This window comes from Mercenaria mercenaria, unplaced genomic scaffold, assembly GCF_021730395.1.
Source record: "Mercenaria mercenaria strain notata unplaced genomic scaffold, MADL_Memer_1 contig_4805, whole genome shotgun sequence".
NCBI classification, from domain to species: domain Eukaryota; kingdom Metazoa; phylum Mollusca; class Bivalvia; order Venerida; family Veneridae; genus Mercenaria; species Mercenaria mercenaria.
Genome location: NW_026463063.1, coordinates 1 through 50,689, shown reverse-complemented (window position 1 = coordinate 50,689; position 50,689 = coordinate 1). Strand labels below are relative to the sequence as shown.

The 50,689-nt window shown below is 37.8% G+C and overlaps 1 long non-coding RNA gene across 1 annotated transcript; it reads right to left on the bottom strand.

Moving 5' to 3' along the window:
- Positions 1 to 37,479: 37,479 nt before the first annotated feature.
- LOC128554182 (uncharacterized) lies at positions 37,480 to 50,429 on the bottom strand. The gene is made up of 2 exons (XR_008369543.1): positions 50,271 to 50,429; positions 37,480 to 39,004 (listed from the first exon to the last, which is right to left on the bottom strand). It is a non-coding gene; the product is annotated as an uncharacterized LOC128554182 (long non-coding RNA).
- Between the last annotated feature and the right edge of the window lie 260 nt (positions 50,430 to 50,689).

Genomic DNA, 50,689 nt, shown 5'->3' with positions numbered 1-50,689 from the left:
ATTGATTTCAACTCATATAGATTTGAAAATTGAATACTGCTAAAGCCGGTGCTAGGGGGCGTGGGCAGTGTTGCATTTTCCATTACTGCTCATGAACAGACTCAATCACACTGAGTCTGCAATTTTCACTGTTTGCATTGTTTTCGGTGCTTCCGAGGGATCTACTTTCCAGATTATATAAATTCAAGAGTGTTAGTGTAACATAATGGTACAAATACAAAGTTAGGTTTCTTCATACATGTCACACACACAACTCTGATATCACATGCCAAATACAAAGGCTCTAGCTATTATTGATTCAGAGAAGAAGATTTTCAAAGTTTCTTATATCAGGGTTTTTTTTTATTCTATAGCAGAGGCCGAATATCGGCCTCGTCCCCCAGCTGAGGATTTCCCCCACAGCCAAGGATTTCCCCTACCGCAGTCGAAATTCCCCTACGTCCGAAATTCCCCCCTCCAAAATCGTAAACAAAGCAATGGAGATTACTCCCAGCGATTTTCCCGACCGAATATCGGACCCGTTCACAATTGCAGACGGTCTTTCACAATTTTCAATGGGTGTGGAAACCTTTAGAAATAGTAGAAAAATGTTTGAAAAGCGTTCAGTGGACCCGAGGTTCCGGTTTTGACCAGCGAAAATCGATAAAAACTCTGACCCGCACATAATATGCCGTGGGCGTCTGCTTGTCTCGCGGTAATACTCTTTGATGCGTAACGAGTTCGAAAGCTCTGCCCCTTGTCAATCAAAATCCCAGTGAACTTCATACTGTTTGTCGACACCAGCGTAAGTATGACAGTAGGCGGAGCGTCGTATGTTAATTAGCTACTGACAGATGTCAATCACGCCACGCGCCGACTGACACGTGGTTATCATCAGTATGTAATATAGATGATTGATAAACAATGCAGCGTCAGATTATTGTGTTTGTACCTCTTGTTAATTAGCGGTAACAGCTTATGCTGTATTGTGTAATATGTGTTGTTAATTTAAAGTAATTATTTTATGTGCTTGATTCGATTAAATAAGCCGGTCGGCCGTTACGCAAATTTATTATCTTTGCCGAGGTATTTTGCTAGAGCAAAATAAAATATAAATGTTTTAAGTAATCAGATATTATAAGTATGGAATAGTTCTGGTGAAAAGATGAAATTTAAAACGGGTATTTTATCAAGAATTTTTAATGTTTGCTTTCGTTTTTTCATATTTGTCACACGTTTTCGCGATCGTGATTTTCGGACTTTTTTATCCTTTCTTACAAGATTTTCTAGTACAATTGAAATAAAAAGCCAACAAAAGTATGCATTTAATAATAATATGATGACTCTTGCAAAAGCAACTCTTATTTTAAAGCATTTTTTGTGAATAAAAGCATGTGACCTTTAAATATTCAATGATTTGAGCATTTCAACTCTCCCAAACCCACCTTGTTACAATGATAAGTGAACATTAGTGCAAGTCCATCTATTGCTAAGTGACAGTGTGTATAGTTGCTAAAAGTTGCAAGAATATGTAATAAAAACATAGTTTAAAGTGTTTATTATGCATAATTGTAAATTCCCCAAAACTGCTCGTCGCGCGCTATTTTCTTCCCCCAGTGACAGGCTGGGGCCTCTTCCCCCAGTCGTAAAAAAAAACCCTGTATATATAAGCCTTTAGTAAGTACATGTCACAGATATCGAGGGCTGAGCGCGAAACTATTGTATCTTGTTCTTTATTTATATACAGTTACAATAGTTTCGCGCTCAGCCCACGATATGGGCATGGCCATTTTTGACCTTAGGGCAATAATGTGGACAAATATGGTAGAGAGTTACACTCTTGTAGCACATGCCAAATATCAAAGCTCCAGAGAAAAAGAGTTTTAAAGTCTGATGGCTGAAAACCTATTTCTAACCAATGAAGCGGAACCATCTGAACAACTTTGAAAGAGGGCTACCAATTAAGAGACCACTTGTGTAGTTTCATTAAAATTCGTTCAGTGGTTTTGGAGATATTGTTTAAAGAAATTGTTGATGAAAAGTGACCAAGCCCTCTGGCAGCCATGTTTTTTAACGAATCAAAATAATTTAGTGTTAACTAGCTTTTCCTTTGATTTTATCTGGAGACCTAGTTTGTGACCCCACCTGACCCGGATTTAAACCTGACTTAAAGATCATCAAGGTTATCATTCTAACCAAGTTTCATTAAGATATAGCCATAAATGTGGTCTCTAGAGTGTTAACAAGCCTTACTTTTGATTTGACCTGATGACCTAGTTTCTGACTCCACCTGACCTAGATTTGAGCTTGATCTAAAAATCATCAAGATTAACATTCTGGACAAGTTTCATGAAGAAACAGTCATAAATGCGGCCTCTAGAGTGTTAAACTTTTCCTTTGATTTTAACTGGTGACCTAGTTTTTGACCTCACATGACCCAGATTCGAACTTGTCCAAAAGATCATCAAGATTAACATTCTGACAAAGTTTCATGAAGATACAGTCATAAATGTGGCCTCTACAGTGTTAACAAGCTTTTCCTTTGATGTGACCTAGTGAGCTAGTTTTTGACCCCAGATGACCCAATATCAAACACCTCCAAGATTTTATTGAGAGTAACATTCTGATTCAGTTTCATTAAGATTGGGCTAAAATCTAGAGCGTTAACAGTTTAACTGTTGACAACGAACGACAGACAAATGGCAATCACAAAAGCTCACCTTTAAGCACTTCATGTTCAGGTGAGCTAAAAATAAACAACTGTCATTTCCATTGTATTTTTTGCACTCACAAAACATTGCGAGCTTTGGGAAAATCAAATCACATTTTTCATTTTCCACTTGTATTTTGCAAGTATGTAAGTGCTAAATTCGAGCCCTGTCTTAAGACAAACATTTTATAATGATGTTGATAATTTTCATGACAATAATTTCAAAACTTTTCTCATATAAATGTTCATTAAATTTTGTATTTCTTTTCTGATGAGTATAAATGAACAAGAGGGCCATAATGGCCCTATATCGCTCACCTGTTATCATTGCACTCGAGGACAAGAAGGTCCTCAGAAAAAATATCTAAGTCTAAAGAACAGGAACAACAAAGGGAAGAAATTTAACCAAAAAGAAAAAAAAATTCTTAAAAAGTACAAATATGTCACAATACACCTAAAAATTGGAGGTACCATCCATGTTATATCACAGAAAAGTGGTCTCGGTTTTTCCCTACGGCCAATAATAAAAAAGTTACTAAAAATAAGCTATTTATAGTAATGTAAAAGGGAAGTAATTAAAAAGAAAATTATTGTAAGTGAACAAAAGAAGGATCTGTCAAATAAATCTGTTGACATTATAATGAAGTTTCAGATCAATATCTTCATTAGTTACGGAGATATACCCATTTTAATTTGAAATAAAGGGAGGTAATTTGACATAAAATCAGTCCATAGTTATCTACCCTGATTGGCTCAGTCCAACTAATGACAATAATGAAATTTCAAATAAGTCCTATAATAGGACTTACTGATATAAATCCATTTTGATTACAATCAGGGGAGGTAATCAGATATAAATAACTCAGGAACCTACGATCGGATCTGATTTGTCATGGAATCCAAGATTTATTGTTGTTGAAGATATTTTGGAAGTTTGTATCAAATAAAACCATAAAGGAAGTCTCTATATGGCTGCAAAAGCCAAAATAGCCAATTTTGGACCTTTTGGGGGCCATAACTCTGGAACCCATGATGGAATCAGGCCAGTTCAAGAAAGGAACCAAGATCTTGTGGTGATACAAGTTGTGTGCAAGTTTGGTTAAAATCAAATCATAAATGAAGCTGCTATTGTGCAGACAAGGTCAAAATAGCTAATTTTGGCCCTTTCAGGGGCCATAACTCTGGAACCCATTATGGAATATGGCCGGTTCAACAAAGGAACTGAGATCTTATGGCGACACAAGTTTTGTGCAAGTTTGATTAAATTCAAATCATAAATGAAGCTGCTATTGTGCAGATAAGGTCAAAATAGCTAATTCTGGCCCTTTCAGGGGCCATAACTCTGGAAGCAATAATGGAATCTCGCAAGTTCAAGAAAGGAACCAAGATCTTATAGTGATATAAGTTGTGTGCAAGTTTGGTTAAAATCAAATCATAAATGAAGCTGCTCACAAAACTTGGTAAACTTGGCAAAACTAGCTAATTTTGGCCCTTTTAGGGGCCATAACTCTGGAACCCATATTGGGATCTGGCCAGTTCAAGAAAGGAACCGAGATCTTATGGTGATACAAGTTGTGTGCAAGTTTGGTTAAAATCAAATCAAAAATGAAACCACAATTGTGCAGACAAGAAATTGTTGATGGACAGACGGACGCACGCACGCACGGACGGATGAAGGGTGATCACAAAAGCTCACCTTGTCACTATGACAGGTGAGCTAAAAATCCTTATATTTACATTTTACAGTACCTTGCTACGAAACTTAGTTGTTTCCTTTTAATTAGTATCAGAAAAATCAAAATAAATGACAGGCTATCAATAACTAGAAAATGCTTTTGTAAAAAAGCGCATGTCTCCCCCAATGCAAAGTCCTATAGGCAAGAAGTCAATAGGGGTCAGAAGCGAAAGTCAAAGAGACACTGATGGTTGGCTGCAATAGGGATCATCTACTTGGCATGTCCAGTCATCCTGCTAAATTTCAACACTCGTGGCCTAGTGGTTCTCAAGTCACTGTTCAGGCTCCTGTAACCTTGACCTTTGATCAAGTGACCTCAAAATAAGTAGGGGTCATCTACTCTGCATGTCCAATCATCCTATTAAGTTTCAACATTGTAGGTCAAGTGGTTCTCAAGTTATTTCCAAAAAATCATTTTACATGAACAGGCCACTGTGACCTTGAACTTTAATAGACTGACCCCAAAATCAATAGGGGTCATCTACTGTGCATGTTCAATCATCCTATGAAGTTTCAACAGTCTGGGTCAAGTGGTTCTCAAGTTATTGATTGGAACTGCTTATCAATGTTCAGGCCCCTGTGACCTTGACCTTTAACGGAGTGACCCCAAAAACAATAAGGGTCATTTACTCTGCATGAACAATCATCCTATGAAGTTTCAACATTCTGGGTCGAGAGGTTCTCAAGTTATTGATTGGAAATGGTTTTCCATGTTCAGGCCCCTGTGGCCTTGACCTTTAACAGAGTGACCTAAAATCGTTAGGGTTCATCTACTCTGCATGACCAATCATCCTATGAAGTTTCATCATTCTTGGTCAAGTGGTTCTCAAGTTACTGACCGTAAATGGTTTTCAATGTTCGGGCCCCTGTGACCTTGACCTTTCACAGAGTGACCCCAAAATCGTTATGGGTCATCTACTCTTTATGACCAATCATCCTATTAAGTTTCAACATTCCGGATCAAGTGGTTCTCAAGTTACTGATCGGAAATGGTTTTCAATGTTCAGGCCCCTGTGACCTTGACCTTTAATAGAGTGACCCCAAAATCGATAGGGGTCATCTACTTTGCATGTACAATCATCCTATGAAGTTTCAACACTCTGGGTCAAGTGGTTCTCTAGTTATTGATCAGAAATGGTTTTCAATGTTCAGGCCCCTGTGACCTTGACCTTTGACGGAGTGATCCCATAATCAATAAGGGTCATCTACTCTTTATGACCAATCATCCTATCAAGTTTCAACATTCTGGGTCAGGTGGTTCTCTAGTTATTGACTGGAAATGGTTTTCAATGTTCAGGCCCCTGTGACCTTGACCTTTGACGGAGTGACCCCAAAATCAATAGGGGTCATCTACTCTTCATGATCAATCATCCTATGAAGTTTCAACATTCTGGGTCAAGTGGTTCTCTAGTTATTGATCGGAAATGGTTTTCAATGTTCAGGCCCCTGTGACCTTGACCTTTGATGGAGTGACCCCAAAAACAATAGGGGTCGTCTACTCCAGCAGCCCTACAACCATATGAAGTTTGAAGGTTCTAGGTCAAATGGTTCTCCAGTTATTGCTCGGAAATGAAGTGTGACGTACGGACGGACGGAAGGACGGACGGACGGACAGGGCAAAAACAATATGTCTCCTGGGGAGACATAATTACAACATCTACTGATCTAGGAAGAACAGTCAAAAAAAAAATAAACAAGAGGACCAAGATGACCCTAGGTCGCTCACCTGAGAAACACACCATAACAGTGTAAACATGTTTGACCTAGTGATTTCATGGACAAATATTCTGACCAATTCTCATTAACCTTTACCCTGCTATTTATCATTCAATTTGGGCAGTACCACTTTTTATTCAAAGGGTAGTTCCCTGTAAATTTACTGACTAAATAGTGAACAGTGCTGACCAAGATCAGCCTGCACATCCTTGCAGGCTGATCTTGGTCTACACTGGTCGCAAAGTCAGAATCACAAGCCGCAAGCAGGCTAAAGATTAAGATTGGACCAAACATTTTGAGGGTAAACAAGTATTTTTTTATTTCACCTAGTGACCTAGTTTTGACCCCATACGACCCAGTTTCGTGCGTGTCCAAGATTCCATAAAAACAAACATTCTGACAAAGTTTCAGGAAGAATTGAGCAAAAAAAAGTGAGCTCTAGTGTATACAAGCTTTACACTAATATGACCTAGTGACTTAGTTTGGCCCAACATGACCCAGATTCAAACCTAACCTAGTAGCCATCAAGACAAACAGGTTTTCTTTGATTTGACCTAGTGACCTAGTTTTTAATCCCATGTGACCCATATTCTAACTCGACCTAGATATTATCATGGCAATCATTCTGACCAAAGTTCATGAAGATCAACTGAACAAGAACTCGTCGAACACGAAATGCATTTAGTAATTGCACAAGGAACAGACATTATATGTTCACTGTAAACAAAAGTTCTACTGTTCTGGTTCAATGTGACCTTGACCTTATACACTGGGACCCCGTTATAACGCTGTCGTCGGGGTCCAAGGTTCGAGACCCGCGGATCTAGCGGGGTTAAATTTATAACGCGGGTTGATCGTATCAGCGGTATATGCAATACCCCACCCACCGGTAATGTATTAGACGTATTTTGGACACTGTTTTATGTTAATAAGAAATAAGAATCGTATAAACGGGACATTTATTTATCTTAAATGCTACTGAAAATTACATTAAAAGAATTATAACGCTGTGTCATCTTCTCATTTTGTCGTGATTCTAAAAGAAAGTTAGAATTGTGTATCCCGGAAGTAATACATAATGCACAGCAGTTGCACTGGGTGTTTATGTAACTAAAAGATAAACAAGAGGGCCATGATGGCCCTATATTGCTCACCTGAGTACCATTGCTTTCGCCAAAAACATAAAGAAAAAACTCTTACAAGGTACAGATATGTCAAAATACACCTAAAAATTGGAGGTACCATCCATGTTGTACCACAGAAAAGTGGTCTCAGTTTTTCCCTACGGTCAATAATAAAAAAGTAACTAAATAAGCTATTTATAGTAATATAAAAGGGAAGTAATAAAAAAATATTGTAAGCAAACAAAAGAAGGATCTGCCAAATAAAAACAAGAGCAGTGCAATGCAACCCAAATGCAGAGCAATATTCACATAAAAGTCATATGACCTTTGATCCCTAAGTGTGACCTTGACATTGAGTTTAGCAATCCAAAACATGCGCTCTGCACATCCTTTCAATGAGTGAACATTTGTGTCAGGTTTCTCTGAAATCCATCAAGGGGTTCACAAGGTAACAGAGCGGAAGGGAAATTGCAAACCAACACACACAAATACAGACAGACACCGAGGCGATAACAAAATACGTCCCTGCGGGCGTATAAAAAAGAATCGAGATCTTATGGTGATACACCTTGTGTGCAAGTTTGGTTAAAATCAAATCATAAATGAAGCTGCTATTTTGCAGACAAGGTCAAAATAGCCAATTTTGGCCCTTTCAGGGGCCACAACTTTGGAACCCATTAAGGGATCTGGCCGGTTCAAGAAAGGAACCAAGATCTTTTGGTGACACAAGTTTTGTGCAAGTTTGATTAAATTCAAATCATAAATGAAGCTGCTATTGTGCAGACTAGGTCAAAATAGCTATTTCCAGCCGTATCAGGGACCATAACTCTGAAACCCATTAAGGGGTCTGGCCGGTTCAAGAAAGAAACCAAGATCTTATGGTGACACAGGTTTTGTGCAAGTTTGGTTAAAATCAAATCATAAATGAAGCTGCTATTGTGCAGACAAGGTCAAAATAGCTAATTTTGACCACTTCAGGGGCCATAACTCTGGAACCTAAAATGAAATCTTGCCAGTTCCAGAAAGGAACCAAGATCTTATGATGATACAAGTTGTCTGCAAGTTTGGTAAAAATCAAATCATAAATGAAGCTGCTATTGTGCAGACAAAGTCAAAATAGCTAATTTTGGGCCTTTCAGGGGCCATAACTCTGGAACCCATAATAGAATCTGGCCAGGTCCAGAAAGGAACCAAGATCTTATGGTGATACAAGTTGTCTGCAAGTTTGGTAAAAATCAAATCATAAATAAAGCTGCTATTGTGCAGACAAGATCAAAATAGCTAATTTTTGATCTTTCAGGGGCCATAACTCTGGAACCCATAACTGAATCTGGCCAGTTCCAGTAAGGAACCAAGATCTTATGGTGATACAAGTTGTCTGCAAGTTTGGTAACAAGAGGGCCATGATGGCCCTATATCGCTCACCTGTTATCATTGAACTTGAGGACAAGAAGGTCCTCAGAAAAAATATCTAAGTCCAAAGGACAGTAACAACAAAGGGAAGAAATTTAACCAAAAAGAAAAAAAAAATTCTTACAAGGTACAGATATATCAAAATACACCTAAAAATTGGAGGTACCATCCATGTTGTACCACAGAAAAGTGGTCTCGGTTTTTCCCTACGGCCAATAATAAAAAAGTTACTAAAAATAAGCTATTTATAGTAACGTAAAAGGGAAGTAATTAAAAAAAAATTTATTATAAGTGAACAAAAGAAGGATCTGCCAAATAAATCTGTTGACATAAATGAAATTTCAGATCAGTATCTTCATTAGTTATGGAGATATACTCATTTTAATTTGAAATAAAGGGAGGTAATTTGACATAAAATCAGTCCATAGTTATCTACCCTGATTGGCTCAGTCCAACTAATGACAATAATGAAATTTCAAATAAGTCCTATAAGTACTTACTGATATAAATCCATTTTGATTACAATCAGGGGAGGTAATCAGATATAAAATAACTCTGAACCTACACTTAGATCTGATTTGTCATGGAATCCAAGAATTATTGTTGTTGAAGTTATTTTGGAAGTTTGTATCAAACAAGAGGGCCATGATGGCCCTATATCGCTCACCTGTTATCATTGCACTTGAGGACAAGAAGGTCCTCAGAAAAAATATCTAAGTCCAAAGGACAGGAACAACAAAGGGAAGAAATTTAACCAAAAAGAAAAAAAAATTCTTACAAGGTACAGATATGTCAAAATACACCTAAAAATTGGAGGTACCATCCATGTTGTACCACAGAAAAGTGGTCTCAGTTTTTCCCTATGGCCAATAATAAAAAAGTCACTAAAAATAAGCTATTTATAGTAACGTAAAAGGGAAGTAATTAAAAAAAAATATTGTAAGTGAACAAAAGAAGGATCTGTCAAATAAATCTATTGACATAAATGAAATTTCAGATCAGTATCTTCATTAGTTACGGAGATATACCCATTTTAATTGAAATAAAGGGAGGTAATTTGATATAAAATCAGTCCATAGTTATCTACCCTGATTAACTCAGTCCAACTAATGACAGTAATGAAATTTCAAATAAGTCCTATAAGTACATTTACTTACTGATATAAATCCATTTTGATTACAATCAGGGGAGGTAATCAGATATAAAATAACTCTGGAACCTACGATTGGATCTGATTTGTCATGGAATCCAAGATTTATTGTTCTTGAAGATATTTTGGAAGTTTGTATCAAATAAAACCATAAAAGAAGTATCTATATGGCTGCAAAAGCCAAAATAGCCAATTTTGGACCTTTAAGGGGCCATAACTCTGGAACCCATGATGGAATCTGGCCAGTTTAAGAAAGGAACCAAGATCTTGTGGTAATACAAGTTGTGTGCAAGTTTGGTTAAATTCAAATCATAAATGAAGCTGCTATTGTGCAGACAAGGTCAAAATAGCTAATTTTGGCCCTTTCAGGGGCCATAACTCTGGAACCCATTAAGGAATCTCGCCAGTTTAAAAAAGGAACTGAGATCTTATGGTGACACACGTTTTGTGCAAGTTTGATTAAATTCAAATCATAAATGAAGCTGCTATTGTGCAGACAAGGTCAAAATAGCTAATTCTGGCCCTTTCAGGGGCCATAACTCTGGAACCCATAACGGAATTTCGCCAGTTCAAGAAAGGAACCAAGATCTTATGGTGATACAAGTTGTGTGCCAGTTTGGTAAAAATCAAATCATAAATAAAGCTGCTATTGTGCAGACAAAGTCAAAATAGATAATTTTGGCCCTTTCAGGGGCCATAACTCTGGAACCCATAATGGGATCTGGCCAGTTCATAAAAGGAACCGAGATCTTATGGTGATACAAGTTGTGTGCAAGTTTGGTTAAAACAAGAGCTGTCACTAATGGTGACAAATGCCCCTGCAGCACCTTGACCTTTGACCTGGTGACCGCAAAGTCAGTAGTGGTGGTGTACTCAATAAGTACTATCAGCATGTGAAGTTTGAAGGTCCTGGGTGAAGTGGTTCGCGAGTAAAGTGCCTTCATGCAAAAAGTTAACGTTGGCCCCTGTGACCTTGACCTTTGACCTGGTGACCCCAAAGTCAGTAGGGTTGGTATACTCATAAAGTACTATCAGCAGGTAAAGTTTGAAGGTCCTGGGTGCAGTGGTTCGCGAGTAAAGTGCCTTCATGCAAAAAGTTAACGTTGGCCCCTGTGACTTTGACCTTTGACCTGGTGACCCCAAAGTCAGTAGGGGTGGTGTACTCAATAAGTACTATCAGCAGGTCCTGGGTGCAGTGGTTCGCGAGTAAAGTGCCTTCATGTAAAAAGTTAACGTTGGCCCCTGTGACCTTGACCTTTGACCTGGTGACCCCAATGTCAGTAGGGGTGGTGTACTCAATAAGTACTATCAGCATGTGAAGATTGAAGGTCCCGGGTGCAGTGGTTCGCGAGTAAAGTGCCTTCATGCAAAAAGTTAACGTTGGCCCCTGTGACCTTGACCTTTGACCTGGTGACCCCAAAGTCAGTAGGGGTGGTGTACTCAGTAAGTACTATCAGCACGTGAAGATTGAAGGTCCTGGGTGCAGTGGTTCGCGAGTAAAGTGCCTTCATGCAAAAAGTTAACGTTGGCCCCTGTGACCTTGACCTTTGACCCTGTGATCCCAAAGTCAGTAGGGGTGGTGTACTCAATAAGTACTATCAGCACGTGAAGTTTGAAGGTCCTGGGTGAAGTGGTTCGCAAGTGAAGTGCCTTCATGCAAAAAGTTAACGTTGGCCCCTGTGACATTGACCTTTGACCTGGTGACCCCAAAGTCAGTAGGGGTGGTGTACTTAATAAGTACTATCAGCATGTGAAGATTGAAGGTCCTGGGTGCAGTGGTTCACGAGTAAAGTGCCTTCATGCAAAAAGTTAACGTTGGCCCCTGTGACCTTGACCTTTGACCTGGTGACCCCAAAGTCAGTAGGGGTGGTGTACTCAATAAGTACTATCAGCATGTGAAGTTTGAAGGTCATGGGTCCAGTGGTTCGCGAGTAAAGTGCCTTCATGCAAAAAGTTAACGTTGTGACTAACGAACGAACGGACGGACAGTTGAAAACTAATATGCCTCCCTTTGGGGGCATAATAAAATCATAAATGAAACCATTATCGTGCAGACAAGAAACTGTTGACGGACGCATGGACGGACTGACGACGGACGAAGGGTGATCACAAAAGCTCACCTTGTCACTATGTGACAGGTGAGCTAATAAAACCATAAATGAAGTCTCTATATGGCTGCAAAAGCCAAAATAGCCAATTCTGGACCTTTAAGGGGCCATAACTCTGGAACCCATGATGAAATCTGGCCAGTTCAAGAAAGGAACCAAGATCTTGTGGTGATACAAGTTGTGTGCAAGTTTGGTTAAAATAAAATCATAAATGAAGCTGCTATTGTGCAGACAAGGTCAAAATAGCTAATTTTGGCCCTTTCAGGGGCCATAACTCTGGAACCCATTATGGGATCTGGCCGGTTCAACTAAGGAACTGAGATCTTATGGCAACACAAGTTTTGTGCAAGTTTGATTAAATTCAACTCATAAATGAAGCTGCTATTGTGCAGACAAGGTCAAAATAGCTAATTCTGGCCCTTTCAGGGGCCATAACTCTGGAACCCATAAAGGAATCTCGCCAATTCAAGAAAGGAACCAAGATCTTATGGTGATACAAGTTGTGTGCAAGTTTGGTTAAAATAAAATCATAAATGAAGCTGCTATTGTGCAGACAAGGTCAAAATAGCTAATTCTGGCCCTTTCAGGGGCCATGTTACTCTGAAACCCATAATGGAATCTGGCCAGTTCAAGAAAGGAATCAAGATCTTATGGTGATACAAGTTGTGTGCCAGTTTGGTAAAAATCAAATCATAAATGAAGCTGCTATTGTGCAGACAAGGTCAAAATAGAAAACAATGAAGGTACAGAAACACAAAATACATGTCCACTCTCCAAAGAGCCATCACAAATAATAGACAGTAAAATAATGGCAAACTTACAAGAAATAAACAATAAATTAAGTTCTGTTCTAACAAAAAATGACAGAACTTTTATAAAAAACATCATACATGATACCATTGAGGAAATGAAAGATAAAATATTAGGATCTGTTGTCCACAGAATTGAAATCTTGGAGGCCGAAACCCACGAAAAGGGCATTAACATTGACCGCCTACAGAAAGAAGTAGAAAATCAAAAGAAAATAAATGAAACACTTAAACAACAAAATGAAAAACTTCAGTCAGGTTACTGTCACGAAAACGATCACATTAAAGAACGCTTGAATGACCTGGAACAATACGGCAGACGGAACAACATCCGCATTACAGGCATCGCTCACGACTCTGACAAACAAACCTCGGTCCAAACTACTAAACATGTGCTTGATATGTTTAAACTGAGGCTAAACCTAAATATATCTGAAGAGGACATTGACATCGCCCACAGAATTGGAAGCTTTGACGCCAGTAAAAACAGACCTATCATCGTACGGTTTGTTCAGAGACAGGTAAAAATGGATGTTATGAAACACACTGCCACTCTCAGGAAAATGAAGTGTGGGATTTATATGAACGAAGACTTGACTCCCCTTAACAACACAGTACTTGCTTCGGTTCGACGCAAGGCTCCTGATCAAGTCATTAACAGTTGGTCCTTTGAGGGAAAATTGTTTGCACGTTTCAAAGGGGAGACAACCGATGGTTCGAATGAAAAAAATTACGAGGACACATCATTTGTTAAACAAATAAAATACAAAGATTACATGCACTGGTTGAATCTTCCATGGCCAGAAAGTAACACCGATGTGAAACAGAGCTACAGTGACAAAGTTAAACAAGAGGACCATGATGGTCCTGAATCGCTCACCTATCCCCACATGACCCAGTGTTGAACTGAGTATGACGTCGTTATTTCTATTATTTGACATAGTGACCTAGTTTTTGAGCACATGTGACCTAGATATCATCAAGATAAAAAATTCTGACCAATTTTCATGAAGATCCATTGAAAAATATGGCCTCTAGAGAGGTCACAAGGTTTTTCTATTATTTGACCTAATGACCTAGTTTTTGAAGGCACGTGACCCACTTTTAAACCTGACCTAGATATCATCAAGGTCAACATTCTCACCAATTTTCATGAAGATCTCGTGAAAAATATGGCCTCTAGAGATGTCACAAGGTTTTCTATTTTTCGACCTACTGACCTATTTTTTGACCGCACGTGATCCAGTTACGAACCTGACCTAGATATCATCAAGCTGAACATTCTCACCAATTTTCATGAAGATCCATTGAGAAATATGGCCTCTAGAGAGGTCACAAGGTTTTTCTATTTTTAGACCTACTGACCTAGTTTTTGACCCCACGTGACCCAGTTTCAAACTTGACCTAGATATCATCAAGGTGAACATTCTGACCAATATTCATGAAGATCTCATGAAAAATATGGCCTCTAGAGAGGTCACAAGGTTTTTCTATTTTTAGATCTACTGACCTAGTTTTTAACCCCACGTGATCCAGTTTCGAACTTGACTTAGATATCATCAAGGTAAACATTCTGACTAATTTTCATGAAGAGCCATTGAAAAATATGGCCTCTAGAGAGGTCACAAGGTTTTTCTATTTTTAGACCTACTGACCTAGTTTTTGACCGCACGTGACCCAGTTTCGAATTTGACCTAGATATCATCAAGGTGAACATTCTGACCAATTTTCATGAAGATCCATTGAGAAATATGGCCTCTAGAGAGGTCACAAGGTTTTTCTATTTTTAGACCTACTGACCTAGTTTTTGACCCCACATGACCCAGTTTCGAACTTGACCTAGATATCATCAAGGTGAACATTCTGACCAATATTCATGAAGATCTCATGAAAAATATGGCCTCTAGAGAGGTCACAAGGTTTTTCTATTTTTAGATCTACTGACCTAGTTTTTAACCCCACGTGACCCAGTTTCGAACTTGACCTAGATATCATCAAGGTGAACATTCTGACCAATTTTCATGAAGATCCATTGAGAAATATGGCCTCTAGAGAGGTCAAAAGGTTTTTCTATTTTTAGACCTACTGACCTAGTTTTTGACCCCACGTGACCCAGTTTCGAACTTGACCTAGATATCATCAAGGTGAACATTCTGACCAATTTTCATGAAGATCCATTGAGAAATATGGCCTCTAGAGAGGTCACAAGGTTTTTCTATTTTTAGACCTACTGACCTAGTTTTTGACCCCACATGACCCAGTTTCGAACTTGACCTAGATATCATCAAGGTGAACATTCTGACCAATACTCATGAAGATCTCATGAAAAATATGGCCTCTAGAGAGGTCACATGGTTTTTCTATTTTTAGACCTACTGACCTAGTTTTTGACGGCACGTGACCCAGTTTCGAACTTGACCTAGAATTTACCAAGATGAACATTCTGACCCATTTTCATAAAGATCCCATGAAAAATGTGACCTCTAGAGATGTCACATGGAAAAGTTTACGGACGCACGCACGGACGCACGTACGCACGGACGACTGGGTTTCTTCTTTGTATATATATATATGGAATACTTAGATATAAAACACTGTGTTATAAATGAGTTTGTTTATATGATTTTGAGAGCGGAATCTCCTTCATCAGACGCTTACATAGATAGGAACGCGCGCACGTGCACGTATCGAGATCCCACCTTCCTGCTGTGGATATTAATTATATTTTCTGTTAGTCGTAAGAAATGTTCAGAGAATTAAATTTTCCTCAGATTTTCAATGACTTTTTTTTAAGATCTCTTAAACACAACTATATAAGACAAATACGATTTTTGAACGGACTTGTTTTTTTTTAGCAGACGCTTATATACATAGCAAGGAACGCGCGCACGTGCGCACACCGGGGTTTCGTCTTTGTATATAAATAGTATACTTAGATATAAAGCATTGTGTTATAAATGAGTTTTCAAGTTTACTTGTACTTTGGAAAACACACTCTAACCACTTGAGATGCATAATAAAGTTAAATATGTATTACAAACATCATGAAGGCAAATGATTTACTAGTAGATAGCAGTTTTAACGGAGATAACAAGTAAAAGTATTGAAAAATCTTGACTGTATTTTCTCCCTTAACTGTCCATAAAGTTATCCCTCACATTTCAATATGTATACATGTGCGTTTATAACTTTAGAAGGGAGGGGCTATTAAATGGACTTAACTCGTTTGGTTGCTTATTACACTTCTGAAGAAGACAACATGTATTCTTTTTTCTCAGTTTCGTTTTTCGGGGGAAAAGAGTTGCATACATTTTCTCCATAATTATATACTAGGATCAATCTCAGTTTGAAAGGCAATGAACATTTTTAAAAAAGAACTATTTTTATCTGTGTAAGATATAAGTAAATGTACACCAAACAACGAATATTCACTATGTATCATTTGCTATCTACTGTATGTATTCTTATTGTTATGTTAAGATACATTTAGTACATACGATTGTTATTAATTTGTAATGCCGAATTATCTTTTTGTAAACACTTTCCCTCAATTCTGTTGTTATTGTAGCAGTTTTAGCGTAACAAGACACTCTGCGCTGTCAATTTTGAATGTGTATGTTTACATTGTAGCAGTATTTTGAAAGTGTATGTTTATAGAATACCTGCAAATAATTTACCGTAGGGCAAAAAGGGTCTTAAATGCTATCAAAACATATATAGTCCATCTCATAGTCGTTGAAACTGTTGTTTTCTCTTATATTAAAATGTAACATTTTGAGGTAGCACGGGTATATAAACACTAATTGACCAATTGTAATTCGTTTCAGAATTTTTATTATGACATACAGGAAAACTACTTTAATGCAATATGTATAAAATTATGTTTATTGTTCGTTGTAGATTATACATACATACTAATATTGTCCAGTCGTAATCTGTTTCATTTTTCTATGTTGTTGTTTTGAAATACAGGAAAATTACATAAATGCAATATGTATGTCGCAAAGCAGCAAATTTGAAGATTATATCCATTGTTAGTTGTAGTACACATATCCACCTATTATCATGTTTACAGTTTCTGAAGGTCTTAAATTTTTTTTAAAGATACACATAGATATGCTTCAAACGTTTTTCTCTATCGGAAATTCTTCTATTAGTTCTTTCTTTTCTTCCTTTTCTGAGGTCTCATGGAAATCATGTCAGGCAACATTGAATATTGACGAAAATGAACCAACGCTCAGCCGATCTCTCGTTTTTTCTTGTAAGCATGGTATTTTAACTGAATATGACTACTAAAATATGTTCTTTGAATACTAAGGGACTCGGGGACATCAAAAAGAGAATTCATGTCTTAAACTGGTTAAAAGTTAGTGAATTTGATATTTGTCTTCTTCAGGAATTGCACTGTAAGAAATCGGAAAGTGAAAAATGGAAAAGTATATGGGGTTCAAATGTTTTTCTTAGCGGAAACAGTACTAACAGCAAAGGAGTCGGTATATTATTAAGTGATTCATACGAAATAACAAAACATGAAGAGATAGTGGAGGGCCGCCTGCAATGTTTAACGGTAACAATAAACGAAACGGTACTAGTTATAATCAATGTATATGGACCAAATATGGAAGATATAGAATTTTTCAATATTCTCGAACGACTCATAGCGGATAATGATGACAAAACACTTATAATTGGGGGAGATTTTAATGTTATTCTGGATACTGATATGGATAAGAAAAATGGCAAAAAAGACACAAATATGCGCTGTAGAAATAAAATAAAAAACATTGTTGAAAACTTTGAATTAGTAGATATATGGCGTGTTTTACATCCACAAACAAAAAAATTTACATGGCACTCTAATCACAAACCTCCTATTTTTTGTCGGTTAGATTATTTTCTTATTTCATCAAATATTTCTAACAGAGTTAAAAATACGAAGATAACGACCGGTATCAGGTCAGATCATTCATTAATCACTGTTGATATTGACTTAACCTCTCAGACTCGTGGCCCAGGTTATTTTAAACTAAACAACTCAATCTTATTTGACGAAAAATATCAAACGGATATAAAGAAAGCAATAAATGAAACTGTGGAAATAAATCATGAAGCTAATGCCAATACATGTTGGGAGTTAATAAAAGGTTCTATCAGAAATGTAACAATAAAGTATTGCTCCTTTAAAAAGAAAAATGATTCATTAAGGGAAAAGCAGCTTATAAAAAGTATTGATACCTTACACGAACAATTTGAGAATAATGAATCAAATGAACAGCTAACTGATCAAATTAAAAGTAAAAAAGAGGAACTAGATAGCATTACTCAATATAAAGCACAAGGCTGTTTCATTAGGGCAAAAGCACAGTATATAGAAGGCATGGACAAAAATACCAAATATTTTTCTAACTTAGAAAAAAAGAAAAGTGAAAACAAATTAATAACAAGATTAAACGTACACGGAAATGAAATAACAAACGAAAAAGAAATATTACAAGAAACGAAACTTTTTTATGAAAAACTGTATAAAAAAGACACGCTGTCAAATACTGAACTTTACAACTTTCCAGAAAATAACAAAAAACTTAACGAGGTTCAAAAACAGTCGTGTGAAGGTTTCTTAGCAGAAAGCGAATGTGCAAATGCACTCTTAAACATGCAAAACAACAAGAGCCTGGGATCTGATGGACTGACTACAGAATTCTACAAAATATTTTGGCCAGAACTAAAGAAACATTTTATTCAGTCTATCAATTATTCTTATAACTTAGGTCACTTAACTCAACTACAAAAACAAGGAATTATAAATCTGATACCAAAGAAAGATAAAGATCTGTCATCTCCTAACAACTGGAGACCTATTTCTCTTTTAAACATTGACTATAAAATTGCAACTAAAGCAATAGCAAATAGAATAAAAAATATACTGTCTGATATAATAGATGAGTCGCAAACTGGTTTCATTAAATGGAGATATATTGGAGAAAATATAAGATTAATTTATGATATAATTGATATTTTAAATGGAAATAATAAGCCTGGCCTACTTTTCTTCGCCGATTTTGAAAAAGCATTTGACAGTCTAGATCACGATTTTCTTATGAAAACTCTTGAATACTTTAATTTCGGAACTTCTTTAAGACAGTGGGTGACTACTTTTTATAACGATATGCAAGGCTGTGTTTCAAATAATGGACATCTGTCTGAATATTTCCGTATAAGTCGTGGCGTAAGACAAGGCTGCCCTCTCTCTCCCTATCTCTTTATCATAGCGATAGAAATTCTCTCTCTAAAAGTAAAACATGAGCCCCATATAAAAGGTGTAACCTTAACAAACCATGAGATTAAAGAATCACTTTTTGCTGACGATGCAACATTCATCTTAGATGGGTCAGAAAAATCTTTTAACTGTTTGCTAAGCAAAATCGAAGAATTTAGTCAATTTTCCGGATTAAAACTAAACACAAAAAAGTCAACTATTTTACGAATCGGGTCCCTAAAACACACAGACAAAATATTTTGCAAGATGAAATCATTTAATTGGACATCTGACAAAGCCACAACGCTAGGAATTGTATTTACAAATCAAAAGAATAGAGTGGAGTTGAATTTAAATAATAAATTAGAACAGTTATATCTCTGCTTAAATAGATGGCAAAAACACAAACTAACTTTACTTGGAAAAATTACAGTTATAAAGACCTTCGCTCTACCTAAAATAATATACCCTTTGACGGTCCTTGAAAATCCTCCAGAACATATACTGACAAATATAACAAAACGTATATATTCTTTTCTGTGGGATAATAAACCAGAAAAAATCGCACGAAATGTAATAAAAAAAGAATATGCAGAAGGCGGACTTAAGATGATAGATATAAAAGCATATATAAGCTCAATAAAAGCAAGCTGGGTAAAGCGCATAACAAATATTGAAAATACAGGCTTCTGGAAAGATATATACAAAAAAGAAATACAAAAATTTGGCGGTAACTTGATATTTGAAGCAAACATCTTTGAAAACGATATAAAAGGAAAAATAAAAAACACATTCCTAAAAGACGTACTTATAAGTTGGGCACGTATAAACTTCAACTCAGATGTAGGAAGTGTGTCAAATGAAATCATATGGAACAACTCTTTTATCAAAAATGAAAATAAAACCATGTACTATAATGAATGGTTTACAGCCGGAGTTAAATACATTAAAAATATATACGACTTTAGAAAAAATCAGTTTTTGCCATTTGTAACAGTTCAAAATTAGTTTAATCTAAACAATTCAGAGTTCCTTAATTATCATACAATCGTCTCTAATATTCCAAGTGAATGGAAGGAAAAGCTAAAAAATGATAATCAATATGATGAGACAGAGGCATTATTTGCAACTATTCAGAAAGTTAAAAAACCAAATAAATTACTTTATAAACAATATCGGAGAAAACAAAACACAATGACAATAAACAAATCTGAAATTAAATGGAATAATGTCTATGAAAATTTAAATTGGAGAATGATATATAGTGCGACTTTTTCTAGTTGTATAGACTCAAAATTAAGGGTTTTCCAATATAAATATCTTAAAAGGATTATAGCAACTAATCAGTTTCTGCATAAATGCAAAATAATCGAATCTAGCTTATGCGATTTTTGTAACATGGAGATAGAATCTTTGAACCATCTCTTTTGGGAATGCCAAATCGTACAAGACTTTTGGTCATGTATCAAACAATTCTTAAATAACAAAGGTATAGAATATACATTAAACCTCCAAAATGTTTCATTTGATTCACAAACAAAATCTCCAACTCAACAGATAATAAATTACATCATAATCTTAGCAAAATACTTTATATATAAATGCAAATTAGGAAATCATAATCCAAGGATTGAATCGTTTATTAATTATATCAAAACAATGAAAGAAATTGAAAAGCACATAGCATTAAAAAAGAATAAAATAACCAGCTATAACAAAAAATGGGATCGACTGCCGCTATAAATTGCGACATTCCAACATTTTGGAGATCTAAGTGAAGGATACTGTTACTTTCTTCGGACCATTTTAGTTACCTTTTTTTCTTGAATTATCTCTTTCCAACTCATACTCTAACTCTCTGACGCCTTTAGACTCTTATCTCATAACAAAACATCATACTTTACACGCCTACATTCAAATCATCATACAATCATAATATATTGAACTACACACTGACGTATATTTGAATGTTCTTTTAGTTTTTTGTTTACAATCATATTATACATGTTATATTGAATTACGTACTGATGTATATTTGAATGATTTTTTTTTCTCTGTTCACTGATCTATTCAGACGTATGTATCTATATATGTATATATGTTATGTGTGTGTAAAGTTTTGAATAAACGGGCTATATTCTTTGTAGCTCAAAAAAAAAAAAAAAAAAAAAAAAAAAATCAAATCATAAATAAAGCTGCTATTGTGCAGACAAGGTCAAAATAGCTTATTCTGGCCCCTTTAGGGCTATAACTCTGGAACCTTTAATGGGATCTGGCCAGTTCAAGAAAGGAACCGAGATCTTATGGTGATACAAGTTTTGTGCAAGTTTGGTTAAAATAAAATCATAAATGAAACCACTATCGTGCAGACAAGAAATTGTTGACGGAAACACGGACTAACGACGGACGACGGATGAAGGGTGATCACAAAAGCTCACCTTGTCACTATGTGACAGGTGGTGACAGGTGAGCTAAAAATCAAATCATAAATAAAGCTTTTATTGTGCAGACAAGCTCAAAATAGCAAATTTTGGACCTTTCAGGGTCCATAACTCTGGAACCCATAATGGAATCTGGCCAGTTCCAGGAAGGAACCAAGATCTTATGGTGATACAAGTTGTGTGCAAGTTTTGTAAAACTCAAATCATAAATAAAGCTGCTATTGTGCAGACAAGGTCAAAATAGCTAATTTTGGCCCTTTCAGGGGCCATAACTCTGGAACCCGTAATGGGATCTGGCCAGTTCAACAAAGGAACCGAGATCTAATGGTGATACAAGTTGTGTGCAAGTCTGGTTAAAATAAAATCATAAATGAAACCACTATCGTGCAGACAGAAAATTGTTGACGGACGGACGGACTGACGACGGACGACGGGCGATCACAAAAGCTCACCTTGTCACTACGTGACAGGTGAGCTAAAAACGCGGACAGTCTTAAAAAATTTCATTTTGAATACATGAAGAAAATCGATAAATAATATAGAAAATTGTTAAATCACCATCATAAATATACGACATTTAAAAGGAAGAACATTCTCAATATGGTTTTCAGTGCGTCGAATCTTTGTTAATTCCGATGAACTGAGTGTGATGATTTCGAAAAACCGCTGCATTTTTTCACAAAACTGGGCCTGTTGTTTGATTTTTATTCATTCAAATGTTCATGTCATCCGCTTAATTTTTGTTTGTTTGTTTTGGGTTTAACGCCGTTTTTCAACAGTATTTCAGTCATGTAATGGCGGGCAGTTAACCTAACCAGTGGTCCTGGATTCTGTACCAGTACTAACTTGTTCTCTGCAAGTAACTGCCAACTTCCCCACATGAATCAGAGGTGGAGGACTAATGATTTCAGACACAGGGGTGTGGAATTCCTATGTCCGACTTGTCCGACTCGGGACTTTTTGACTGCGGACAAGTGAGTTTTCGCATTCCGTTTGTCCGCGGACAAGCACAAATTTTCTGGTTTGAAATGAAAAAAGGAAAGAATAATTTAGGAACGCTGAACAGTACTTCAACTTTAGGGAGTTTATAAAAGAAATTGATGTACGAAACGGATGTTTCACCCGCCAAGGGCTTCTCGATTTCTCCAGTTTTGGGAAAACCATACTGTGTCTAAATTTAGCAGCTCTTTCTCTGCATTCTGATTGGTCATGATATCATGATCTCGCGTGACTTTTGCACACGGTAACTTGTCGAATAGAAACCGGAAACGTAAACAATTATCACAATGTTTTGGACAAATTTGTTAAACGGTTACAGCTTCGTCTGCCAACAAAAATTAAAGTAAACAGTCAAAACACAATTAAAGAGCTCGCTAGTACGAGTCAGGAAGTTTCATGTTTGTTTTTCTAACAGTCAGAAAGTGCCATGCTTTCTCACATGGGTTCACATGGCATGATGAGCAGTCTTTAGGTATTTAATTCTGTTGAATGTTCGATGGCCTCGCGGACGAACACAAGCTAAAGTGTCGAAAGCTTATTTTTTGAAACAGCTACAGCACAGACTACAGTATTACACTTTGTTATGTTCGCTTATGTTACTACTTGTAGATTATTGTCCAAAATAAAGAATTATTTGCATGCTAAAATGTTGAAATTCTGGACAAGTAAGTTTTGACTGCGGACAAGTAGATTTTTAAGTTTCATTTGTCCGTGGACAAGTGAAAAATATTGGGATTTCCACACCCCTGAGACACAATGTCGTTTATCAAATATGTATAACATAACGAATACCGTGGTATATCGAGTAGCGTTATAACAGGTTTCGAGTGTACTTATTGACCTCAATATCAACAGGGGTCATCTGCTGGTCATGATCAACCTCCCGATTAAGTTTCGTGATCCTAGGCCCAAGCGTTCTCAAGGCATAGTCCGGAAAGCGTTTAACTGTACAGGGTCAATGTTACCTTGACCTTTGGCCTACTGACCTCAAAATCTATTGGGGTCATCTACTTGTCATGACCAACCTCCCTATCAAGTTTCATGATCCTAGGCCCAAGCATTCTCAAGTAATTGTCTGGAAACGGTTTAAATGTTCCTGGTCACTGTAACCTTGACCTTTGACCTTCTGACCTCAAAATCAATAGGGGTCATCTGCTGGTCATGATGAACCTCTCTATCATCTTTCATGACCCTTGGCCCAAGCGTTCTGAAGTTATCGTCCAGATACTGTTCAACTGTTTCTGGCCAATGTGACCTTGAACTTTGACCTAATGACCTCAAAATCAATAGGGGTCATCTCCTGGTCATGATCAATCTCCCTATCAATTTTCCTGATCTTAGGCCCAAACCTTCTTATCACCCAGAAACCATTTTACTGTTCCTGGTCACTGTGGCCTTGATCTTTGACCTACTGATCTCAAAATTAATAGGGGTCATCTGCTGGTCATGACCAACCTCCCTATCATCTTTCATGATCCTAGACCCAAGCAATCTTGAGTTATCATCTGGAAACTGTTTAACTGTTCCAGGTCAGTGACCTTGATCTTTGACAAACTGACCTCAAAATCAATAGGGGTCATCTGCTGGTCATGACCAACCTCCCTATCACCTTTTATGATCCTAGACCTAAGTGTTCTTGAGTTATCATCCGGAAACCGTTTAACTGTTCAGGGTCACTGTGACCTTGACCTTTGATATACGGACCTCAAAATCAATACAGGTCATCTGCTGGTCATGACCAACCTCCCTATCACCATTTATGATCCTAGGCCCAAGCGTTCTTGAGTTATCATCCGGAAACCGTTTAACTTTTCAGCATCACTGTGAACTTAACCTTTGACATACGAATCTCAAAATTAATAGGGGTCATCTGCTGGTGATGACCAACCTTCCTATCAAGTTTCATAACCTAGGCCCAAGCGTTTTTGATTTATCATCCGGAAACGGATTGGTCTATATTCCGACTGACCGACCCACATCTGCAAAACAATATACCCCTCCTTCGAAGGGGGACATAAAAATACAGCCTCTATCGCATACACAAGATTTCTCTTTGATTTGACCTAGTGACCTAGTTTTTCATCCCAGATGACTCAATTTCGAACTTGGCCTAGATTTCATCAAGGTTATCATTCTGACCAAAATTCATGAAGATCGATTGGAAAATACAGCCTTTATCGCATACACAAGGTTTTTCTTTGATCTGACCTTGTGACCTAGTTTTTGAACCCAGATGACCCATAAATCTTGCAAAAAGCAGAACAGAGTTATGTTTCTTGTTGTACATGGTAAGCTTATAATAGTGAACAAGAGTTGTAAATTTTAAAGCAATAGCTTTGATAGTTTATGAGAAAAGCTGACCTAAACAAAACTTAACCAATTAATCTGATTTTCTAAGTCCAAAAGGCGCAATAATTCTTGAAAAAAAAGGCAGGATGGAGTTATGTTTCTTGATGTACAGGGTCAACTTATGATGGTGAACAACTGTTGCAAGTTTCAAAGCAATAGCTTTGATAGTTTAGGAGAAAAGTTGACCAAAACATAAAACTTAACCAAGAAAGCTGATATTTTCTAAGTACAAAAGGGACCATAATTGTTGCAAAAAGCAGGATGGAGTTATGTTTCTTGCTGTGCAGGGTCAGTTATTGATGGTGAACAAGTGTTGCAAATTTCAAAGCAATACCTTTGATCGTTTAGGAGAAAAGCTGACCTAAACATAAAACTTAACCAGGCAACGCCGACACCGACACCAATCAAGTGATGACAATTACTCATTGATTGAAGAATGGGGTCAAAATATTACCACAGATATTCAGACAAAAGAAGATTAGACAAACAATGTTCCTGTATTTGTGGATTTCGATAAGTCTTGCACTAAATGGCAATGTGTGAACCAATTTCAAAGTCCAACTAGAATGTGTCTGTAGGACACAGGGTGTGCCCCCCACTGGTACATTTGTCACAAATAAGGGGTAATCATTTAAATGTTTGCAGTCTTAATGGGGTATAGCCTCAAAAAAATTTTTTATGAAATGGATTCATTATTCTATACCATATACTTTTTGAGCTATGAGCATCACAAATCACAAACAAAAAATCCACTATTTTGGCTATTTCAAGGGCCATAACTCTGTAATAAACGCTAAAATTCTCATGAAGAATGCAAGGTCACATTATGATAAAGACTCAAGCAAGGTTTCATGAATTTACATTATTATATAATAAGTACTTTTTGAGTGAGGCACATAATCAGGTGAAAATGAACATTTTTTCACTATTTCAGGGGCCATAACTTTGGAAATAAGGGTTGGACCCAGATGAACAAGGCAGTCTGAAAGAAAGCTAAATCCCCCGCCACTGCTATGGATAGTGAAAGGGTAAACCTTTGATTTTAGCTGTGACCTTGACCTTGAACTGACATGGCTGACTCATGAATTCTGCACAACGTCTTGATGAGCTGATCATTTGACCCAAGTTTCATGAAAATCCTTCAAGGGGTTTAGGAGATACAGAGCTGAAACCTTTGACCTTCAGTTGTGACCTTGACCTTGAGTTGACATGGCTGACTCATGAGTTCTTGATGAGGTGATCATTTGACCCAAGTTTGATGAAAATCCTTCAAGGGGTTTAGGAGATACAGAGTGGACACAAAATGGAAGGCTCAAACCTTCGACCCTTAGTTGTGACCTTGATCTTGAGCTGGCATGGTTGACTCATAATTTCTGCACATCGTTTTGATGAGGTAATCATTTTACCCAAGTTTTATAAAATTCCTTCAAGGGGTTTAAGAGATATAGAGCGGACACGAAATGGAAGGCTCAAATCTTTGACCTTCAGTTGTGACCTTGACCTTGAGCCGACATGGCTGACTCATAAGTTCTGCACATCGCCTTGATGAGGTGATCGTTTGACCAAAGTTTGATGAAAATCCTTCAAGGAGTTTAGGAGATATAGAGCGGACACAAAATAGAAGGCTAAAATCTTTGACCCTAAGTTGTGACCTTGACCTTGAGTCGGCATGACTGACTCATGGGTTCTCAGTGATTTTTTTACTTTTTTTGGCAACAGCCCTTGCCTTTTCAATTGGGAATTTTTAGCGCGATAAACTTCAAAATTGGGAAAAATGAACAAACCTTAATAAAGAAATCATTTTGAAAAGTTTTATTTTAAGGTAAATTTATTTCATTCAAATATGCACTGAGGTTGAACAGACAGGACAGACAGGTTATTTTTTGATGTCACAGGATCTGATAGCTTAGGGTCACCATGAGCTTCTGTTGATTTCTGAGGGTCATTTTGTGGGGACTCAGATTTCTTGGACAGATCACTTTGCTTTTCTGACGTTTGATTTGAATTTAATTCTCTTTAACTTTACCAAAAGATGTTCGAATGACCGGAATACCGATGACGTGTTTAAGTTTTATTTTCTTATTATAATATTTGGAATTATGCGACATTTTTCGATAATTTAGGTAAGTTTCTAACAATTTTTTTTTCCGACTCATTTTGACGCATGAAAAAGCGTTTAGCGACCGTGATGAAAGTCATACTAAATGCCGTACTATGCTGTGACCCGTTTTATATAAACAACGCGTTTCGAGTTGGCAACAAAATTCTGCGAATAAACCATAATTAGAGTCAGAATTTTTATGATTATTTGCATCGTTTTAGTTCAACTTTCACAAGAAATCAATCTAATTGGGAAAAATCATCTTGTTTTGGGGAATTTTTAAGCATTTTTTGGGAATTTTGACCATTTTTGTCAGTTGGGAAAACGCCGAATTTCGGAGTCAAATCGGCGCCAAAAAAATCACTGCAACTTCTGCCCATCGTCTTGATGAGGTGATCATTTGACCCAAGTTTGATAAAATTCCTTCAAGGGGTTTAGAAGATATAGAGCGGACACAAAATGGAAGGCTCAAACCTTTGACCTAGAGTTGTGACCTTGACCTTGAGCCAACAAGGCTGACCCATTGGTTCTGCACATCGTCTTGGTGAAGTGATCATTTGACCCAAGTTTCATGAAAATCCTTCAAGGAGTTTAGAAGGTATAGAGCGGACACAAAATGGAAGGTTCAAAACCTTTGACCCTAAGTTGTGACCTTGACCTTGAGCCGGCATGGCTGACTCATGGGTTCTGCACATCGTCTTGATGAGGTGATCATTTGACCCAAGTTTTATAAAATTCCTTCAAGGGGTTTATGAGATATAGAGCGGACACAAAATGGCAGGCTCAAACCTTTGACCTTGAGTTGTGACCTTGACCTTGAACCGACAAGGCTGTCTCATGGGTTCTGCACATCGTCTTGATGAGGTGATCATTTTACCCAAGTTTCATGAAAATCCTTCAAGGGGTTAAGGAGATATGGACCGGACACGATTTTGTTACGGACGGAAGGACAGACGCAGACCATTCCTATAATCCCTCGGCCACGGCAGGGGATTAAAAATAGGAGGTGTGCAAGTTCATATCATGATTAAGACTCATGCAAGGTTTCATGAATTTATATCAAATACCTTTTTAGCTAGGCGTGTCACAAGGTGAAAATGTGCTTTTTTGACTATTTCAGGGGCCATAACTCTAGAAATAGGGGGCGGACCGAGATGAAAAATAGGAGGTGCGCAAGTTCATATCATGATTAAGATTCATGCAAGGTTTCATGAATCTATGTCAAATACTTTAGCTAGGCGTGTCACAAGGTTAAAATGTGCATTTTTGACTATTTCAGGGGCCATAACTCTAAAATTAGGGGGCGGAGCCAGACGAAAAATAGAAGGTGCGCAAGTTCATATCATGATAAAGACTCAGGCAAGGTTTCATTAATTTATATCAAATACTTTTTGAGCTAGGCGTGCCATGAACTTTGCACGGACGCGCAGATAAGAGTAAATCTATATGCCCCCACCTCTGACAGCGGGGGGGGGGGGGGGGTACAAAAAGGGCCATAATTCAACCAAACTAGAAAATGCTTTTGTAAAAAAGCGCATGTCTCCCCCAATGTAAAGTCCTATAGGCAAGAAGTCAATAGGGGTCAGGAGCGAAAGTCAAAGAGACACTGATGGTTGGCTGCAATAGGGATCATCTACTTGGCATGTCCAGTCATCCCGCTAAATTTCAACACTCGTGGCCTAGTGGTTCTCAAGTCACTGTTCAGGCTCCTGTGTGTTGACCTTTGATCAAGTGACCTCAAAATAAATAGGGGTCATCTACTCTGCATGTCCAATCATCCTATTAAGTTTCAACATTGTAGGTCAAGTGGTTCTCAAGTTATTTCCAAACTAGAAATGTGTCCATGGGACACAAATGCCCCCACTACATGACATTAGTCAGGGGCCAGAACTCCTACAATACTGAATGAATCCAGATGCGAAACCCCAGGTGCACAACTACACATGCTGACCAACATTCCTGTAAACTTTGGTGATTCTAGGTCAAATACTTTTGGGGCTATGCGCGACACAACATTAAAATGACCAATTTTTTACTAAGTCAGGGGCCATAACTCCTACATAACTGGATGAATCCGGACGCGAAACCCCAGGTGCACAACTACACATGCTGACCAACATGCCTGTAAAGTTTTGTGACTCTAGGTCATATACTTTTGGAGCTAGGCACGACACAACATTAAAATGACCAATTTTTACAAAGTCAGGGGCCATAACTTCTACATGACTGAATGAATCCGGACGCGAAACCCCAGGTGCACAACTACACATGCTGACCAACATTCCTGTAAAGTTCTGTGACTCTACGTCAAATACTTTCAGAGCTACGCGCGACACAACATTTTCAGAAGGACGGACGGACAGACGGACGGACGGACAAGAGCAAATCTATATGCCCCCCCCCCAAAGTGGGGGCATAAAAATGATTTTACATGAACAGGCCACTGTGACCTTGACCTTTAATAGACTGACCCCAAAATCAATAGGGGTCATCTACTCTGCATGTTCAATCATCCTATGAAGTTTCAACATTCTGGGTCAAGTGGTTCTCAAGTTATTGATGGGAACTGGTTAACAAGGTTCAGGCCCCTGTGACCTTGACCTTTAACGGAGTGACCCCAAAAACAGTAAGGTCATTTACTCTGCATGAACAATCATCCTATGAAGTTTCAACATTCTGGGTCAAGAGGTTCTCAAGTTATTGATTGGAAATGGTTTTCCATGTTCAGGCCCCTGTGGCCTTGACCTTTAACAGAGTGACCCTAAAATCGTTAGGGTTCATCTACTCTGCATGACCAATCATCCTATGAAGTTTCATCATTCTGGGTCAAGTGGTTCTCAAGTTACTGACCGGAAATGGTTTTCAATGTTCGGGCCCCTGTGACCTTGACCTTTCACAGAATGACCCCAAAATCATTAGGGGTCATCTACTCTTTATGACCAATCATCCTATTAAGTTTCAACATTCTGGGTCAAGTGGTTCTCAAGTTAATGACCGGAAATGGTTTTCAATGTTCAGGCCCCTGTGACCTTGACCTTTAATGGAGTGACCCCAAAATCGATAGGGGTCATCTACTTTGCATGTACAATCATCCTATGAAGTTTCAACATTCTGGGTCAAGTGGTTCTCTAGCTATTGATCAGAAATGGTTTTCAATGTTCAGGCCCCTGTGACCTTGACCTTTGATGGAGTGATCCCATAATCAATAAGGGTCATCTACTCTTTATGACCAATCATCCTATCAAGTTTCAACATTCTGGGTCAGGTGGTTCTCTAGTTATTGATTGGAAATGGTTTTCAATGTTCAGGCCCCTGTGACCTTGACCTTTGACAGAGTGACCCCAAAATCAATAGGGGTCATCTACTCTTCATGACCAATCATCCTATGAAGTTTCAACATTCTGGGTCAAGTGGTTCTCTAGTTATTGATCGGAAATGGTTTTCAATGTTCAGGCCCCTGTGACCTTGACCTTTGAAGGAGTGACCCCAAAATCAATAGGGGTCATCTACTCTTCATGACCAATCATCCTATGAAGTTTCAACATTCTGGGTCAAGTGGTTCTCTAGTTATTGATCGGAAATGGTTTTCAATGTTCAGGCCCCTGTGACCTTGACCTTTGATGGAGTGACCCCAAAAACAACAGGGGTCGTCTACTCCAGCAGCTTACAACCCTATGAAGTTTGAAGGTTCTAGGTCAAATGGTTCTCCAGTTATTGCTCGGAAATGAAGTGTGACGTACGGACGGACGGACGGACAGGGCAAAAACAATATGTCTCCTGGGGGAGACATAAATAGTTGTCAGAGTTATGTACTCTTGCCTACAGATTGAAATCATGATGATAAACAAGTGTTCAAAGTTTAAAAGCAATATGTCAAAACTATTTGACAAAACGTGGACTTGTATGAAATCGGAACAAATTTCCAAGTCCAACAAGAGCTGTCTCCATAGGATGACACATGCCCCCGATGGCACTTTGAATGAATAGTTATGGCCAATGTTAGAGTTTAGGACCTTTGACCTACGGACCTGGGTCTTGCACGCGACACGTCGTCTTACTGTGCCACACTTTCATGGGTAGTTATTTTAAAATCCATGCATGAATGACAAAGATATGGACCGGACATGCCCATCATTGCACTATCATGAAATATGACCTTTAACGTCTAAGTGTGACCTTGACTTCTGAGCCACTGACCTGGGTCTTGCGCGCGACACTTTGTCTTACTGTGGTACACATTCATGCCCAATAATTTTAAAATCCATGCATGAATGACAAAGATATGGACCGGACACGCCCATCAATGCACTATCATGAAATATGACCGTTAACGTCTAAGTGTGACCTTGACCTTTGAGCTACAGACCTGGGTCTTGCGCGCGACACGTCGTCTTACTGTGCCACACATTTATGTGTAGTTACTTGAAAATCTATCTATGGATGACAAAGATATGGACCGGACAAGCCCATAAATGCACTATCATCAAAAATGACTTTTAACGTCTAAGTGTGACCTTGACCTTTGAGCTACGGACCTGTGTCTTGCGCGCGACACATCGTCTTACTGTGGTACATATTCATGCCCAAAAATTTTAAAATCCATGCATGAATGACAAAGATATGGACCGGACACGCCCATCAATGCACTATCATGAAATATGACTTTTAACGTCTAACTGTGACCTTGACCTTTGAGCTACGGACCTGGGTCTTGCGCGCGACACGTCGTCTTACTGTGGTACACATTCATGCCAAGTTATTTGAAAATCCATCCATGGATGACAAAGATATGGACCGGACACGAAAATTGCGGACAGAATGACAGACGGTTCAAAAACTATATGCCTCCCTTCGGGGGCATAAAAAGGGCCATAATTCAGCCAAAATAGATGACAGAGTTATGTTCTCTTTCCTACAGATAGAGACTATTATACTGAACAAGTGATAAAAGTTTTTAAGCCATATGTCAAACACTTTACACAAAATATAAACTGGTACGAAAAACAAAACCATGATTTCTAAGTCAAAAGGGGGCCCAAAATTTCAGCCAAAATCCTTGAGGGGTTTTATGTGCTCTTGCCTATAAATGGTCTGGTGATGGAAAAACAAGTGTGAAAGTTTCATAGCTTTATTCAAAAGACTTTGTCAAAATGGGGGACTGGTACGAAAAACTTACCCAGGGTGCGCGCCAAGGCCGTGGTGAGTAGGATAGCTCTACTTATTCTTCGAATAGTCGAGCTAAAAATGGTTGCCAATTTGATCAAATATTTAAATGCTCGTAACTTTCTCATTTTTACTCCAATTTTGAAAATTCTTTCACAATTGATGAAATCCCAGCTGACGAAGCTACATAAGAACTAGAATGTGTCTGTAGGACACAGGGTGTGCCCCCCAGGTACATTAGTCCACAAAAAAGGGGGCAATAATTCAAATTTTTTGCAGCCCATAATGGGGTACGCCTCAACAAAATTTTATGAAAAGGGTTCTTTATTTAGGCCCTATATTTTTTGAGCTATGAGCATCCCCAAAACACAAAAAATCCACTATTCTGGCTATTTCAAGGGCCATAACTCTGTAATAAGAGTAAGATTCTCAAGAAAAATGCCAGGAGTGAAAGGCCACATCATGATAAGACTCCTGCAAGGTTTCCTGAATTTAATTTTAATACTTTTGAGCTAGGCACATAATCAGGTGAAAAAGTGCATTTTTTTACTATTTCAGGGGCCATAACTTTAAAAATAGGGGGGGAACCAGCCAAAAAATTAGAGGTGTGGGAAGTTTTTACCATGATAAAGACTTATGCAAGTTTTCAACCATTTATATTAAATACTTTTTGAGCTAGGCGCGTCACAAGGTGAAAATGTGCATTTTTGACTATTTCAGGGTCCATAACTCTAACAAGAGGACCATGATGGTCCTGAATCGCTCAAACCCCTTCCACATGATCCAGTTTGGGGTATGGGCGTCGTTTTTTCTATTTGACATAGTGACCTAGTTTTTTGAGCTCATGTGACCCAGTTTTGAACTTGACCTAGATATTATCAAGATAAAAATTATGACCAATTTTCATGAAGATCCATTGAAAAATATGGTCTCTAGAGAGGTCAAAATGTTTTTCTATTTCAAGACCTACTGACCTAGTTTTTGATCGCAGTTGACCCAGTTTCAAACTTGATCCAGATATCATCAAGATAAACATTCAGACCAACTTTCATACAGATCCCATGAAAAATATGGCCTCTAGAGGGGTCACAACGTTTTTTTCATTATTTGACCTACTGACCTACTTTTTGGATGGCACTGACCCACTTTCGAACTTGACTAGATATCATCAAGGTGAACATTCTGACCAATTTTATGGAGATCCATTCAAAAGTATGGCCCCTAGAAAGATCAAAAGGGTTTTTTTTTCTATTTTTAAACCTACTGACCTATTTTTTTGAACGCACATGACCTGTTTGGAACTTGACCTAGATATCATCAAGATGAACATTCAGACCAATTTTCTTTGAAGATCCAGGAAAATATGGCCTTTAGAGAGGTCACAAGGTTTTTCTATTATTTGACCAACTGACCTAGTTTTTGATGGCACGTGACCCCCCTTCAAACTTTACCCAGATACAAGATGAACATTCAGACCAACTTTCATACAGATCCCATGGAAAATATGGCCTCCCAGAGAGTCACAAGGTTTTTTTATTTTTTGACCTACTGACCTGTTTTTGATGGCACATGACCACTTTCAAAATTGACTTAGATATCATCAAGGTGAACATTCTGACAAATTTTCATGAAAACTTCATGAAATATATGGCCTCAAAAGAAAATCACAAGGTTTTTCTTTTTTTAGACCCACTGACCTAGTTTTTGACCCCCATGGACCCAGTTTCGAACTGCTAGATATCATCAAGGTGAACATTCTGACCAACTTCATAAAGATCCCATGAAAAAGGTGACCTCTAGATGGTCCAAGCAAAATTTACGGACGCACGGACGGACGACGGACACCGCGTGATCACAAAAGCTCACCTTGTCACTTTGTGACAGGTGAGCTAAAAATAGGGGGCATAGCCAGACGAAAAATAGGAGGTACGCAAATTCATATCTTGATATAGACTCATGCAAGGTTTCATCAATTTATATGAAAATACTTTTTAGCTAGGGGTGCACAAGGTGAAAATGTGCATTTTTGACTATTTCAGGGCCATAACTCAAAAAATAGGAGGCAGACCCAAAGAAAAATAGGAGGAGCGCAAGTTCTTATCTGATTAATACACATGCAAGGTTTCATGAATCTATATCAAATACTTTTTGAGCTAGGCGTGTCACAAGGGGGGAAAATGTGCATTTTTGACTATTTCAGGGGCCATAACTCAAAAATAGGGGGCGGAGCCAAATGAAAAATTTGGAGGTGCGCAAGTTCATATCATGATAAAGTTTTCATGCTAGGTTCACAATTTATATGAAATACTTTTGAGCTAGGGTGTCACAAGTGAAAATGTGCATTTTTGACTATTTCAGGGGCCATAACTTTGAAAATAGGGGGCGGACCCAAATGAAAAATAGGAGGTGCGCAAGTTCATATCATGATTAATATACATGCAAGGTTTCATGAATCTATATCAAATACTTTTTGAGCTAGGCGTGTCACAAGGTGAAAATATGCATTTTTGACTATTTCAGGGGCCATAACTCTAAAAATAGTGGGCAGAGCCAGATGAAAAATAGGAGGTGCGCAAGTTCATATCATGATAAAGACTCATGCAAGGTTTCATCAATTTATATGAAATACTTTTTGAGCTAGGCGTGTCACAAGGTGAAAATGTGCATTTTTGACTATTTCAGGGGCCATAACTCTGAAAATAGGGGGCGGACCAAAATGAAAAATAGGAGGTGCGCAAGTTCATATCATGATTTATACACATGCAAGGTTTCAAGAATCTATATCAAATACTTTTTGAGCTAGGCGCGTCACAAGGTGATAATGTGCATTTTTGACTATTTCAGGGGCCATAACTCTAACAAGAGGACCATGATGGTCCTGAATCGCTCACCTGTTCCCACATGACCCAGTTTTCAGTATGAAGTCGTTTTTTCTATTATTTCACATAGTGACCTAGTTTTTAAGCTCATGTGACCCAGTTTTGAATTTGATCTAGATATCATCAAGATAAAAATTCTGACCAATTTTCATGAAGATCCATTGAAAAATATGGCCTCTAGAGAGATCACAAGGTTTTTCTATTATTTGACTTATTGACCTAGTTTTCAAAGGTACGTGACCCTGTTTTGAACTTGACCTAGATATCATCAAGGTGAACATTCTGACCAATTTTCATGAAGATCTCATGAAAAATATGGCCTCTAGAGAGGTCACAAGGTTTTTCTATTTTTATACCTACTGGCCTAGTTTTTGACCGCATGTGACCCAGTTTTGAAACTGACCTAGATACCATCAAGGTGAACATTCAGACCAATTTTCATGAAGATCTATTGAAAAATATGGCCTCTAGAGAGGTCAAAGGATTTTTCTAATTTCAGACCTACTGACCTAGTTTTTGACCGCAGTTGACCCAGTTTCAAACTTGACCTATATATCATTAAGATGAACAGTCAGACCAACTTTCATACACATCCCATGAAAAATATGGCCTCTAGAGAGGTCACAAGGTTTTTTCATTATTTGACCTACTGACCTACATTTTGACGGCACGTGACCCAGTTTTGAGCTTGACCTAGATATCATCATGATGAACATTCTGACCAATTTTTATGAAGATCCATTTAAAAGTATGGCCTCTAAAGAGGTCACAAGGTTTTTCTATTTTTAGACCTACTGACCTAGTTTTTGACCGCACATGACCCTGTTTCGAACTCGACCTAGATATCATCAAGATGAACATTCAGACCAACTTTCATACAGATCCCATGAAAAATATGGCCTTTAGAGAGGTCACAAGGTTTTTCTATTATTTGACCTACTGACCTAGTTTTTGATGGCACGTGACCCACTTTCGAACTTGACCTAGATATCTTCAAGGTAAACATTCTGACCAATTTTCATGAAGATCTCATGAAATACATGGCCTCTAGAGAGGTCACAAGGTTTTTCTATTTTTAGATCTACTGACCTAGTTTTTGACCGCACATGACCCAGTTTCAAACTTGACCTAGATATCATCAAGATGAACATTCAGACCAACTTTCATACATATCCCATGAAAAATATGGCCTTTAGAGAGGTCACAAGGTTTTTCTATTATTTGACCTACTGACCTAGTTTCTGAGGGCACGTGACCCAGTTTCGAACTTGACCTAGGTATCATCAAGGTGAACGTTCTGACCAATTTTCATGAAGATCTTGTGAAATATATGGCCTCTAGAGAGGTCACAAGGTTTTTCTATTTTTAGACCTACTGACCTAGTTTTTGATGGCACGTGACCCAGTTTCGAACTTGACCTAGATATCATCAAGGTGAACATTCTGACCAATTTTCATGAAGATCTCATGAAATATATGGCCTCTAGAGAGGTCACAAGGTTTTTCTATTTTTAGACCTACTGACCTAGTTTTTGATGGAACGTGACCCAGTTTCGAACTTGACCTAGATATCATCAAGATGAACATTCTGACCAACTTTCAAAAAGATCCCATGAAAAATGTGACCTCTAGAGTGGTCACAAGCAAAAGTTTACGGACGCACGCACGGACGGACGGACGGACGATGGACGACGGACGCCGCGCGATCACAAAAGCTCACCTTGTCACTTTGTGACAGGTGAGCTAAAAATAGGGGGCGGAGCCAGACGAAAAATAGGAGGTGCGCAAGTTCATATCATGATAAAGACTCATGCAAGATTTCATGAATTTATATCAAATACTTTTTGAGCTAGGCGTGTCACGAACTTCGGACGGACGGACGGATGGACGGACGGACACACGGACGGACGGACGCACGGACAAGACCAAATCTATATGCCCCCACCACTCATGGGGGGGCACAAAAATGTTGCCTTTCTTTTAAAGATTGGACCAAAAATAGTGGCCTCAAATGTAAACAAGCATTTTCTTTGATTTGATCTAGTGACCTAGTTTTTGACCCCACATGACCAAGATTCAAACTTTTCCAAATTATCATGAAAACAAAATTTAATATTCTGTCAAGGTATCGGGAAGATTGGAGCAAAAAAGTGGCCTCTACAGTGTTCACAAGCTTTTCCTTTGATTTCATCTGGTGACCTTGTTTTTGACCTTACATGACCCAGATTTAACCTTGATTTAGAAAACATCAAGACAAAACATTCTAATCAAGTTTCATAAAGATTGAGTCACAAAGCACTTTCTGCTAGGGTGAGCTAAAAATTTAGTCATCAAATAACTCGAATGTGGGTTCTGTATTTGTTTCTCAAATCATATCTTCTGATTACATTTATCAAAACTTCATTTTACACTTACACAAATATTAATTCAAAGGCCTTAATTAATTCAAAGCCTAAAAGAGAGCTACAGTTTTTTCTTAACACTGGGTCAAAGGTCTTTTTTACTCATTTTATTCTTTGAAATAACTCGCAAGTTTGACTTCAATTAGCAAATTAACATTTATTATCACAATCACTGTGTTTCAGCTAAAAATATACAAACGATGATACAGCAGAGATAAGTAAGCACACTGTGTAAATCTGGATAAAATGTGGCCCCAGACCACTATCAAAGCATAATTATAAGGAAATCAATTTGTGACCCTATCCTGCGTTTTCAAGAATTTATTACTATTTTCTCTGATTTATTTTAAACCTTATTTATTTCTACAGGACAGAATGTTTTCAGAAGTTAGAGGTTAATTCCAGCTGTCCCCCCCCCCCCCACAAAATTCAAGTACTTTTTTTTTCAGGTTTTGGGGGTTTATGTCATTTTCAAGGACTTATATATTTATTGAATTAAAGGACTTTTCAAGGCCTGTATGAACCCTGGATATAGAACTACAGTATTTTCACATAAATGCTTTCACAAGAAGGCCATGATAGTGCTAGATCACTGAGTAGAAACACAAATGGAAACCAGCCCTGCTCAATAACAGGCAAGTTTTTTACAAATCATATGAAAACAATCTTTAACAACATTTTTTTTTAATTACTTTTTATCCTTCCAAAGAAAACCAGCCCCACCTTCTGGTAACCATGCTTTTGTTGACTTAGAATAGTTAGAAAAATATTTGTAGTGTGTTGAACAAGAAGATTTCTGCAATTTTTTTTTTTTAATATTACACCTGCTGGTAAAATTTTGTTTGAACATAGGTGCAGCATGTGACCCATATGTGCAGCATGTGACCCATATGTGCAGCATGTGACTCATATGTGCAGCATGTGACCCATATGTGCAGCATATGACCCATACATGCAGCCACACTGCACTATTGGAACAAGTTTCATCTTCAATGAAATGGTTTAAGAGGTGTTGTCTGACAGAAATGATAACATACTCCAGAGGATGCAGGATGTTAAATGATCATACTAGGTTACCTTGAGCACCTTTATCTAAAATTTCTCTTGTTTTCGAAGTATTTGTATAAATTAGTGTAAGTAATCTCTATCCATATAATACTACTAAAAATATATCCTTTTTACAATTTCATTTGATGACGAATAAGTATATCATAAATTTATTCTGTTCAACAGAGATACCTTCTTACTGTTGCAATTACATGTAAGGCAATAATGAATGTTCTTCCTGCAACATTAACAAGCCTTTGTTTGCTTGCAGTGTCAATGTCTATTATTTTCTCCCCAGTTTCTACCACTTGCATCAGCGGTCATCACACTGTCTGAGGTTTATGTCATTATCATAGGATTGACCTGATTTGGTCACTTTAGACTTGTCTTTTTTCTTTTTATTATTTCTTCTACATCTAAGCAAACAGCAGGCAAAGAATAAGGCAAGAAGTGCAACAAATAGCACAACACATACTACTATAATAATGATACAAGTATCATCACACGGAATAATTATAGGAGCAGTTGTAGGTGTGTTTGTTGCTGTTGATGTTGTAGAAGCATTTACTGTTGCAGTGGTGTTGGAGCTGGTGGATGTGTTGGTGGAGCTGGTGGTTGTAGACCCTGAAATTACACCAGACACCAGGTGTTAAAATATTTCAAGTGTTAATTTGTTTTTTCTTAAAGTCTCTTAACTGTTATATCATTATTCTTGCAATCAAAACTTCTTTTTCACTTGCTCCGCCCATGTATTTACTGTAAAAATTGTGTATTAATACAGTATTATACCAGACTTTTATTTTTGAATTGCCTTGCTAGTGCTGAATACTTGTTCCTACTCAGAGGGACATCTGGTATCTACATCTTGTTTGTTTCCTAATAACCACTTTTTGTAGCACAGATGCAATCTAAGGCATAAAATGAAATATTGTTTGTTTTCCTTCGATTGATTGACCCCTCACCCCCCCCCCCCGCCCCCCCTCACCCATCCCCCCTCACCCAAATAACAATGCTGAATAGTTTTGCCACAAAAACAAACAAAGTACAAGGGTACTGGTATAAAATTCACCTTGTTGCTTGTCATTACTGTCAAGTGTTTCTTCGAAGTGCTGATATATTGCTATGTTTGCTAAAATACTTTTTGACCTTTTGTTGGTTTACCTTATAATAAACCACATGTTGAAAAGGGCAGCAAAACTCTATACACAGTCTGCCTGGAAAACCCAAGAACAACATCAGTTGACAACTTCTGTCAATAACTAAGATAGAATTTTACCATGAACTAAGTGAGACTTGAGAGTTGATAATTATAGATAACAAGAGTGGCAGACTGTCACAAAATACGTCTGTCATCGAATTTGGCCTAATTCAAAGGCCATAACCTAAGAGAGTCTGGGGCGATTTGGCTGGTTATCGAACGTGGCCAAGATATTTTGCCCAAAACACTGTCAGCAAGTTTGGTGAAGACTGAATGAAAACTGTTAGAGAGCGCACAAGGCTAAATTTGCAGATTTTCAAGTAATTCAAGGGCCATAACTACCTGGGGGATTTTGCTGGTTATCGAACATGGCCAAGATATTATGCCAACACATATTGTCACCAAGTTTGGTAAAGATTGGATGAAAACTGTTTGAATTAGAAGGCAGACAAGGCTAAATTTACAGATTTTGAGTAATTAAAGGGCCATAACTCAAGAGAGTGCCTGGAGGGATTTTGCTGGTTATCGATATTGGCCGAGATGTTTTGCCAGCAAACATTGTCACCTAGTTTGGTGAAGATTGGATGAAAACTGTTTGACTTAGAGAGGAGACATGCTTTTGGACGCCGACTGCCAGCCCGCCGCCACGGGTGTTCACATACTACGCCCCACTCTTCCAGAGACGGACGTATCATAATTTAATGACCCATTTGACTAGATTCTGTAAGAAATTTCAACAAGAGCTGTCTCAATAGGATGACACATGCCCCGATGGCACTTTGAATGAATAGTTATGGCCGATGTTAGAGGGTTTTGGGACCTTTGACCTACGGAGCTGGGTCTGGCGGGGGAACGTCGTCTTACTGTTTTCACACATTCATGCGTAGTTATTTTAAAATCCATGCATGAATGACAAAGATATGGACCGGACACGCCCATCAATGCATATCATGAAAAATGACCTTTAACGTCTAAGTGTGACCTTGCCCTTTGAGCTACAGACCTGGGTTTTTTGCGCACGACACGGTCGTCTTACTGTGGTACACATTCATGCCAAGTTATTTGAAAATCCATCCATGGATGAAAAAGATATGGAGGGGAAACACGCCATCAATGCACTATCCTTTAATGTCTAAGTGTGACCTTGACCTTTGAGCTACGGACCTGGGTCTTGCGCGCGACTGTCGTCTTACTGTGGTACACATTCAGGGCCAAGTTATTGAAAATCCATCCATCGATGACAAAGATAGGGACCGGACACGCCCATCAATGCATATCCTTTAAAGTCTAAGTGTGACCTTGACCTTTGAGCTACAGAACTGGTCTTGCGCGCGACACGTCGTCTTACTGTGGTACACATTCATGCCAAGTTATTTGAAAATCTATCCATCGATGACAAAGATATGGACCGGACACGCCATCAATGCACTACCCTTTAATGTCTAAGTGTGACCTTGACCTTTGAGCTACAGACTTGGTCTTGCACGCGACACGTCGTCTTACTGTGGTACACATTCATGCCAAGTTATTTGAAAATCCATCCATCGATGACAAAGATATGGACCGGACACGAAAATTGCGGACAGACTGACAGACCGACAGACGGTTCAAAAACTATATGCCTCCCTTCGGGGGCATAAAAAGTAACTGACGCAATGTTGGTAATTGCTGTAGGTACCAAAAATAATTGTTTGTACTCAAAATCATTGTGTAAACAATTACTTTTTTGAAACTGTGTTCCTTGTGTTTTCTTATGCAAAAATACAGGTAATGTCATGTTTGTTATAACAGAAATTATCAAAGGCCTGAAGGGCTTGAGAATCAGCTAGTGATTGATGTACTGGTACTATAGTCTAAATGGTAAGGTTATATAAATATCAAACAACAGGAAATGAATACAGGATGCACACGAATGACTGATTTTGAGGGTAAAACAGTATGCTTCCATGCAACTTATTTCAAATATACTTTTTCCTCAGATTATGCATGGTAATAAATCAATGAAATCAATTAAAGTAATGTATGTACATTGAGGCTTCAATACTAATCAGTTTTAAAATTCATACAATTTCAATCAATAGTATCCAAGTTCTAACAAACACACATGCAGGAATGATCTGAGAAGGATCAAATCTAGAAATAAAGTAAACAAGAGGGCCATAATGGCCCTATATTGCTCACCTCTTATCACTGCACTTAAAAACAAGAAGGTCAAAAAATCATAATCAAGATCAATCAAAAGAATTATGAGAAAATGTAGATGACATTTTCTTGAAGTTACTTCAAATAAAATTATTTTCAAATCAGGCCAGTAGTTTCATACAAGGTTTTCTGTATAGCCATATTGGAAAATGAGCCCCTCCCCAAGCCACTTTTTCAATGAATCAAAATTATTTGAAGGAATTTGGTAGAGGGTCACCCAAGAAATATTTGTGTAAAATTATTTTGAAAACGGACCAGCAGTTTCTGACAAAATGATTTTCAAAGTTCTATATAGGCATATAGGGAAAATAAGCAAAACCCCTTGGGGGCCATCTTTTTGCTGAATCAAAATTATTTGAAGGAATATACTAGAGGATCACCCAAGGAACACTAGTCTTGTGTAAAACTGTTTTGAAATCATTTTCTATATAGCCAAAAGTCCAAAGGACAGGAACAACAAACCAAAAAGAAAAAAAACAAAAATTCTTACAAGGTACAGATATGTCAAAATACACCTTAAACTTGGAGGTACCATCCATGTTGTACCACAAAAAAGTGGTCTGGGCCCAAATAGAAAAAAAAGTTACTAAAAAAAGCTATTTATAGTAAACTAAAAAGAAGTAATTAAAAACAATTATTGTAAGTGAACAAAAGAAGGATCTGCCAAATAAAAACAAGAGCACTGCAATGCAACGCAAATGCAGAGCAATATACACACAAAACAAAGTCATATGACCTTGACCCTAAGTGGACCTTGACCTTGAAGTGAGCCATCCGAAACTGCGCTATGCACGTCGTTCGATGAGGTGAACTTTTTGGTGTCAGGTTTCTTTGAAATCCTTCAAGGGTTTCAAGAGTTACAGAATGGAAGGGGAATTGCTAACCAACAGACAGACAGACAGATGGACACTGAGGCGATAACATAATACGCCCCTTCAGGCGTATAAAAAGGAATCAAGATCTTTATAATGGTGATACAAGTTGTGTGCTGGTTTGGTTAAAGTCAAATCATAAATGAAGGTCCTATTGTGCAGACAAGGTCAAAATAGGCCGGTTTAAATAAGGAACCAAGATCTTATAGTGACACAAGTTTTGTGCAAGTTTGATTAAATTCAATTCATAAATGAAGCTGCTATTGCGAAGACAAGGTCAAAATAGCTAATTCTGGCCCTATCAGGGGCCATAACTCTTGAACCCATAAAGGAATCTGGCCAGTTGAAGAAAGGAACCAAGATATTGTGGTGATACAAGTTGTGTGCAAGTTTGGTTAAAATCAAATCATGAACTAGAGCTGCTTTTGAGAAAAGCGCATGTCTCACACAACTGCCCCTATGTAAAATGTCTAGTTTCTTTAGATGGTTTAGACGAGTGGATCCAATTATATGGTCTGGATGAGTGGATCCAATCAGTTATTCAAGATCCATAAATCAAAAGTGCTTGGGTGGATTTGGCTAGTTATCGAACTTGGCTAAGGTCTTATGGCCAAACGCATTTTGTTCAAGTTTAGTGAAGATCGGATGAGAAATGTTGGATTTAGAGAGGGGACAAGAGTAAAAAGGCGGATTTTTGGGGTAATTCAAGGGCCGTAACTCCAAATGCCTAGCCCAATTTGGCAAATTATCAAACCTGGCCGAGTTCTCAGGGTTTCAAAACATTTGTTCAAGTTTGGTGAAGATCGGATGAAAAATTTTCGACTTAGAGTGCGGAAAAGAGTAAAACTGCCAATTTTCGATAATTCAAGGGCCATAACTCCAAAAGCGGGACCGATTTGGCTAGTTATCGAACTTGGCCGAGGTCTCATGGTCCAAACACATTTTGTTCAAGTTTGGTGAAGATCGGATGAAAAATGTTTAAATTAGAGTGGGGACAAGAGTAAAAAGGCCGATTTTTGGTAATTCAAGGGCCATAATCCAAGATGCATGGACCGATTTGGCTAGTTATCGAACTTGGCCGAGCTCTTATGGTCAAACACATTTTGTTCAAGTTTGGTGAAAACTGGATGAGAAATGTTCGACTTAGAGTGCGGACAAGCTTTGTGACAGACACACAGACTGGAGTAAATCAATATGTCTCCCACACCACTGTGTGGTTGGAGACATAATGATGAAGCTGATACTGTGCAGACAAGGTCAAAATAGCTAATTTTTGCCCTTTCAGGGGCCATAACTCTGGAACCCATAATGGAATCTGGACAGTTCAAGAAAGGACCTGAGATCTTATGGTGACACAAGTTTTATGCAAGTTTGGTTAAAATCAAATCATAAGTGAAGCTGCTATTGCGCAGACAAGGTCAAAATAGCTAATTTTAGCCCTTTCAGGTGCCATAACTCTGGCATCCATAATGGGATCTGGCCGGTTCAAGAAAGGAACCGAGATCTTATGGTGACACAAGTTTTATGCAAGTTTGGTTAAAATCAAATCATAAGTGAAGCTGCTATTGTGCAGACAAGGTCAAAATAGCTAATTTTGGCCCTTTCAGGGGCCATAACTCTGGCACCCATCATGGGATCTGGCCAGTTCAAGGAAGGAACCAAGATCTTATGGTGATACAAGTTGTGTGCAAGTTTGGTTAAAATAAAATCATAAATGAAACCACTATTGTGCAGACACGAAATTGTGGATGGACGACGGACGAAGAGTGATCACAAAAGCTCACCCTGTCACTATGTGACAGGTGAGCTAATAAAAATGGATCTAATGTCAAAGTTACAACTTGGTATTTTCAATAACTTCTGTACAGAAAATGGCAACTATAATTACGCTTCCTCACTTTTAGGGAGCATTACAAGCATATTATAGCAAAGTAGAAAGAACCAGAATGTGTCTGTAAGACACAGGATGTGCCCCCACTGATTCATTTGCCATAAATAAGGGGCAATAATTCAAATGCTTGCAGTCTTAAGGAGGTATAGCCTCAACAAACATTTTATGAAAAGGATTCATTATTCTAAGCCATATACTAGAGACCGTACCATAGCTCTTCGCATACTTCGATTTTTCAAACTAAAGTGATTTTTACAGATGCACCGGTTACGATAAAAAATGAAAACAAAAGACTCCGTCTATAATCTTTGAAATGTATGAATGACACTCGATCTTAGTTATAATACTGATTGACAGTGAATGCTAATGACTCCATGTGTTGCAGAAAGGTATTTGTTTGTAACTGAATTTCCCATTTTTGAAATTATCTCAAAACTGGTAAAATAATTACTTATATTTGGACAATGTCATGGTCTTTTTCCGTTCAACAGCTGCTAAAAGGGCAAATATAAAAGATTCAGTGTAAGTTATATTTCACTGGTACTACCAGTCAGTAAGTTCATATTCTGAACAACATGTCAGAGAAATTCGGGGAAAATTGACCAATTATGACGTTTGCAGCATTAGATTATATTTTTTCTTTACACGAAAATTGCCGTTAGGTAACAAAGGGAATACGCCGATAATCCGGAGTCACCGATTATTGTTCAGCTCACGCAAGTAATCCAGGCAATTAAACTGCTTAGTTATTAGCTGCTGTTGTGATAGGGAAGTGGTAGAGTGTCTGCCTTAAGTGTGAGAGGTCCTGGGTTCGAGTCCCAGTTAGAGCTTCACTATTTGCATTCTGCTAAAGCATAGTTTTGCTGTTAATAGACTGTTCCAAATGTTCTAATTTTTTAGCACACAGTATCATGGATCAGTATTGAGCAATCGAGATCAAAGTTGAATGTTAAATCAAATGCACCCAATTAGTAAATATTCACTATATTTTGTCCCTTTGATGTTTTTGCTCTGCATGTTCGAGAAGAGGGTTTCATTTCTTTATCAAAAAATTTCTTTAACAATAAAAAATTAAATGCTCATAAACTCCCCACTTTTTGGTTAAAATAGTGTCTATATTTCTGTTTTTGAGAAATATATGGACATCTGTCTTCATTTCAAAGCTTTTTAACTTCAAACCTATGATTTGAAAAACTTAGGTACTATCTCTACATATACTTTTTGAGCTATGAGCATCACAAACAAAAAATCCACTGTTTTGGCTATTTCAAGGGCCATAACTCTGTAATAAGCGCTAAGATTCTCAAGAAGAATGCCAAGTGTGCAAGGTCACATCAGGATAAAGACTCAAGCAAGGTTTCATAAAGTTTACATCAAATACATTTTTGATCAAGGTGCATCACAAGGTGAAAATGTGCATTGTTTACTATTTCAGGGACAATAACTCTAGAAAATAACATAAATAACGTTTCAAACCAATCTCATTAGAAGCTGCTAAATATATTCATTTACATAAGAGGACCATGATGGTCCTGAATCGCTCACCTCTTCCCACATGACCCAGTTTTGAGTATGACGTCGTTTTTTCTATTATTTGACATAGTGACCTAGTTTTTGAGCTCAAAGTGACCCAGTTTTGAACTTGACCCAGATATTATTTAAGATAAAATATCTGACCAATTTTCATGAAGATTATTGAAAAATATGTCTCTAGAGAGGTCACAAGGTTTTTCTATTATTTGACCTATTGACCTAGTTTTCGAAGGTACGTGACCCTGTTTTTGAACTTACCTAGATATCATCAAGGTGAACATTTCACTAAAATTCATGAACATCTCATGAAAAAATATGGCCCCTAGAGAGGTCACAAGGTTTTTCTATTTTTATACCAATGACCTAGTTTTTGATCGCACATGAACCAGTTTCGAAATTGACCTAGATATCATCAAGGTGAAAATTCAGATCAATTTTCATGAAGATCCATTGAAAAATATGGCCTCTAGAGAGTCAAAAGATTTTAATAATTTTAGACCTAAATGACCCTATTTTTGACCGCAGTTGACTCAGTTTCAAACTTGACCTAGATATCATCAAGATGAATTTTTTCAGACCAACTTTCATACAGATCCCATGAAAAAGTATGGCCTCTAGAGAGGTCACAAGGTTTTTTATTATTTGAACCTACTGACCTAGTTTTTTATGGCACGTGACCCAGTTTTTAAACTTGACCTGATATCATCAAGGTGAACATTCTGACCAATTTTCATGAAGATCCATTGAAAAATATGGTCTCTAGAGAGGTCACAAGGTTTTTATTATTTGACCTATTGACCTAGTTTTCGAAGGTACGTGACCCTGTTTGAACTTTACCTAGATATCATCAAGGTGAACATTCTCACTAATTTTTTATGAAGATCTCATGAAAATATGGCCTCTAGAGAGGTCACAAGGTTTTCTATTTTTATACACCTACTGGCCTAGTTTTTGACCGCACATGACCCAGTTTCGAAATTGACCTAGATATCATCAAGGTGAACATTCAGATCAATTTTCATGAAGATCCATTGAAAAAAAATGGCCTCTAGAGAGGTCAAAAGATTTTAATAATTTTAGACCTACTGACCTAGTTTTTGACCGCAGTTGACTCAGTTTCAAACTTCACCTAGATATCATCAAGATGAACATTCAGACCAACTTTCATACAGATCCCATGAAAAGTATGGCCTCTAGAGAGGTCACAAGGTTTTTTATTATTTGACCTACTGACCTAGTTTTTTATGGCACGTGACCCAGTTTTTAAACTTGACCTAGATATCATCAAGGTGAACATTCGACCAATTTTTATGGAGATCCATTCACAAGTATGGCCTCTAGAGAGTCACAAGGTTTTTCTATTTTTAGACCTACTGACCTAGTTTTTGACCGCACATGACCCTGTTTCGAACTTGACCTAGATATCATCAAGATGAACATTAAGACCAATTTTCATACAGATCCAATGAAAAATATGGCCTTTAGAGAGGTCGCAAAGTTTTTCTATTATTTGACCTACTGACCTAGCTTTTGATGGCACGTGACCCACTTTCGAACCTGACCTAGATATCATCAAGATGAACATTCAAATTAACTTTCATACAGATCCCATGAAAAATATGGCCTCTAGAGAGGTCACAAGGTTTTTCTATTATTTGACCTAGTGACCTAGTTTTTGATGGCACGTGACCCATTTTCCAACTCGACCTACATATCATCAAGGTGAACGTTCTGACCAATTTTCATGAAGATTTCATGAAATATATGGCCTCTAGAGAGGTCACAAGGTTTTTCTATTTTTAGACCTACTGACCTAGTTTTGGATAGCACGTGACCCAGTTTCGAACTTGACCTAGATATCATCAAGATGAACATTCAGACCAACTTTCATACAGATCCCATGAAAAATATGGCCTTTAGAGAGGTCACAAGGTTTTTCTATTATTTGACCTACTGACCTAGTTTTTGATGGCACGTGACCGAGTTTCGAACTTGACCTAGATATCATCAAGGTGAATGTTCTGACCAATTTTCATGAAGATCTTATGAAATATATGGCCTCTAGAGAGGTCACAAGGTTTTTCTATTTTTAGACCTACTGACCTAGTTTTTGACGGCACGTGACCTAGTTTCGAACTTGACCTAGATATCATCAAGGTGAACATTCTGACCAATTTTCATGAAGATCTTGTGAAATATATGGCCTCTAGAGAGGTCACAAGGTTTTTCTATTTTCAGACCTACTGACCTAGTTTTTGACCGCACGTGACCCAGTTTCCAACTTGACCTAGATATCATCAAGATGAACATTCTGACCAACTTTCATAAAGATCCCATGAAAATTGTGACCTCTAGAGTGGTCACAAGCAAAAGTTTACGGACGCACGCACGGACGACAGACGACGGACACCGCGCGATCACAAAAGCTCACCTTGTCACTTTGTGACAGGTGAGCTAAAAATAAAGGGAGGTAATTTGTCATAAATTCAGTCCATATGTATCTTCACTGATTGTCCAAGTCCATCCGATGGCATAAATGAAATTTCAAATCATTATTTTCATTAATTACCAAGATATACTCATTTCAATTTGAAATAAATGGAGGTAATTTGACATTAAATCAGTCCATTGGTATCTACCCTGATTGTCTGAGTCCAACTAATAACAATAATGAAATTTTAACTGAGTCCATTAAGGACTCACTGATATAAATCCATTTTGATTAAAATCAGGGGAGGTAATCAGATATAAAATAACTCCAGAATCTGTGATTGGATCCGACAGAATCATCATGGAATCAAAGATTTATTGTTGTTGAGTATATTTTGCAAGTTTGTATCAAATCAAACCATAAATGAAGTCTCTATATGGTTGCAAAAGCCAACACAGCAAATTTTGGACCTCTAAGGGGCCATAACTCTGGAACCCATGACGGGATCTGGCCAATTTTCGAAAGGAACCGAGATATTATGCCAATACAAGTTGTGTGCAAGTTTGATTAAAGTTGATTGCAAAATGTTGTCTCGATCGTGTTCACAAGCAAAAAATAGCAAATATTGGCCTTTAAGGGGCCGTAACTCTGGAACCCATAATGGGATTCGGCTAGGTTTCAAAAGGAATCGAGATATTATGCCAACACAAGTTGTGTGCAAGTTTGATTAAAGTTGATTGCAAAATGTTGTCTCCATCTTGTTCACAAGCCAAAAATAGCTAATTTTGGCCCTTTAAGGGGCCATAACTCTGGAACCAATAACGGGATTCGGCTAGTTTTCGAAAGGAACCGAGATATTAAGCCCTTAAAAGTTGTGTGCAAGTTTGATTAAAATCAAATACAAAATGTGGTCTCTATCGTATTCATAAGGAAATTGTGGACTGACGACGGACCAAGGGCGATCATAAAAGCTTACCCTGGCACTACGTGACAGGTGAGCTAAAAAGGACATACTGTTTGAAGAAAAGTGTACTGACAGCTGGCAGATGGTCAGCGATCACAACAGCTCACCCTTTGCACTTTGTGCTCTGGTGAGCTAAAATTGGGAGAGGATCTAATAATGATGCAACAGACCAAGTCTGATAAAGATCCATCAAGCACTTCATGAGAAGCAGTCCTTTATTTTTTTTCTGTCTTTAGCTCTGGCAGCCCTTAAAAGGTGCCAATCTTAAACATTTGATTAAGATTAATAGAGTACCATGCCCGGACTAATCTGACAGTTGTTTCAAAGAGGATGTCAGCTGAATTAACGTGTGGACAGATGGAAGAAAGACATCAGGGTTAGAGTTAGGGGGCGACTTAAGCAAAATAGCTGCTTTGTAGTTCCCCAATTCCCTCTAATCTAACATCAAAGCGAAATTCAAGTCACCTGATATTTTCTCAACACTCCTCCAGTTATCCACTAACAGCCTGTTGAAACTTGACTCAAAAACATGATGGCATAATTTAAGCTCCACATAACAAAGACAGGAAATCATAAAAATAGTTATAAGTGTTTTAGTTCCTTTTTCAACTTGCATGTCACAGTGCTAAAATCTCTCCACTTCTCCCTAATCTCTGCTGAGGGAGAAGTGACCTCCTTAAAGCTTAGCTTAGCTTAAGCCTCGAGACATACAATCCAAACAGCTGATCCCAAGCACTTCTATGCTAAGGTGAGATAACAACAGAACTAGAATGACTGCATAAATGCTAACAAATGTTACCTGTTGATACTGTAATTAAAGTAGTGAAAGTTGTTCTTAATGTCACTGAAACAGAACACCCAGAATTAACATCATCCTTAGCTAGCGAGGATGTAGATCTCCATGTACTGTCAAACCTGTCCTCGTTTGCATCACTTCTGATAAATGCTCCAATTATTTGCTGCAAAATAAACCCCTACAAATGGACAAGACTGTCAACATGTTTCATATTCTACTTTGTATAAATGTCTATATTGCTATAAAGATAATCGGAATAATTGTGTGGGAACAAGAAACCTAAAATGGTGCTTAGAAACACTGAAATTAAACAGAAACCAGGTTTTTCAGACTTTAGTCACAAATGCCCCTGAAGTGTGCCCAAGAATGCTACATTAGTCTGTACAAAATGAATAACAAGAGGGTCATGATGACCCTGGATC